This window comes from Physella acuta, unplaced genomic scaffold, assembly GCF_028476545.2.
Source record: "Physella acuta isolate Inbredline_101_S28 unplaced genomic scaffold, ASM2847654v3 ptg001306l, whole genome shotgun sequence".
In the NCBI taxonomy this organism is placed as follows: domain Eukaryota; kingdom Metazoa; phylum Mollusca; class Gastropoda; family Physidae; genus Physella; species Physella acuta.
The window spans coordinates 356,322-420,331 of NW_026732821.1; the positions used below are offsets into that span (position 1 = coordinate 356,322).

General features: G+C 40.1%; 1 protein-coding gene across 2 annotated transcripts; it reads left to right on the forward strand.

The window, feature by feature from the left end:
* The first annotated feature begins 20,634 nt into the window (after nt 1–20,634).
* LOC131958248 (neurogenic protein mastermind) lies at nt 20,635–60,410 on the forward strand. Of its 2 annotated transcripts, XM_059323164.1 has the most exons (3): nt 20,635–21,157; nt 26,198–26,821; nt 52,578–60,410. In XM_059323164.1, exons 2-3 carry the CDS (start codon nt 26,561–26,563, stop codon nt 55,122–55,124), a joined length of 2,808 nt encoding a protein of 935 aa, XP_059179147.1. In that variant the 5' UTR covers nt 20,635–21,157; nt 26,198–26,560; the 3' UTR covers nt 55,125–60,410. The 2 variants fall into 2 exon arrangements, with proteins under 2 accessions (XP_059179147.1, XP_059179148.1); XM_059323165.1 differs by lacking the exons at nt 20,635–21,157; nt 26,198–26,821 and adding an exon at nt 38,166–38,254.
* Nucleotides 60,411–64,010: the final 3,600 nt, after the last annotated feature.

A 64,010-nucleotide genomic window follows, 5' to 3' on the forward strand; every position in this document is an offset into this window, starting at 1 on the left:
CACCTCTTGCTTGTGAGCGCCCCCTGTATCCCCACCCCTTGATTCTACTCACCCCTTCTGATTTTTTATACTCACAATAAAAGTTTTTTTTTTGACAACTTTTTTTTATCTACCACTATTAATGAGTATAATAGTCTTAAAAAAAATCTTTTTTTTTTAAAATGATATGATAATAAAAAAAAAATACAATGAAGCAAGTCTTAAAATAGTTTTAATCACATAACTTATGGGGAAAAGTAGTTTAGAACAATGATCTGTCTTAATGTATTTGTCTTCAAATGTCGGTCTGAATAACCGTAATAGGATACGGCAAATGATTACAAGATTCATGCTGAATTTATTCAGGTTCCAATTTAGACAAAAATATCAAGACAAGAGCTTGTGGCAACGTAAATTGGTTAAATCTGTGTTGTATTTCTAAGTAGACGCAAGTCTTATAAATTCATAATTAGAAATATCTGTTCTATTTTTTCTTGATTCTTACAATTTCGCTAATATTTTCTTAACTTCGACTGTGTATAATTAAACAACACACATCGAAAAGATATTTTTAAAATATTATTCCGCCTCTTTCGGCTTTACGGCGCCTAGGGTCATTCCCCCTATGCCCCCTCTCAGTGTTTCTTCCAGACTTTTTTTCTTCGGGGGGAGGGGAGCGGACACTGTTAAAAGTATATATTTTCTATATAAATTATATACATTTCATTTCGTTCGGGGGAAGGGGGGGGGGGGCGGTAGAATTATTTCGGGGGGGGGGGGGGGGGGCGAAGAGATGCCTGGAAGAAACTCTGCCCCCTCTTAGCAACGCCACTAAATAAAAAGACAGACGTATGTAATGTGGAGAATGATGTCAACTACAATCTCAAAGTAAACTTTGAAACCAAATGAACTCGTAAACAAAATATAAACTTAAAACACGTCTTCTCGAGAAAAACGATACTAATTTCAGAATACATTTGAGATTCCAAACCTAATCAACATAAATTCACATAAAATAATTATTTATAGCTTAGCACATAAATATGGTCAAGAGTACAAACGTAAGTAAGGAGTATACTTGTCTCGATAAATACTCAGTCATCCATCAACGATCCTTGTGGTAAGACAGCCATTTCCCCCCTCGTTACGTCAAAGCTTTTAGAACCCAATGAACATGCTATACGCTACTCAATTTTTGTGTTGATACTCTAGAAAACAAGCTCGCAAAATTTATATCACTTTTAAAATACACCGGGAGTGATCTCCCCTAAACTTTCTCGAATATTCTAATATAACACCTCCGGCACTGCATAAAGGTATTCGAGAACATCCAACACACACGTGTCAGACAACATATCTCATCCAACACAACGCGGCTCCCTAACTTATCTCATCCAACATTTAAGTCTACTAGAACTTATCTCATCCAATACAACGGTGTTCCAGAACTTATCTCTTCCAACATTCATGTGTTCCAGAACTTATCTCATCCAACATTCATGTGCTCCAGAACTTATCTCATCCAACATTCATGTGCTCCAGAACTTATCTCATCCAACATTCATGTGTTCCAGAACTTATCTCATCCAACATTCATGTGCTCCAGAACTTATCTCATCCAACATTCATGTGTTCCAGAACTTATCTCATCCAACATTCATGTGTTCCAGAACTTATCTCATCCAACATTCATGTGTTCCAGAACTTATCTCATCCAACATTCATGTGTTCCAGAACTTATCTGATCCAACATTCATGTGTTCCAGAACTTTTCTCATCCAACATTCATGTGTTCCAGAACTTACCTCATCCAACATTCATGTGTTCCAGAACTTACCTCATCCAACACAACGGTTCTCCAGAACTTACCTCATCCAACACAGCGATGTTCCAGAACTTATATCATCCAACATTCATGTGTTCCAGAACTTACCTCATCCAACATTCATGTGTTCCAGAACTTATCTCATCCAACATTCATGTGTTCCAGAACGTACCTCATCCAACATTCATGTGTTCCAGAACTTATCTCATCCAACATTCATGTGTTCCAGAACTTGTCTCATCCAACATTCATGTGTTCCAGAAACTTACCTCATCCAACATTCATGTGTTCCAGAACTTATCTCATCCAACATTCATGTGTTCCAGAACTTCCCTCATCCAACACAACGGTTCTCCAGAACTTACCTCATCCAACATTCATGTGTTCCAGAACTTACCTCATCCAACATTCATGTGTTCCAGAACTTCCCTCATCCAACATTCATGTGTTCCAGAACGTACCTCATCCAACATTCATGTGTTCCAGAACTTACCTCATCCAACATTCATGTGTTCCAGAACTTACCTCATCCAACATTCATGTGTTCCAGAACGTACCTCATCCAACACAACGGTTCTCCAGAACTTACCTCATCCAACATTCATGTGTTCCAGAACGTACCTCATCCAACATTCATGTGTTACAGAACTTATCTCATCCAACATTCATGTGTTCCAGAACTTATCTCATCCAACACAACGGTTCTCCAGAACTTACCTCATCCAACATTCATGTGTTCCAGAACGTACCTCATCCAACATTCATGTGTTCCAGAACTTATCTCATCCAACATTCATGTGTTACAGAACTTACCTCATCCAACATTCATTTGTTCCAGAACGTACCTCATCCAACACAACGGTTCTCCAGAACTTACCTCATCCAACATTCATGTGTTCCAGAACGTACCTCATCCAACATTCATGTGTTCCAGAACTTATCTCATCCAACATTCATGTGTTCCAGAACTTATCTCATCCAACACAACGGTTCTCCAGAACTTACCTCATCCAACATTCATGTGTTCCAGAACGTACCTCATCCAACATTCATGTGTTACAGAACTTACCTCATCCAACATTCATGTGTTCCAGAACGTACCTCATCCAACACAACGGTTCTCCAGAACTTACCTCATCCAACATTCATGTGTTCCAGAACGTACCTCATCCAACATTCATGTGTTCCAGAACTTATCTCATCCAACATTCATGTGTTCCAGAACTTATCTCATCCAACACAACGGTTCTCCAGAACTTACCTCATCCAACATTCATGTGTTCCAGAACGTACCTCATCCAACATTCATGTGTTCCAGAACTTACCTCATCCAACATTCATGTGTTCCAGAACTTATCTCATCCAACATTCATGTGTTACAGAACTTACCTCATCCAACATTCATGTGTTCCAGAACTTACCTCATCCAACATTCATGTGTTCCAGAACTTATCTCATCCAACATTCATGTGTTCCAGAACTTACCTCATCCAACATTCATGTGTTCCAGAACTTATCTCATCCAACATTCATGTGTTCCAGAACTTATCTCATCCAACATTCATGTGTTCCAGAACTTATCTCATCCAACATTCATGTGTTCCAGAACTTCCGTCATCCAACACAACGGTTCTCCAGAACTTGCCTCATCCAACACAGCGATGTTCCAGAACTTATATCATCCATCTTTCATGTGTTCCAGAAATTTTTTCATGCATAAATTATAATAAAACACGTTTGTTTTTTAAATTTCCGAGAACAGAAAACTTGACTATTATTTTTTGTAGATGTATAAAGTGAAAAAAAAACCCCACAAAAAAAAAACAGCGATCGTATGTAATTATGATTTCGGCAGTACGGGCTTTTATAAATGTAATTACTTTACTTTTCGGCATTTCGGGTTGATTGTTCTGGTCTTCAAATACAGCAGCAAGACAGTTAAGGATCCCGTTGCTGATTATTCCCGCTAGCCGTTTATAGGAGCCGGGACATACACATTTGTCCCAGGGACATTGATGTTAGCAGACAATAGAGGTTGGGTTTTACTGCCATTTTACATTTGAGATCAGTAAAACAATATCAACGCATGAATACATGAATCAAAAAAAAATACAAACGAGAATAGGTGGAGTAGAGCGTATATGGACATCTTGCATCATCTGGGCATTAGGTCCAGCCCCACAACTGTGCTGTGGCCAGCCCTGTGGCAATCAGTGTTTCTTCCAGACTTTTTTCTCCGGGGGGGGGGGGGGGGGCACTCTTGAAATTTTCGGGGGGGGGGGGGGGCGGACGGCGGACATTGTTAAAAGTATATATTTTCTATATAAATTATATAAATTTCATTTCGTTCAGGGGGGGGGGGCGAGGGGATGCCTGGAAGAAGCTCTGGTGGCAATGGTTCCATGCTTTCCACTGCCGAGGTGCACACACAAATGTTAGTGGCTCTATAAAAATTGGGAAATGTTGTAGATTGAAAAGTTTGGCTCTTCCGTCTCAAAAGGTTGCCGACCTGCCGGAGAATAATGCTAATGGTAGTGGTAGTGGAGTGTCAGACATGGGATATTATTAATAAAGTGGTTTTTTTTTTTTTTTTTTTTTTTTTTTTTTTAATTAATAAAGTTAGCCATAAATTTCAGTTAATAAAACACAATAGATGCTGGATTAATCACGGTAGTGATATACTTTAATACAGTCTCAATATATAGGCCTACTTATATAATCAACAATTCCTGTTTTAGAGCATTGAAAATAAGACACCACAACAGCAGAAAACTTCTGCCCAAGCCAAAATGTGCATCGGGTAACGACAAGACAAATATGTATGCCAGATTTTGTCAGCGTGCAATGCCATATCTTGACAGTTTGGCTCAAAAACACCCATCATCTGGGCGTCAGTTTTTTTTTTATATTGTTTCCCCTTGACAAACAAGTTTGTCTCCCTTTCCACTTTCGCTTCCCGTTCCTTTTCCCTTTTACCAGCGAGATTTTTATTTTAACAATCACTGCCTGTCTGAAAAGAAAGTTAACCAATCAACGATGGATCGAGTAGCTTCCCCTTAAGATTTTAAAATGGCGCGTCAATAATAAAGTTAATGTTAATAAAGATTTTAATTAAAATTTGCTTTATACGAGTATCATGAAAATGAAGTAATATCATTTTACATTTTATCATTAAAATAAAGTAAAAGACTTTTTACTTTTGATTTCAAACGATCTCTCACGGTGCAAAACACAGACTAGTTTAATGCAGCTCGGATTTTAAAAAATGTAACTAAAGTAGGATGTATTCATTACCGTACGAAAGGCAGAAGAAGGGGCAGGTTATATATATATATATATATATATATATATATATATATATATATATATATATATATATATATATATATATATATATATGTGTGTGTGTGTGTGTGTGTGTGTTTTGTATATATAAATTATATATATATATATATATATATATGTAACTAGGGTAGGCCTAGCTACTAGTTACAAATCTGATAACGAACGATAAGCCGAGACGCAGTATTACAGTCTGATGCAACTGATAGCAGGTGGCTTATTAGATCGGACTGATAACAATCTCAAAGCCAACGCGTGCTATTTTGGGAAACGGTACGAGGGGATTCAGACGGCCTGTCAACTTTGATTGATAGGATGCAGATGTTTATTAAACGGACTGTACGTTAGAACTGCGCAACTAGTAGTCGGAGACATCGAGTACAAGTATCGATTACGGAGGAATACAAGTACGAAGACGAGTACGAATACAAGGGATAAATAGGAGGGGACGACTGAACTCGCTCTCTTCCCCTTTTCGATCGCTCGCTCTCTTCATCGCTCGCTTTAGATCAGTCAGTCTGTGTGACATATCAAGTTGGTTATATTGTGTTAAGAAGGACAATAGACATGTGGATTCAGTTATATGAAGCCTAGTGAGGACTGTTAGGGGTCAGTTGATTCAGACTATTATTGTGAAGCATTCCTGTTGATTCATTGTGTTATATTGAAGCATTTCTTGATTCATGTAATAAAAGGATCAATAGCGAACCTGCATCTTCGAGTCTTTCTACTGTAGTCGATGTTGTGTAGCATGAGTGGTTAAACTCGTTACATTTGGCACTACAGGCAAATAGTCTCGTAACATGTGGCGTTGCGAGCAGGGTAACTGTTCGCTCGTTACAATTGGCGTCGTCGGACAGGATGAATTCAACTAGACTTGCCGCTTTAGGCACCCATAGTCAACCTTGTGCATAACTGTGTTTAGTGTGTGTGTGAATTCGGACATTCAGGAACTGTGAAAAGTGAGGAACGAGGAAAAATTTTTCATACACACACGGTAAGAAAGAACTCTTTTGTTTTACTTACGGAATAAAATGTCTACTCTGGACGAGAAGCAGACCCATATAGTGGTCCTACCCAGAGAGTCCCACATTAACAAATTTTACGGGGACGGTGATCCAACTTTAACCAACAGGTTCAGTGAAGAGGTCAAAGCGGCCTGGGCCTCGAGAGGCATGTCACCAGAGGAAAGATTAAGACTGCTGATGGGCAGTATAGGAGAGACGGTTAGGGCAGAGGTCAAATGCCATGATAAAACCATCCAATCAGATCCGGATAAGGTGCTGGATCTGATTATGGAGACCTTTGGGGAGAGACGGTCGGGATCGCAACTGCTGGCAGGGTTCGTAGGCTTAAGGCAGAGAATGGCGGAGAGTGTGATGGAGTACTCACACCGGATGAACAGGGCCTTTGATTCGGTAAAGGTAAAAACACCTGACATTGATGTGCGCCTACTGAGGGACCATTTCATCGAGGGGCTAGCAACCCCGATCCTAAGAAGAGAGTTGAAAGAGGAGGTCCACAAAGACCCGCAGTTGACCTTCCTTCAGGTCAGGAACTCAGCGATCCGCAGGTCCGAGGATGAGGACCAATCGAACTGTTCGGTGGACAAAGTCTCTGTGCCTGAACAGAGACAATCCCCACCCACAGGGGCCGACACGATGGAGACCATGATGGCTCAACTGTTGGCCCACCTAGATAAGGTTGACCAACGTTTGGAGATGTTAGAAAGCAGGTCAACAGCTGAGAATCAGGAAAAGAACGGGACAAAACAGAGACGGGTTGGACGGCCGCGTCCTGCCAAGCCATCACTCCAATGGACGGCCGACGGTCGACCAATTTGCTTGTCCTGTTCACAACCCGGACACATGGCACGGTACTGTCCGGTGAAACGATCGCCCTCTGTAAGGCAGGTCAAGGCTACAGAGCGGCGAGGTAATGACTTAGTAAACAAAATGACAAAGAAACACAGTAAGGAGAAAAAGAAAGGTAAAACACAACTAATGAAAAAAATGAACTGTGAAATGAACTGGGATGTTGAAAAGTTTCAAGTGAACAATTTGTTGGTAGAGAAAAATGATGATAAGAAGGAAATTGGTAGACTTAAGAATGAGATCTCAATGTTAACCAGGAAACTGGATAGGGAAAGGTCATGCAAATTAAAAGCACAGGAGGAATGTTCATCTTTAGAGTGTCTGTTATCGGAAGAAGTAAATAAAAATAGTAGACAACAGAACAGTGTTGGCAAACTAGAAGAAATGAAAGAGTCTCAAACAAGACTTGAAGAGAAATTATCCGATATTGAAAAAGAACTTCAAAGTACAGCAAGGCTGGGATCCATCGAACAGCGATGGGCAGCAGAATTGGCACTCGTTGACCTAGAGAGAAAACATCGCCCGGGGCGGTCCAATGGCAATGCGGACGCCTTATCAAGGAATCCTTACGAGAGACCGGGCGATGAGGAAGAAACGCTGACAGGAATATGTGAGGTCAGAGCGTCAACAGATATCCCTCACGGGGTGCAGGTGATGCAAAACGGGCAGACCGGGGTGGAGCACATATCCACAGAGCCCGGACATATGGACAGTAGTGATTTTAATTGCCTTAATCACAAAAAGATAAGAGATGCCCAGAGAACGGATAGTGGCTTACAACCGCTATTGAAGTACGTCCAGGAACAAAAATTCCCAGGAAGAAGGGAAAGAGAACAATTTGGTCGAGAAACAAAGAAAATACTGAGTCAGTGGGACCGTCTCAGTATAGAGGATGGTGTTCTCATGCGGAGAATTCATGACCAAATTGATGGGACAATACACCAGGTGGTGGTGCCTGGACAATTACGAGAAGAAGTGCTAAGGTTGGCACATGACAGGGCAGGACACCAGGGTCAGGACAGGACGCACAAAATTTTACGACGGAGGTGTTACTGGCCCAATATGGAAATGGAGGTCAAACGCCATTGTGAGGCTTGTGTGAGGTGTCAGCATGCGAAAATGCCAGTTGTCAAAATGAGACAGCCATCGGGACACCTATTAGCGACAAAACCACTAGAGATTGTGGCTATGGACTTAACGTCGTTGGAGCAATCATCGGATGGGACGGAACATGTGTTGGTAATGACTGATGTTTTCACCAAATGGACTGTGGCGGTGCCCACACGAGATCAGACTGCCAAAACAGTGGCGAAGGTCTTAATAGAACATTGGTTCATCAAATATGGCATACCAAGACAATTACACTCTGACCAAGGAAGGGCTTTCGAGTCAGAAGTAATTAACCAACTGTGCAGCCACTACGGGATCAACAAATCTAGAACAACCACATTTAATCCGAAAGGAAACGGACAGTGTGAACGGTTCAACCGCAGCATGCATGATTTGCTGCGTACGCTAGAACCTGAACAGAAAAAACGTTGGCCTGATTTTCTCCCAGAGTTGGTATATCTATACAACTGCACACCCCATGCCACAACCGGCTTTGCGCCACACATGTTGCTGTTCGGACGGGAGGCTCGACTCCCTCTTGATTTGTTCCTAGGAAAAAGGGAGAGTATGACTGGCTCATACACCGCACTGGAATATGTGAATGAACATATGAGAAGAATTAGAGAAATGTACAGGGTAGTACAGGAAAGACTAGAACATGAAGCACGGCGAAGGGAACCGCCGGTACAGACAAAGGACCCGCCACTCAAACTGAATGACAGGGTATTACTGCGTAGCCACCCGTTAGGCAGAAACAAAATCCACGATCTCTGGGGACAGGAGATATGGCAAGTCGTGGAGATGCCTAAAGTAGCAGGTGGCCCCTTTAAGATAAGACCCATCGATCACGCCAAACCGGATCGGTGGGCGAATATTGCTCAATTAAAGAAATATTGGAATAGGCAAGAAGAGCAGTTACACACAAGGAAATCCAAGACAATTAGGGAACCGGAAGTTACAACGGAAATTCACATACCCATCCCGGAACCATATCACCATCAACAGAACAACCGCGATACACAAGTGGAGGATAACGGCAACAAAGAGGATCCCGTTCCTTCCAGAAGCAGAGAGACAGTAGACCATCAGATAAGTGGTCCGCGGAGAAGTTTGAGGAACAGAAGGAAGACGAAATTTTTTGTCAGCAACCATCAAGTCTTTCATGGTCGCGCTGGTATGAGAACAGACGGTTCAAAAAGCTATAAAAGTAAACTGGTGAAGGCACCAAACGAAAAGGGTGGATGTGAATTCTAGAACTGTTTTGTGTCTCAGGAAGATGATGTAGACACAGTTGATATGTGAAATAGGTATAACTGTCAATCGTATACGAATGGGACGACGTGGACAGTGAGTGGAACAATAAAATTTTTTTACGATTGTGCGATTGACTTTGGAGGAGTGCACCTGCCAGGCGTTGTTTGTGGTGGAAAACACACAAAAAAAAAGCAGGGGTGGATGTAACTAGGGTAGGCCTAGCTACTAGTTACAAATCTGATAACGAACGATAAGCCGAGACGCAGTATTACAGTCTGATGCAACTGATAGCAGGTGGCTTATTAGATCGGACTGATAACAATCTCAAAGCCAACGCGTGCTATTTTGGGAAACGGTACGAGGGGATTCAGACGGCCTGTCAACTTTGATTGATAGGATGCAGATGTTTATTAAACGGACTGTACGTTAGAACTGCGCAACTAGTAGTCGGAGACATCGAGTACAAGTATCGATTACGGAGGAATACAAGTACGAAGACGAGTACGAATACAAGGGATAAATAGGAGGGGACGACTGAACTCGCTCTCTTCCCCTTTTCGATCGCTCGCTCTCTTCATCGCTCGCTTTAGATCAGTCAGTCTGTGTGACATATCAAGTTGGTTATATTGTGTTAAGAAGGACAATAGACATGTGGATTCAGTTATATGAAGCCTAGTGAGGACTGTTAGGGGTCAGTTGATTCAGACTATTATTGTGAAGCATTCCTGTTGATTCATTGTGTTATATTGAAGCATTTCTTGATTCATGTAATAAAAGGATCAATAGCGAACCTGCATCTTCGAGTCTTTCTACTGTAGTCGATGTTGTGTAGCATGAGTGGTTAAACTCGTTACATTTGGCACTACAGGCAAATAGTCTCGTAACATGTGGCGTTGCGAGCAGGGTAACTGTTCGCTCGTTACATATATATATATATATATATATATATATATATATATATATATATATATATATATATATATACCCAGCAACGTAACAGCTTTTACTCATTTCATCTGACCAAAAATATTTTCCACACCCTTAGATGTTGTTTAGTTTTGTTAAAGATTAAGATATTTATCATTTTAAAGAAGCATTTGCTAGTTATGTTAATTATTAGGTTATTTATCACTTTTAATTTAATCATGCGAATAAAAAAAGGTAATTTAAAAAGTAAACAATTATACAACTAGCTTATTAATGCTTGCCAACATCAGGTATCACAGACATTGAAATTAAACTAAATAAAAAATCAAGCCCTAATTAGAATTTCAACTCAGCTTAAAATACAACTTCCCTAAGTACAATACATACATACATGCCTAGCGTTTATGTAAGCCTACATAGTGGGACGCAGGTCGGGCATCGCGACATTGAAATGAGTACTGAGAAATGTCATGTAGGACCGTACTTCATATGCTCACGAATGGTTTAAAAATAGCAACACGTCGTGCTGGTTATTAAACTTCCCTTTCTGACACAACATTCACATTTCAAAACTAAATTCATTTAGAATCTAGATCTAGTAGTTTACGGAGGGTAGGTCTTATTTTACGTTTTTATTTTTTTTTTTTTTTTTTTTTTTTTACAGATTGCGAAATTCAATATCATCAAAATGTGAATGCGACAATCACAGGATGAATGATCTCCCTTTGTGGATAGTGTTGTGATCTCCTAAAGACAGCATCAATCATCACCTTTTCCCTTTCGTGCCCAAGACACCTGGTGCAGGTGAAGTAGAGTTCATCTGTTTCAGATGACCTCGGTAGATCAAGAAATAGTGTGGTCAACCCTATGCCCAGCCGCCTTTACTTTCCCTAACGTGAGTTAGGTACCCGTCAGAGCTGGGTGGACCCAGGGACGTTCTACTGACTTGAACCCAGATTCGAACTGAGACTTTAGGTTAGCCGTCTAGCTCTCTAATGCTAGGCCATAAAAGTATAAACAAAGCTGTTCAATTTCTTGAAACTTCGTGCACTTTAACCCCCTGCTTGGGAAAAGTGCTATTGCTATGTTTTAGTTCTAGCTATTTCTACGTATAGTTCTCTTATAAGAAGAAATACAAATGTTTATGGGACGGCGTGGTACAATAATAGGGCGTTTGGCTTCTAGCCCGAAGGTCTCGAGTTCAAATCTCGGTTCTGACTTGTGACTGTAGAACGTCCCTGAGCCCACCCAGCTCAGAAGAGTACCTGACTTACGTTTGGGAAACAAAGGCCGCTGTGTATAGTGCTGACCACATTATTCCCTTGTATGCCGAGGTCATTGAAACAGATGTACTCTACTTCATCCGCCCCACGTATCATGGGTATGAACGGGAGAAAGAGGACGATTTTGTATATCTAATATTATTAACCCTAATTTAGAGTAAGAAAAGTTGCGCTGCTATAATGAAGAGAATACTCTTTTATTTAAAAATAAATAAATAATTGTTGTCTTTTTAAAAAAGGTAATTATTAAGGACACGTGTTCGATCACTTTCTTTTTTTCTTTACGGACATGGCCGGCTCATGGGGTGTCTCCCATTAGCCAGACAGGCCTCGACAAACTCCGACTAACTGGCTTGGGTATCGGTTTGATTACCGTATATTGGTCGCTTCTGTATTTTGGTTCTCACCAGGCTTATCTTCCACCCCACTGGACGCAGGGTTAACTCGTACCCAAATGTCCAGCAATTTTAGCCACCCTAACCCCACACCCCCACCCGTCACATATCGTTGCAAAAAAACAAGAACCCCCTATTAAAATAATGTGTCAATGTCATATCTCCGTCAGCCATATAAAGCCATGTGTAATCGACATCACCCAGACAATTCTGACCTCTAGGGGGTTCGCCTCTGATAGTTGACGTTATGCCTCTCCACATCAGATAGATGATAAATGTAAACATGCCCTGGTTCAAAGCAAGGCTGGTCACGTGACTGTGTTTGCATGTTTGGGAGTGTGGACGAAAAATATTGATCGGCAACAAAAATAAACAATGCCACGTGATCAGGTTTACACGTGGTGTTACAAGACAGAACTGCTGATTTATACTTATAGTAGAGTATCTTGGTGATACATATACACGCCATATATATATATATATATATATATATATATATATATATATATATATATATATATATATATATCCACACATACACGTGCACTCACTCACGTACACACACATTCTTATGATTAAGCTTTCCTTTGAATGTAGTAAAACGAACATTTGTTCGCTATTTGGTTCTAGTAGGTAAGTTTATGCATTTTACCCCACCCCCTCACTCCCATTCCCACCAAATCCCCCATCATCTGATTATGGACTCAAATGAAGATTTTTTTTCTTAAAATAGTAAACAATAACATTGCATACATCATTTAGACCTACTTTACTCACGTTCATGTCCAGTATTCATTCTTTGCTCACCGCCTCCCCCCCCCCCCCCTTTCCTCTCCCAACTTTCTTTACCAATCGACAAACTTAGAACTTTACAATCTAGCAGCTACATTGGCCATTGTTACTATTTACTAACAGGTCTGATTTTCTTAAGTACCCTACGAACACGTGTAGACAGCCGCTACCTACCTACATATCTCTGTCCGCAACATTCCACTCCAGTCTCCAACCAAACAATAAAATAACCAAAGTATAAACAAAAAACACAAATAAATAAATAAATGGAACACGTGATAGGGCCCTTATTATGGAGGATGTAAAAATGGGTAGGCCCGTACTTGTGAAAAGGACGACCGCATAGCCATAATATTTACACTATTCATCCACTTAATAGAAATTCACTTTCCAACATAGGTCTATGTTTAAATATAAATTTAGATTTTAAAAATAAAATTTAAAAAATAAGAAAAAAAGAAACAGCTATTTTAAAAAAAGCATGATGAAGTGTGTGTAAAAAGAAAGTGTGTGTGTGTGTGTGGGGGGGGGGGGGGTTATCTGCAGCGGGAAGTTTATAACGAAAGGTGAGAAAGTGTAAACGTATTTTAAAACATGCAGCGGTGACCGTTAGGGGAGTGGGGGTGGGGTGAGGAGGAGGGGAACAACGGGCCTTTATGTACCTACACAATAAAACACGATTTTGAGGCGCAACCTAGTTCAGCCCGGAAAAACCCTACATCAATTTATGGACCAGGCCAAGTGAGCTGACGCCATTATCGTGTTTCACCCCCCCCCCCCCCTCGTCCTACTCCTTCATGCTTAAATTTGACCTTATGTTTACACGTTTAAAAATTTGTAACGTCGGCTGATTTAAATTTAAAGTGTAAAAAAAATTAACACTTATTTTATTTTGTTAAAATTACCTCTTAAAAAGTTTGTATTTTTTTTTTTTTCGGTTTAAACTAGTTAACAGCGACTTTTCGAAACCGAGGCCTAAAAAAATCCGGAAAATACCGAAGCGATCCCGAGACCGTTCGAATAACCTACTTTGTAATGGGTCATTCCACTTGCTGTGAACTCTCCACTCATTGACAAGGCGATTTTTACGTTTTTTTTTTCTCTCTCTCTCTCGCTGAAACAACAGCGAGTCCACTTTGTTTAGTGGGGCGGGGGGTGTAGGCTAAGTTGTTGCGGCATGCGAAGAATGTTGGACATTTTAAAATTGTGATTTGAACACAGATAAGGCACTGACCGGATGGAGTGGGGTGAATATAAAAGTGCAGTACTGTCACCGTATTGTATGGGTATGCGACTCATCGGGTTTGGTATTCGGCCACTAAACGTTTTGGCAAATGGAAGAGGGCCGATCCTGGGAAATTAGGAGGAAACCAATCAAACGCAATCTTCGTGCCAAATAATTATATCTCGCAATGATTGGGACAAATGTGTTGGCAAGCTCGGACTGAAGAAACCTTGGTAAATTTGTACTGTTTGATATACGCCCACTCCACCAATCACTCCCATGCCATCAACCATAACAGAGCATCAACCACCATAGGACATCAACCGCCCCGCACGACATCAACCACCCCACACCATCAACAACCCACGCGACATCCAGGACATCAACCACCCCAGGACATCAACCACCCCAGGACATCAACCAGCCCACACCATCAACCACCACAGGACATCAACCACACCAGGACATCAACCACCCCAGGACATCAACCACACCAGGACATCAACCACACCAGGACATCAACCACACCAGGACATCAACCATCCACACGACATCAACCAGCCCACACGATCAACCACCCCATCCCATCAACCACCATACGACATCAACCACACCAGGACATCAACCACACCAGGACATCAACCACCCCACAACATCAACCACCACACAACATCAACCACCCCAGGAGATCAACCACCCCAGGACATCAACCACACCAGGACATCAACCACCCCATCCCATCAACCACCATACGACATCAACCACCTCAGGACATCAACCACCCCATCCCATCAACCACCATACGACATCAACCACCCCAGGACATCAACCACACCAGGACATCAACCACCCCATCCCATCAACCACCATACGACATCAACCACCTCAGGACATCAACCACCTCAGGACATCAACCACCCCAGGACATCAACCACCCCAGGACATGAACCACCTCAGGATATCAACCACCCCACGACATCAACCACTCGAGGACATCAACCACCCCAGGACATCAACCACCCCAGGACATCAACCACCCCAGGACATCAACCATCCAAAGGGTGTATGATGTGCTTCAGGGGGAGAGGTGCCCCCCCCCCCCCCCAAAAAAAAGCCTGAAAGTAACAGTGCACCCAGCCTAGCCACCAGAGCCAATATGGTCGCAAGGATGTCCTAAGGTCTGAGACAATACCACAGAACATTTTTTGGGTAGTCAATCGTGCACTCTACCACACAACCCGGTTCTTATATTCGTGTTGTAGGTTTACTGTTGGGGCTACGAGCTGTTTTAGGTTTCAGTTTAGATCCCGTCTATATCGCATGTTTAGTCTGGTCTTACATTGAAGTCTACGTCGATTCCTTTTTTAGTAAGGAGTAAGGGCAAGTTTGTATTTTCTTGGTTACGTCCCTTTAATTAACTAACCGAATAGAGTCCTTGCAAACACGTGACCTAAATCACGTGATACCTACGCCCGCCGCCACAGTGGTGTACATCAGACGTAAACACAATCAGCTGTTCGCCAGCGCTGGACGTATTCACCAGCGCTGGACGTGTTCACCGTATGTAAAGAATCGCGCCCGCGGAAAAGGAAAAATATGTTAAAAAACTTGAACTCTTAGGAATTGAAGATCCTTATACAGTTATTGACAGTTTCGTGGATAATATAAATATGTGGCTGAAATTTCTAAATAAAAATACTGTTAGTAATACCGTTTGCGTTTAGAGTTTAAGTAGACGAAGCTGATCAAATGCAGTAATATATTAGAGGTTATCTACTGTAGCAAACGTGAGACCACTTAACTCCTACAAAACCCACACTACAACGGCTAATATAATCCATGGGTAATAACCAATCTGGGTAGCATGTTATACAATTTAAGACCCTTATAATCCAGCAGGGAAGTAATCAGACACATTAATACTGACGTTCAACCGTCATGATGGCTGCCCCCACCTGTATCTAGCCCACAATAAAACCAAAGAGGAGTCTGCCCTGCCCTCCCCTGAAAATGTCTCACCTCCGTGATACCCAGCCCCACAGAGATAGTATTTCTTATATAATTTTGACCAGCAGGGAGAACAAAGGGGAAAGTCCCACTGCTCTCCCCTCAACACTTCTCACCTCGGTGTCATGTTATGTCATTTATAGCACACACGGCTTATCAGGGGAAAGCATTAAGGCATTAAGAATCTTAACTCTGGACAGCTACACACTAGTGTACTAGCTACACACTAGGTGCCTACTGTAAACTACTAGACTGTAGGCCCTATGTAGACCTGCAATTGTATCAATTGTAGACTGGGTCCATTGTTATTATTCTAAACCATCTCACTTACAATGTTTCTAGCTTGATTTGTTTCTTTTATAAACAGTGGATTTAAAAAAAAAATTAGCCTAATCATTAACCTAATAATAATAATGTGGTTATTTGTTGTTGGCTGGTATGATCTAGATTGTACTACTAGGCTACAAAAACTTAGTAGACCAATTACTAGATATGAATTTGAATTTAATTAAACTCAGTCCAGTATCAGATACATATTGCTGTAAAAAGACAACAAAGTAGGTAGGCCTTAGTAATTTATTAAAGCCTTCTACTACAAAAATATCAACTACATGCTTGTATAAAGTTTTTACAATTTAATTTAAGTAGCAGATTCTAGATCTAAGTCTAGTCATATAATCTATTTCAATTTCAGAAAATTTCGTTTGCTAAAAAAATGATTAGATAATAGAGCGAGATTTTAGATCTTAGAGACAATTAAATGCTTTATTAGGCCTATTATGACTACTTTTGATTTATTATGGGTGTATTTTGAATCGAATGTAGATCTAAAGTAATTAAATTTAAGTAAAGAAGTAGATTCTAGATTCTATGTCTACCCAGCGGAGCCAGGTATAAGCCTACTATTAGATCTTGTTATTCTTATTAGCCTATAATATTACTTTTGACTTTGTCTTTTACTATTAGTATTTGTGAAGGTCGAGCATATTTGTTTTATTAATAGTTATCTTTTATAATTAAAATGAAGTTTATTATTTTACTGTCCTTACATGAAACAAAGTATCGAGAACTGCATTTGATCAGATTCGGCTACTTTAACTCTAAACGCAAACAGTATTACTAACAGTATTTTTATTTAGAAATTTTGTCCACATATTTATTTATACGAAACTGTCAATAACAGTATAAGGATCTTCAATTCCTAAGAGTTCAAGTTTTTTAACGTATTTTTCCTTTTCCGCGGGTGCGGTTCTTTACATACAGTGAACGCGTCCAGCGCTGGTGAACACGTCCAGCGCTGGCGAACAGCTGATTGTGTTTACGTCTTGTGTACACCACTGTGGCGGCGGGCGTAGGTATCACGAACGGACGTGACGTCATATGAAAGGACTCTATACAAGCAGCTGTTCTTAGGGGCTTGAGCGGCAGGCAATACAAACACAGTATAAGCAAGCATACATTGTATACAAGTCACACCTAAAGCGGAGATCTTAACATTATATTAGTGGCATCACTAAGTCGTGTGTTATCCAGTGCGAATACTGAGGGTGTTGCATTTCCGACCCCACTCCCCCCCCCACTGTTTCTTTGGTAAAGTCACCTCCACCACTATTTCTGCGGTAAAGTCACCCCCCCCCCCTCTTCTAACCGACCTTTAGATTATTTCAACAAAATAATAGATTGTTTATTTATTTAGATTTTGCTATTGAGCTCCCCTCCCTACCCCGACCCCCCCCCCTCGCAATGCTATCACATGTAACGGAATCAACCTCCCCCCCCCCCCCTCCACTGCTACAGCAGTCTATTAATTCCCCCCCCCCCTCATCCTCTCCCAACTTTGAGGCATTTAAAAAAATTGCCGGTTAACCCCCCCCCCCCCCAAAAAAAAAAAAAAAAAAAAAAAAAAAAAAACAACAACTGCGGACATATGAGAATATCGCTGCGTCATACTTTATTTTTTGTTTATTTTAATTTTGTTCAAACATTGTTATGCAAAAAAAAAGCTGGTAATGACATTTAAAAAAGCAACAACACATAACGGCACAATCTCAATCATCGCTTACTCGCGTATATTTGATAATCAACACACCTAATCAACACATATCGATCTCGAACTTTCCATTCACAATACCCTCACAACTACCATAACACTTTTTATCAACAATGTATTTAATCGTCTGGTACCCTTTCTAACCATAAACCCGCCAGCTTACCAACCAGAGACCACCAGACCGATTCAACAACAAACACCACCGACTCGTGTGTATAAACAAACCGGGTGTGCAACAACACACTGGGTGTGAACCCGTGCTGTAGTCGTTCACGGCGTGTCAAGGCTGTGTCGCGGGACACCGACAGGAAGCGATAGATGTGCCCCCGTGATTTATCGAGGGCTACACAACTTTTAATTAACACGAGCGTCAGTCGTGGCGTCGTTAGCTAGCCGACGAGTAACATGGATGCGGAGCTTTCATCTGTTTCGTTGTACAGTGATGCCGTGTATTGCAGTCATTTATGTAGTGTAATGGTGCCCCCGTAGTACAGTGGTGCCCTATATTACAGCTTACCAGCGGTACCCTATATTACAGTGGTGCCCCGTACTACATCGGTGCCCTATATTACAGTGATGCCCGTACTACTGTGGTGCCCTGTATTACAGTCATACCCCGTTTTATAGCGCTGCCCCGTAATACAATATTGCCCTATATTACATTAGTGCACCATACTAAAGTGGTGCCCTATATTACAGTAGTACCCCATACTACAGTGGTGCCCTATATTACAATGGTGCCTTATACTATTGTAGTGCCCCGTACTATAGTGGTGCCCTATACTATTGTAGTGCCCCGTACTATAGTGGTGCCCTATATTATTGTAGTACCCCAATACTACAGTTGTGCCCCGTGCTATATGATGCCCTATATTACAATAGTGCCCGTATTACAATGGTGCCCTATACTATTGTAGTGCCACGTACCATAGTGGTGCCCTATATTATTGTAGTGCCCCGTATTACACTGGTGCCCTATGTTATTGTAGTATCCAATACTACAGTGGTGCCCCGTACTATAATGATGCCCTATATTACAGTAGTGCCCGTATTACAATGGTGTCCTATATTATTGTAGTACCCCATACTACAGTGTTGCCTTATACTTTAATGATGCCTTATATTACAATGGTGCCCCGTACTACAGTGGTGCCCTATATTACAGCGGTGCCCGTATTTACAGGCATGCAGTGTTTCTTCCAGACTTTTTTCTCCGGGGGGGGGGGGGGGCACTTGAAATTTTGGGGGGGGGGGGGGGGGGCGGTAGAATTTCTTCAAGGGGGGGGAGGGGGCGGACACTGTTAAAAGTATATATTTTCTATATAAATTATATAATTCTTTCATTTCGTTCGGGGGGGGGGGGGGGGCGGTAAAAAAATTTCGGGGGGGGGGGGCGAATGGAAGAAACTCTGCAGGCATGCCCCGTATTATAGTGGCTTAATAACCAGAACATCATCACAGTGTCTTTAACTTTAATGCTGCATCTCAATAATCGAATCTAGTTATACTAAAAAGCAGTTTTTCTTTCAGACTATTTTTCTCAGGGGGGGGGGGGGGGGGCAGGGGGGGGGGGGCGTACACACTGGTACTGGTAAGTATATATTTTCTATAATAATTCTATCTAATGGGAGAAATGGGGTGAAAAGCACTGCCTATAAGAAACCAACAATTGAACATTATATTATGGTTAGGATTCAGGTTAGGACTAGGCTAGAGATATGTTTACATCTAGAGACTGAATGGTGGGGCTAGGGGGGGGGGGAGGGGGGAGGGGTAAGATGAAGCTGAGGAGAATGCCCGTAACAAACGACAGCAGGTCGTATTGAATCTTCTCTGCTAATAGGGCTATTCAGAGCATCTCCAACCTGGCCTCGCACTGACCCTAATCCAAACCTCTACCTTGAAAACGAGGCCGGGGGCAAGAAAAAACAACGCTTGGCCCTACGTGTTTACAAACCGGCGGTTTATTTTAAAATAAGAACACACGTACGCACCAAATGTACTCACAATAATAATAAGCTATAAATACATTTTTGTAACATTAAATTTTTTTTTTTTACTGAAGTCAGATTTTGGTTAATAAAACAGGAAGGATTTAGGCTTTAAGCCCCATGGACAGTGCCTAAAGTAATGATGGGTTAGAGTGAAGTCCTGTTTCAGACTTCAATGTACTTTTATTCTGTTTGTTCCCCCCTCGATCGGACATCGTGGAGCCTCTCATTATGGGTGTCTTGTATGCAACCGATAGTAATTTGGACACAGTACGGCCGCGGACACCTGTCTCTCGACCAGTGAGCGAGAGATGGGGAGAAGAAATGGAAAGAAGAACCGAGTTTTACTTCAACGGTCTCCTTGCTTTCTCACCCTCAAGAAATCTCGAGTTGATTATGAAGAGAAAAAAAAAAAAGCCCCAGCCAAGACAGCCAGCCTGACACCCCTCAGCTGGTACTATTGGTTGAGCCCAGTCTGGTAAGCGTGCCGTTGAAAATATTGCGCTCGCGGGGTCCATTGTGCGTCAGTGGGTGAACGGCCGCTTCGACTTAGGCGAAATTGAGGGGACAGGAGTGCGTATTTCAGTCATGTTAGCGCCAAGTGAGAGGTCGGGCTTAGAGTTCGGGGCTATCCCATGTTCCTGCACACCACTGCGAGCGGGGTGTTTGGATAGATCGACTTTGTGTAGTGTTTAGCGCTGGTGTGTCGCATCGGCGTAGCTACGGTTAAACTCTATCGCCCAGCGCAGGGATGTGACGCTTGCCGTAACACGGCTACACGCTTTTTAATAATTCTTTGTTGTGGTTTACATTTTACACGCCGTTCGCAAAGGGCTCAAAACTTTCTATTTCCACTGGAAAATATTCTCGCTAGTTAGCTGTTTTTTTTGTGTGTGAGTGTGTGTTGATTTTGCCAGCGGCTGAGAAGGTTGGTATGATGGTTGTAAACAAATAAGCCTCATTGTTCGCCCACCTTCTGTAGGAGTGTGTGCTCCGGCCACCACTTGTGTTGTGTCTGCAAGCAAGAGTCACTGAGTCCTCAACAGTAATTGGATACGAATTACAAAATATGCGCAGTAACGATGTGTCAGCGCTGTAGTTAGGTACGTATTCTATTTGCTTTGAAGATCTGGACCTAGAGAGTCTACTCAGTCTAGTTTAGACTAGATCTTGATCTAGATTCTAGATCTACTTTATTATTTGTCAATATATTATTTTGTGGTAGACTCTACTTCAAGTATATTAGGGCAATTAGGATTAGGCACATTCGATTTCTAGAATGTGGCGTTAGATCTAGATCTAGATTCTAGCACTGAAGTAGTACTAGAATCTAGAATAGATCTAACCCCACATTCTAGAAATCGAATGTGTCTAATCCTAATTGCCCTAATATAATTATTAATTAAATATAGAATCTAGATCTATCTCTAGTTTCTATTATTTAATAGATATGATCTAGTAATACGTTCTAGATATATTCTAGATCTAGAGTCTAGACGTTTATTATAATTAGATCTAGATTCTAGACCTAGAATTTTAGATCTAGAATCTAGATCTAGTTGATAATAAATGTATAGATTATAGATCTAGCCCAGATCTAAATATCACTGTACTTAACACTGTTAGCATCTGGTCATTATTGTTCTCTTTTTAAATTTCGTGCTCAATCTTGCAACATAGATTTATCTTGAATACTGTACTGAGTGCTGTGCCATTATTATTGCATGTAACCAAAGTAGACTAAACCTAACTTGTGCTATTTGTCTAGTAACATTATCATTAGCCTAAGATTTCAGTATTAGTGCAGTAGTTAGTTAATGGTGATACCATTGCTGCTTGAAAGTTATATTCAACATCCACAAAGATCCAGATTTGCATTTGGACTAGTCCAAGTGTTTGGCTGGCTGCATAAAAATCTAGATCTACACTTAACTACCCTTTGGGATGTTATCAACTTTCTAGGCCCAAATAACGTGTAAATCAGTATCTGTTTTCTATGCCAACCAAGCTGCCGTTTAAAATATGTGCAAGAAAAAAAAGATTTTCTCATGCAGACCATTTGCCTCATATTTGTCTTACCAGCTGTGCCAGCCGGTATCAGTGTAACTTTTGAATCCTTCCGTAAATAAAGTCATCGTGTTTACTATTTACTATTAACGTATCAACTTTGGTTAGGCTAGGTTAGGACTAGATCTAGTTTTTGTTACATGATACAGAACGCTATCAAATAATACTAGATTTAGATAATTACTAGAATACCCGTCATCCGTTGGATAACTGTGGGTTTCGGGGGTCAATCCATCAAAAAAACATCACGTCTGTCACTCAGAGGCATAGCGAGCCTTCCCGGCGCCCGGGGACAAACTTTTCGATTTTAACCCCCCCCCCCCAAGATTTTCGATATTTTCAACCCCACCCCCCCCTCAAACTTTTGATGTGCACCCCCCCCCCCACTCAAACTTTCGATTTGAACCCCCCTCAACCTTTCAATTTATTTTTCCAAACCATTTTGGCGCCCCAACATATGTCCCCCCCGCCCCCCCCCCTTCCCCCCTCCACCTCCCCCCCGCCTCCCCTTCCCCCCCCCCCCCCCCCCCCGCCTCCCCTCCCGCCCCCCCCCCCCCCCCCCCCCCCCTCCTCGCTACGCTACTGCAGTGTCACTTATCGTCACAAAAAACAGACCCCACATTCAAAAATATGTTTCTTATCTTTTAAAAACACCGAAAACACCGATTTCGGACTATCCCTTCATATACTGACGTCACATGTGACCTACTCAACTCTACTTCACCTGCCCAGTGTCCCGCCAAGTCTCAGACAACATGTTTCTATCGTTTAAAAAACGATTCCAGCCGAGCATGTCTCTGACCACACTATCCTTTCATATGCTTAGGACAAAGAAACAGATGAACTCTACTTCACCTGCCCTGTATCCTGGCAAGTTCAGATAGGCAACTTTATCATTCACATCTAAAAAAAAAAAAATTGAAAAAAAATATCATTGACATATTGGTCTAGAACCTGTGCCACCCACATGAGAGCGGGCTACGCTACCAACTTAGCTATTTACTCGTGACGTCACAAATGAATTTTTATACTATACTTTTGAGTCTCCGCGCATAGATCTAGATATTAGGCTAGTAGTAGTAACTTTCAAATTAAATTTAATCTTAAATTAGCCAAACAAAGATTTATATAAAATAAAGAAGTTCTGAAATTAGCTAGATCTAGATAATTCTATCTAGATCTAGATCTATATTCTACGACTCGCTTGCTTAGGTCTTAAGTTTAGTTTTTCTTGCTAGATCTAGAATCTAGATCTAGATCTAATCATTAGCTACGCTGATAGGCCCGGAGCGAGCATTTCAAAATTACCATATTCCAAACAAAGATTTATATAAAATAATAAAGGTCTAAAATAGTTTAGTATATAGAAAATCACTATTATCTAAATCTAGATAGAATTATCTATATTTTAGATCTACGACTGAGCTATATTTAGAATTTACGTTTATAATTTAGCAAAATTCCGGTATAGAAGCAGCGTATGAATCTTAAGCTGCGCAAATACGCCCTGGAGCCAGCACTTCAAAATTTGCATAGTCGAAACAAAGATTTATACAAAATAATAAAGGTCTAAAATATTTTAGTATATAGAAACTCATTATTATCTAAATCTAGATAGAATTATCTATATTCTAGATCTACGACTGGTTTGCTTAAGTCTCGTTTCTTTTTTGGTTTGTATTAAGATCTATAACTAATAAATTTTTGATTTGACCTAGATTTAGATTCTAGATTCTAGATCTAGATCTATAAATAAATAACTTTCTTGGACAGATTGTAGATCTAGAGAAATTTATTGTAAAACTAAATGAAAAAAGACAGTTGAAAATTGATATAAGTGTTGGAACGTAATAAATACAGCAAACGGACGTATTGTTAAAGTTATGACCGACAGAAAATTAGATTTGATTTGACCTAGATTCTAGATCTAGATCTAGATCTATAAATAACTTTTCTTCGACAGCTGATCTTTAGATCTAGAGAAATTTATTGTAAAACTAAATGAAAAAAGACAGTTTAAAATTGATATAAGTGTTGGAACGTAATAAATACAGCAAACGGACGTATTGTTTAAGTTATAGCCGGCAGAAAATTAGCTTTGTAACGCGTTAAACTTTTGAATGGGCCACAAAGTCTATGATGAGTCCGCCATTTTTATTGAACCAAAAAGTAAACACATCAAGGGACGTCACTATCCCCACAAAGTTTATTCAAAGTATTAACATTTTTAAAAAAATACGGTTAATTTAACTATGAATAAATCAATAAATTAATTAACGTCTTTAAATAAATTTGTGATCAACAGTCTGTCTGCATTAAAAAATTATTCTCTACCTGCATACTATTTTACAGCTTTCCAGATAGAGTCGAACATATCACAATAGTCGATCAGGCAAACAAATAAATATTCAAACATGTAAACAAAGTTGAGTTTTAGTAGTATATAGATTTAGGAGGCCACAACAATATTTAGTTAGTTGGCCACAAATATATTTACTTGGCCACATTCTGTATATTTTAAGATTCTAATTTGTTGCTATTACACCTATTATTGTATTACTACAAAATTCAAACTTTTTAAAGCAGTCAAACACTAACCATTTTTTTCTTCTTGTTAATTAATGATAAATATGTCTCTTGAAAATCTGGCCAACTATTGAATATGTAGCATTTATTTACACATATTGTAACTGCAAGTTGCTTGCTTTATTCAAATTTAATTCTAATAGCCTACAGCTACACCATATTCAGTGTTAGATCTATAGACCTATTCAATCTTAGCTTTACAAACTGATGCAGGCTAAACAAAGGCCTGCACATTACTCAACAAACTGCTTATTTTAACCTAACTTTCATTTCATAAAAGGTCAAACCATTTTTTGTGTGTTTAAGGCATTCAGTCAAACACATAACAAAGTCTAGCACTGAGTTGGATTATGAACCTGTTTTGTAGAAATTATTAACCTATTATTAATTTAGAAACAAAAGGCATAACCCACCCAGACTTTTGTAGATAATATTAACCTATTATTACTTTTGAAACAAAAGGCATAACCCACCCAGAACTAATGGAGCAGGTGGACTACACCTGTTTCTCAACTCTGTGTACAAAACATGTGGCTAGCACCACTACGACCACCATTTTTACTTTCCCTCATATACCCACCCACCAGAGCTGAGGGGGACCCAGGAATATGCTACATATTGAGGGTCTAGGATCTAAACTCATGACTTCTGTGTCTGCAGTTGTTTGCTCTACCTCTCTACTATGCCATTCCCATCAGGAATCTGCCCACTGTTATCTTTTTCCCTCACTTCAGTCAAGTACCCATCCCATTATAGCTGGCTTGACCAGGTCATGGGAACCAAATTTAAAAATAAACTCTGGACCTTCTGGTTGGCAGTCAGTATCCTCTTGTTAGCAATCTTTTTGCTCCGATTAGCAATCAGTATCCTCTTGTTAGCAATCTTTTTGCTCCGATTAGCAATCAGTATCATCTGGTTAGCAATCAGTATCCTTCTGTTAGCATTCATTGCTAAACAGTGAATAGTTTCCCCTTTGTTTTGTGAATAGTTTCTCTAGTTTAGTGAAAAGTTTCCCCTAGATGTAGTGAATAGTTTTCCCTAGATTTAGTGAATAGTTTCCCCTAGATGTAATGAATAGTTTCCCCATGGTTTAGTGAATTGTTTTGACTTCTATATTGTGACATCCCCTACCCCAAGAGATCTAAGACATGACTACAATAGCCGGTTTTTATTTTTTATCAGCAATTATCTCTTCAAAGCTACTTTCCCCATTCTTGTATACCAGCACTTGATATTCTTTGTTGCTGGAAAACACCGTTTTAATCTAAGTTTACCTATACAAGATTAGTCACCAAATCAAGGTGTGGCTTTTAACTTATTACTTGAGCCAGATGTCACATTGATGTGGTCCTTTAATATCAGAATATTGAAATCTTATGCCAGATTTCAAACATGTACTCTCTAGTTTTTTTTAGACAAGCTGCAACTTACATACAGTTCTGGGGCAGTTGATTGATACTTATCTTGACTTTTTTTTCTTCTCTCAACAGTATGTGTTTGTTATCAATGTCAGCGGACCCAGGAGGTGGTTAACGGTCAGTGGTTGAGGTCAGCAAAGACAGCATCCATGCAAACCCCACAACCGCAGCAACTCAGAGCCTGAACACACCTGGAAGTTGGTCGCCCACGGTGGCTAAGTTTTCATTTTTGTGCTGGATCACCACGTCCCCTACCCCACGCTGCCCCCCGCCCAGCACCACCTGCAGCAGTTTTACCCCCAGGAGCACCTGCAGCAGACCCAGGCCATCCCGCCGGCAGCGGCTCCGCCCCAGAGTCGACCTGGCACCCTCGGCGCAGACGCCCTCAACCCACGACGCCCCCCTTTCCCGCAGCAGTGCGGCCCCGTGGCGAGCATGGGGGATTTCTATGCCCCCAAAAGAAAAGATGTGGTTGACAAACTCCGTCGACGGTTAGAACTCTACCGCCACCACCACTCGGCCTCAGGGAACCGGTACCTGAGCTCTAGGCCCAGCATCCTTGAGCAGCAGAAGTCAGACACTCTTTTACTTAGGCAGCGTTGGCTGGAGAGCCGGGCCAAGAAAGCCGCCAAGCAGTCTAAAGCTAGCAGGGACAATAATAGCACTCAGAGTGACCACAGGAATCTAGTTGTCAATGTGAGTACATTTGGGCACTTTATATTTGGTCAGTTTAAAATTTACAGGTTAATAAAAGCTAAATGTGGCCAGTTTAACTTCTACATTAGAGCAAATACATTTTAACATTTAAAATAATTACACCAGCTTTTAGTTTAAGTATCAGTTAAAAGCCATAATTTTTATTCAAATTAATTCAATTCTTTCCCAATATACTGTTTAAAAAAATCTCATGTTGCTCACAGGTCCTAGGGAAATCAATTAATAAAATAATATTTAAGTACAAGAAAAGATTGTATACAAGTCTGGTTTAAAAGTTTAAGGATAGTAAATCAATCATGTAATTTTAATGTATGCCAGGACCATCCTAACACAGCATTATTTTTATTAAAGAAAGCAACTGCTCACACTGTATAGCATATTTATAGTTCAGCAATATTATCAATATTGTTTAATTATCTACTTTTTCAAAATCTATAATAAGTTTAAAAACTTCATAAGTTCAGCTTACTTAATACCAATACCCAGAAAAAAAACTGTATTATTGTTATTATATTGTTATATCCTTAAAGTCATCTTGTTTGAAAGTATTTTCTCTCTTACACCCGTGGTAATATTAATTGTTGAACCATGAACACAATTGGTGGCATTGTCCGTGGATTGCTTGTAAAAGCTTTGATGTTTCATTCTTTTGGTGTCAGCTGTTTGAATGATCTCTGAGATATATTTTGCTTGTCCAGTTTATGGTCTTTAAGATAAATTTTAGTTGTCCAATTAGTGTTATTTAAGACAGTTAATTGGTCCAGTTTGTGGTCCCCAAAAGTTGTTTTGGTGGGCTAGTTTTGGTCTTAAGCAACTAATTGTTGGTAGATCTTACATTGGCTCAGTATAAATTTCTGGCTTAAAAAATCTATAGAGGAGCCCTCAATATTTCGAATTTCATTACAAGGATAGATGATTGTCAATTCTAAAAAGATGTACTAATTCTAAACACAAATGACAATTCTGATGGTGCCTAATCAATGACAAACACAAATGACAATTCTGATGGTGCCTAATGACAAACATAAATGACAATCTTGGTAGAGCCTAAATCCAAACACAAATTACAATTCTGATATTGCCTAATGACAAACTTAAATAACAATCTTGGTAGAGCCTAAATCCGAACACAAATGACAATTCTGATGGTGCCTAATGACAAACCTAAATGCGGCTGCGCTGAAAAGAAAAAGCATAAATATTTTACTAAAGGCTGTTGCATCGATGCTAATGCATGCAGTGATGCATGAAATAAGAAAAACTTTGGAGGTGTGGTGTGTTGCCTCGAGCTGCTACTTCTGTATGTGCCGTTGTGTTATTATGCTGAGTCTCTTTATGGGCTGTTTATCTTTATGTGCTGTCTGTCTTCATGTGTTGTATGTCTCTTATACATTTTCCGTTTTTAGGGGCTGTGTTTATTGACAAACCCCTCATGTGCTATGTCTTCTGTTGCTTAGATCTAACATACTCATTTAAAATTTTATTTAACAGTTTGAATTGTTCTTTCAATTAAGCTGAGTAAATTTGTAACAGTTTAATATTTTCAGAATTTTAAAAAATAGTTGTACGAAATAAATGTTTTGAACTTTGTTGTGTTCTTACTGTGATTTTTCTAGTAATTTACTTTTGTAAGCGGTTCTTACTTTTGATCCCATTTTAGTCTTTGAAAATTAGAAAATTATGTTATGCTCCTTACCTGTATTGCGTTCCAGTCTTTGAAGATCTGAATCTTCTATGTCAGTATCTGAGATATCTGAATATCCCATGTTAGTATCTGAGATATCTGAATATCCCATGTTAGTATATGAGATATCTGAATATTGAAGATTTAAATCTCCAGTGTATCTAAGATATCTGAAAATACCATGTCAGTATCTAATGTATCTTTTTGAAGATCTAAGTCTCCTGTTGTCAGTATCTGAGATATATTTTGAAGATTTAAATATCTTGTGTATCTAAGATATCTGAATATCCCATTTCAGTATCTAAGGTATCTTTTTAAAGATCTGAGTCTTCTGTATCAGTATCTAAGATATCTGAAAATCCCATGTCAGTATCTAAGGTATCTTCGAAGATCTTAATCTCCCGTGCGAGTATCTAAGGTATCTGAAAATCCCATGTCAGTATCTGAGATATCTGAAAATCCCGAGTTAGTATCTAAGGTATCTGAAAATCCCATGTCAGTATCTAAGGTATCATTGAAGATCTGAATCTCCCGTGTCAGTATCTGAGATGATAACCAAATATTTTGGCCACGCCCCTGTCTCTGGGATCAAAGGGCAGTAAGTCTGTAATGTAAGGGCAGTAAGTCTGTAATGTAACATCTCCCGGACTACATCAGACGTCCCCGCACGGGATGAATATACCTGTGTGATATTTCTTCCATCATGTACTCCTGTAAACAAAAGACACCTGTTGGGGAACTCAGTTACCTGGCTAGTAGCTACAAGAAATTGGAAGGTTCCATCCGTCTCGTTCATGCTGGTTCCATACCCCACCCCCCACCCTAAGTTCGGTCAAATCCAAAATAAATTATAGTGTGGGTTCACCGTACAACATGTTTGATACCATCCCATCGAACTCGTCTAAATTTATTTTATAATTAATCTCAAATTTGGCTTTATCTTATTCTTCTAAATTTCGGCTTTATAATATTCATCTATATGTCTGCTTTAACTAATCCATAAGTCGGCAACACTTCCAAAACATTTAAAGAGCCACTTGCAAATTATATTTCAGTAATAAAATTCTATATTACAAATGTAAATATTACAAAATAATGTTTGTTATTTCAACTTTTTAATTCATTAAACACGTCACTAATTATTGAGCAGCATCTGGATATTTAGACATTGCTGCCCACAGGTCAGAGGTTACCCATAACAATATGGCCACACTACATGCTCATACTGTTTGTAGTGTATACAAGTACTTGGTTGTAAAATGTAGCATTGGAGGAAATCAAACAAGCCCCAAACAGTGAAGATGAATTACACAGTGGTTTTAAACTCAGCGTGATCCTGTTTCAGTTTTTTTCTTCTTTGAGTATTACTTTCTGGGGTCTGTGTCTAGACAGCGTCAGTTACTGTAAAATGCTGTTTGTTGTCTACTAGTGAAGGGATGATAAATGTTTTTTTTTTAACAGCTGCTGTTTTCATGCTGATTTTGTCCGATCAGTTCTTTGAGTGTATTCATTCTGTCATCGCCCATCACGTTTAAAAAAAAATGTTTCTTTTCTGTCGTCGCCTCTAATATTTCCTTTCATCGCCTATCATATATCCCCCTCCCCCCACCGTTGCGAGTTTTATTTCCTAACATTCCCCATCCTCCGTAATTGTGAATACGACAGTTGCATGTTAACTTTTTAAAATCTCAAGTATTAGAACTCGACACCCTTTGGCGACAATACAACCTTATCAGTCACAGTCTTGATGGTAGTTTTTTTTATCTTAGCGAAATTTGTGTAAAACTATTGCTATAGCAGCCGTTGATTGTTACCTAATGTTATAGTCCAGGGTTCGGCAACCTGCGGCTCGCGCGAGCCGCATGCGGCTCTTTTGATGTCAATATGCGGCTCTCCAGTTCCATAATAATTATATTATTTTATTTTCAAAACTACAAAAATATAATACTGTAAAAACAGAAACAACTTTAAACAATAAAAAAAACAACGAGAATAGATGGAGTAGAGCGTATATGGACAGCTGACAGCCGCTGGGCTATAGGCCCAGCCCCACAACAGTGCTGTGGCCAGCCCCGTGGCAATTGTTCCATGTTTTCCACTACCGAAGTGCATAAAATGTTAGTGGCTCTTTGAAAATTGCATTGCGATATTTTGTAGATTGTAACTTTAGGGCTCTTCCGCCGACCCCTGTTATAGTCGGTTATTAATATTAGATCGTGGTTATCATAACATACAATTAATAGCCGGGAATCGGACGAAATGGTGGAGGCCCTGTGTTCCTTAAGGAGCAAAGAGGACTAAGTCAAAACAAGTCAAGACATCATTACATACACATCATACACATGCATACGTGTAGATTCTTACCTACTATTGTAGTCGGTTATTAATATTAAGATCATGGTCATCATTACATACACATGCATACGTCGTAGCTTATATCATCTCATATCATTTTATTCTAGAGTTAATTTTTTGTTCCTCTTTGTTAGAAATAGTGTTAGTCGATCAGTCTTTTTGAGGATATGGGGTGGTTGGTATGTAAGCTCCTAACACCAATATGGAACATGTGTAAAAATTACTTGTTCTGTCGAACATGTACAAGATTTACCTGTTAGTAAAAAAAAACAGGAATGACGTGTGCAAAAGGATACTTAAAAACCTGCTCTAATCCTAACTTCAAACTTGATCTGTCATCCAATAAAAGTAGACAATCGACAAGGAATATAACTAGGGTTTAGGTGCTTGTTCTGCTTATCCGCGATGCGGTATTAAATTATATCATTTTGTGTCATTTCTATTTTCCATCTGGTGTAATGCCCTATGACATGGGAATGAATGTGACTTTCAGTATGATTTATTTTCTTTGTTGGCATGTGGGGGTTTATTGCCCTAAATCTACGTTTCAAACGTCTTTTTCTTCCCACCCCCCACCCCCTCTTAAATTTAAGACCGTGGTTTTTAACATCAGAATAATCGTTTAAAATCAGAACCTCGTGATATCAAAGACCCTTACAGTGTTCAGTTTCGGTATTGTCCCGTTTCTAAATTTTTTAAAAACTCTGAACCATATAGGTCTAGACTCTTAAAGTGTCCAGTATTGTCCCGTTCCTAAATTGTTTAAAAAATCTGAACCATACAAACCCCTACAGTGGCCAGCTGAGCTTTGTCCCGTTCCTAAACCGAACATCCTTATTTATAGACTGCTCGTCCCCAGAATCGCCGGGTCGAACAGCCCAGTACTAGTAGTAGCCTGTTCCATTTATACCCTTAATCGCAAATCCGACTTCATTGGGGTGAGGGATGGGGAGGGGACCCACCTCCCCCACCCCCTCTTGTCGCTGCTACCACTGGCCTGGCCCGGGCAACACAATCTTTCCCCCCTCTTCCTCCCCGCCTCCAATGTGTAGACGACTTTCGCAAGCATCCCGCCACTAAACCAGAGGTTACCCCCCTTCCCCTTTAAAAAAAAACACGACTGTGTTACCTCCCTTATCACCACCATCACTCCCCTCCCTTTCGGTCAGGCTAGTTTTGCTAAAGGCTATATGGAAATTGTCCTGTGTTGGTCCTTGTTTTTTTTGTTTTTAGTTTGACGTGCCAGAAAAGTCTGGCAACAAACGCATTGATACAAACCCCGATCGTTCTATCCGACATGCCGGCTACAGCTGCTCCTAAGTCTGTCTCGGTATTTTATTTACTTTTACCCCGAACCCAGACTTGTCTAGAACCCACAGCTACGCTAATTGTTAACCCACAGACCAGTCCGTATCAGAACTGGTAAATACATTTTAATTACCACACCCGTCATTTTCAGGTTTTCTGATGCAGAAAAAACCCCATGCATCAACATTACTTACATAATAATATCTTTCTTAAAGTTAACAATACCAACCCAGTCTAAACTCTAACCAGTGCGCGTTCAACCCTGAACGTATCCCTACGAGTTTGGAAATGACGGCACTGGAATATGCCGGTACGGCAAATCGATAAGAAGCTCTATAACGTACTAGTAATCCCTATTGCTTTTATTAGGGGTTCTCGGAAATGTTGACTGTGAGATGCTAGGGGGGGGGAGGGGGGAGAACGACGACTAGTGCTTAGGGGTGGTTAGAGTTAGTGGATACTGCGTAGTTGTGGTGGGGGAGGGGGCAGTGGTGTACTGGTTGGGAAGGGGGGGGGGAGTGGTTAGGGAATGCAGCGTTGTTGTGATGTTTGTAGTGGTGGGAGGGGGGGGGGCAGTAGTTAGGGTTAGTGGATGCAGCGTTGTTGTGATGTTTGTAGTGGTGGTGGGGGGGGGGGGCAGTGGTTAGGGATGCAGCGTTGTTTTGGTGGGGGAGTGGGGGGGGGGGGCAGTGGTTAGAGTTAGTGGATACAGCGTAGTTGTGGTGGTGGAATGGGCAGTGGTGTACTGGTTGGGAAGGGGGGGGGGAGTGGTTAGGGAATGCAGCGTTGTTGTGATGTTTGTAGTGGTGGGGGGGGGGGCAGTGGTTAGGGAATGCAGCGTTGTTGTGATGTTTGTAGTGGTGGGGGGGGGGGGCAGTGGTTAGGGTTAGAGGATGCAACGTTGTTGTGGTGGTTGCAGTGGTTATGGTTAGAGGATGTAACGTTGTTGTGGTGGTTGCATTGGTTATGGTTAGGGGATGCAACGTTGTTGTGGTGGTTGCATTGGTTATGGTTAGAGGATGCAACGTTGTTGTGGTGGTGGTTGCAGTGGTTAGAGGATGCAACGTTGTTGTGGTGGTTGCACTGGTTATGGTTAGAGGATGCAACGTTGTTGTGGTGGTTGCAGTGGTTATGGTTAGAGGATGTAACGTTGTTGTGGTGGTTGCAGTGGTTAGAGGATGTAACGTTGTTGTGGTGGTTGCACTGGTTATGGTTAGAGGATGCAACGTTGTTGTGGTGGTGGTTGCAGTGGTTATGGTTAGAGGATGCAACGTTTTTGTGGTGGTTGTAGTGGTTATGGTTAGAGGATGCAACGTTGTTGTGGTGGTTGCAGTGGTTATGGTTAGAGGTTGCAACGTTGTGTGGTGGTTGTAGTGGTTATGGTTAGAGGATGCAACGTTGTTGTGGTGGTGGTTGCAGTGGTTATGGTTAGAGGTTGCAACGTTGTTGTGGTGGTGGTTGCAGTGGGTAAGGATTGCGCGGATGGGGGATTGTGGTTAGTGCTATAAGGGGATGCGAAAGTGGTGTATATATGACGGGGGGGGGGGGGGGGAAGGGGGGGGGTAGAGGTCCGTCTGAGTTTGTTGGGGAAAACCCAACATGTTAGTATAGCGCGCTGTTGCTGTTTTAGCATCTATACCTTTGTTTGCTTAATTAACTACAATCCAATTACGCGATTGTTTTTATGGGAGCGGAGGGGTGATGGGAGGGGGGTGTCATGTGACAGGAAATATTTGGACGATTTTCAATTAAGTTTTGGTGGCAGTGAAAATACGAATCCGTGACCAGCATATTGGCGGCTCTGGTTATAGCGGTTGGGTGTAGCCCACAGTATGTAGCCCATTGTTTGTGTGTAGCTCATTGCGTAGCCTATAGTGTATAGTCTATTTTGTGTAGCCCTCTGAATGTAGCCCACTGAATATACCCTACCCGCCCACTGTGTGTAGCCCTCTGAATGTACACATTGCGTGTAGCCCTCTGAATGTACACCTTGCGTGTAGCCTACCTACTCGTTTGCTATAAGAGTTACAATTGGTCATAAACAACAGGTTGACCCGTGGTTGGGCTCTCAGTCGGTGTTAGAATATGCTTACATCGTGTAGGCATGTAGGGGTTACATGGTGTCGGCATGAAGTGATTACATAGTGCAGACATGAAGTGCTTACATAGTGCAGACATGAAGTGCTTACATAGTGCAGACATGAAGTGCTTACATAGTGCAGACATGAAGTGCTTACATAGTGCAGACATGAAGTGCTTACATAGTGCAGACATGAAGTGATTACATAGTGCAGACATGAAGTGATTACATAGTGCAGACATGAAGTGCTCACATAGTGCAGATTTGAAGTGCTAACATATTATTCGCATGGAGTGCTTACATGTTGTGTGCATGAAGTGCTTACATATTGTGCGCGTGAAGTGCTTACATAGTGCAGACATAAAGTGCTTACATAGTGCAGACATAAAGTGCTTACATAGTGCATACATAAAGTGCTTACACAGTGCATACATAAAGTGCGTACATAGTGCAGACATAAAGTGCGTACATAGTGCAGACATAAAGTGCTTACATAGTGCATACATAAAGTGCTTACACAGTGCATACATAAAGTGCTTACATAGTGCAGACATAAAGTGCTTACATAGCGTACAAGTGTTTGAAATGCGTGAAACAAGAGTACGTGTTTAAGCGAACCATTAAAAAAACACCCCACTTGAACAATAATTAGCTTTAGTGCTAGCTGGAATCTACATGAAGCTCACTTTAGCAGTTGTATGCTACCCCCCCCCCCCCCCCCCATCCATCCTCAACAACACCTCTACGCTTATACATACGGTACACAGGGCAGTTAAATTCTTTAAAAAAAATAACCACTCAAAAATTTTGGTCGACATGAACCACGAGTTGAGAACCGCTGTTCTGTCACCTAAACAATGCAAGGAAACACAGCATGAGAACCTCTTATCTTTCACAGCAAACGTTTCTTATACCAAGAACTAAAGTCAGACTGAGAACTTATGCCAACACAGCTGTTATTGTTAATACCAGGAACAAATCAGATTGAGAACCTTTGATAGTTCACAGCAAACATCCCCAACTCAAAGAACTAAAATCCTATTGAGACCCTCTGGTGTCCCAGCAACAGATTGAGACCCTCTGGTGTCCCAGCAACAGACTGAGACCCTCTGGTGTCCCAGCAACAGATTGAGACCCTCTGGTGTCCCAGCAACAGATTGAGACCCTCTGATGTCCCAGCAACAGATTGAGACCCTCTGATGTCCTAGCAACAGATTGAGACCCTCTGGTGTCCCAGTAACAGACTGAGACCCTCTGGTGTCCCAGCAACAGATTGAGACCCTCTGGTGTCCCAGCAACAGATTGAGACCCTCTGGTGTCCCAGCAACAGACTGAGACCCTCTGGTGTCCCAGCAACAGACTGAGACCCTCTGGTGTCCCAGCAACAGATTGAGACCCTCTGATGTCCAGATTGAGAACCTCTGGTGTCCAAACAACAGACTGAGAACCTCTGGCACTTCAGCAAACATTCCTCGGCATTAAAATGGTTCACATCCTGTTATTAAAATGATTACACGCGACAACAGCCATACACCCGTAACTTTGGGCTGGATACTTTGTTGCTGTGTTGGTCCTTGTTGTTGAACTACCGCAAAAGTTCCACCCACTACTTAGACCCCCACCCCAGAGGTTTCCCCCACCTAAATTCCCCCCCCCCCCCTACCTAAAAGCTTACGCACTACCACCCCCACCCCATAGGTTCCCCACGAAAAAAATCCCCCACCTCCTCAAAGTTCTACGCACTACCACGACCCCCTCCCCCACTCCAGAGGTTTCCCCCACCACAAAGGTTCCACGCACCTCAATGGATCCACCAACACCAAAAATTCCACCTACTACTGAGGCTGTCCCACACTAAAGGTTCCCTCGCCCTAGAGGTTCTTCCCACCAGAGGTTCTCCCCACCTCAAAGGTTCCTCCAACACCAAAGGTTCCACCCACTTCAATGGATCCACCCACCCCAAAGGTTCCACCCACTTCAATGGATCCACCCGCCCCAAATGTTCCACCCACCTCAATGAATCCACCCACCCCAAAGGTTCCACCCACTTCAATGGATCCACCCACCCCAAAGGTTCCACCCACTTCAATGGATCCACCCCAAAGGTTCCACCAACACCAAAGGCTCCTCCACCTCAATGGATCCACCCACCCCAAAGGTTCCACCCACCTCAATGAATACACCCACCCCAAAGGTTCCACCCACTTCAATTGATCCACCCATCCCAAAGGTTTCACCCACTTCAATGGATCCACCCACCCCAAAGGTTCCACCCACCTCAATGGATCACCCACCCCAACGGTTCCACCCACCTCAATGGATCCACCCACCTCAATGGATCCACCAACACCAAAGGTTCCACCAACACCAAAGGTTCCACCCACCCCAACGGTTCCACCCACCTCAATGGATCCACCCACCTCAATGGATCCACCCACCTCAATGGATCCACCAACACCAAAGGTTCCGCCTACTACAGAGGTTGTCCCACCCCAGAGGTTCTCCCCACCAGACATTTTTCCTACCCCAAAGTTTCCACCACCCCACACCTTAGGATAAATATATTGAATATTTCGATATTATTTACACTTATTTTAGTGTGTTACCATTAGAGCAGGGTGGACTCAGTTGCGATCTCTGGAGTCTGGGAATCAACGTGCTATGAAGTCAGAAAACCGAACTCTATGACCTTTGGTTTAACAACGCATTGGGTTTTATAAGCTTTTTCTCAATTCACAATGACTGTATTGTTATTAAACTAACTCCATTGTTCACATACTTCTTCTGCTGCTGATTCTTTCAAACGTTAGATTATTTTTAGTACATATCGGGCGGCTACTAAACAATATGATTTTTTTTTTTAAATCAGATTTTTAACTTAATCATATACATTAGTTTAAACAATTATTGGATCTATCAACAATTACTAAAAGGGATAGCGTGGTATAACGAGATGGGTAGTAAAGGGCAGTAAATGTGTGATGCAAGAGTTACAGAGAATTTCAACATGGGGTTGAAAGAAAAAGTTTTAACAGGAACTTGGATCGATGTAACGGAGAACGATCGGTTCGTATAGAATAAATATGGTAATAATTTTTTTTTTTTAAATTCAGGTATCAAGATATTACAATTCTTAAATACTAAAACGTAATTTGATAAAACATTCATACTTGCCCCTTTATAAATAACGTTCTTTTAAAAGCACCGAGATATAGAAATCTTCATTTATTTTATCATCAGGGTATTCCTATAAATTATTGTTTATAATTTATAGATCTAGGCCTAATTATTGTATTCACGTCTTATTACATTTATAATGAAAAAAAGGTCTCATTACTGTAATATAAGAACATTTTTACAAACAAATAATTTTAAAGTAATTACAGTTTCTCTTTCTTAGTATTGCTACCCTCACTAATATAGCAAGATCAAATAAATAATTACGGGAATGTGTGTAATGGGAGGGGGTGTCTATTATCTGGTCGGAGTGGGTTTTTTTTTTAAAGATTTGTTTAACATTGATTGATTTAACAGCATTGATTTAACATTAAATTCAACATGTAAACATTAATTTCTTTCCAGGAGCTCGAAAAAAAAATATATTAAAAAAAAATATTTATTTGTTTTGATAGCACTTACCGTTTGTTTGAATTGGTGTGTGTGTGTGTGTGTATGTTGCCTATTGTTCTAGTACACTACCAAATCCACCGACGCCGTATCTCACCCACCTAGCACCCCCCACCCCGCCAGCTGACGTAATGTTATCAGTACTTGACCGAGCGTGTTGCCACGCGTGGGTCGTGAGGCTGGTAAGAAACATAAGCGCGCCGGGTCCTATCAGCGGAGATTCCCGATTTCCTGGAGTGTGTAGCGATCAGCCGTGTTGTGTTGTGTGTGTGTAGTGCATGTAATCAGGCGCGGTTCATTAAATGGATCTTAGATGGAGGATACGGATTGTGTTTGTTGTGATTCGCCCATCAGAGTGGTCAGTTCGCTAATTAATTAATTATTTAATTAAAGTTTTAACAAGTACTGGTCATTAGACCGTAGAATAAACAATAGTTTTCGTTAGTATGCCTATTTGATAATTAGGATTATTAGTCCTATTTTGTTACTTGTTTTGTTGATGTTGTAGGCCTACGTATTGCATAGAAGATAACGCGTATTAATTGATTAGATCTCGACTATAACCCTAGTTAATTCCTACAAATATCGTTAGCAGATTACATTCCTGATTAGTTAGCCTAATAATTCGTAATTAATTTGGCGTATTTTAAAACTACCCATAAATTCATTTAAAAATAGGCACTAGTAGAGTAGGCCTAAGTAAAATAATTTTATTAAGCCTGTTATGTTACTGACTTGTAGGTTAATCCAAATTTAGGAGTGTTTTTTTGTTTTTCTACATAAGCATTTAAATTTACATGGTTTTGGACCTGATATCTTTACCCGCGATACGAAGTAACAAGAATACGAGGGTACGGCTAATCGATAAGGACCCCTCCTGACACGACCAGCTGACTGTGTTAGCCGTACACACGGCACCGTACTCGACTCTTATCAGCGGCTAATTAAACTGATATCGCGTTAATTACAACTTATGATTTGGCTGACCTACTTCCATTCCGGTGCTTGTTATTGGTAGTCGTCCTTGGGATTTCTGTGTTCACACGCGGACCTCCGTGTACTTCCAAGTTTTGACCAGTAGGTCACGTGTCGTTTCCATGGCAACGATCAATTCAATTTCTCAAAAATATTTTTATATTCCTAAAATCAGATCAATTTACAAAAAATGTTTTTTTTTTATGTCTACAATTAGATCAATTAATAAACATTTTTTATTCGTTAAAAAAAAATACATCAATTAATAAACGTGTTTTTGGCGACAAGCATATCGTTTAATAATAAAAAACAAATTATGTCATGGCAACAATCACATCAATAAAATAGCACAACACAGCGGCCCGGCGTCGAAAACAAGGGGTGTGTTTGTTTAGCCTGCACTTTAAAAACCGTTTGTGTCTGTGTGTAAACACACGTCATGTCCTGTACCGTTTCTTTGTGCCAGGTTGAGACAACTTTTTAAGTGGTTTCCTTATTTTTTTGGCTTGCATTTTCATAGAGCACACACAATACTTGATATAGCCTATATATAATAATAATAATATAGTCTCGTGGAGGTTATATAAAATAGGGGATATAACATATTTGATTACACTGAATTCTATTGTTCTCTGGGATACCACTTCAAAAACGCTGTTAACATAATACTTTATACAACTACACTACTGTTGTACCTTTAATTTCATGTATACAGCTATACTAGTCGTAATAAATAAAATTAATTAGCAACAAGCGGTTGTTTAAATATGAGCAAATTAACACCATAAAGAATTTTATTTATATGTACTCTTGTCTCAGCCTAGATATCTATGTATGTACTCTGTATCTCCCCCCTGTATCGTATCCATTAAACTAGCTTTACCTATCCGAGTTTGTAAATAAACGACACAAGAATTTATTTTTTTAAATGTGTCGTAAACTGAACCACATCCACTTTGTTAGAAGAACAAACTACGCCGTATGAAAAACGCCCTTTTACAACCGTCCCAACGAGCGTGATATTTTCACAAAGAGAGAAATGGCTTGTTTACTTCAACTTTCTTGTGATTTAAACGTTTTAATCTTTACACGCATTAATTGTTCGTACTTCATAAAGCTCGTACGATAGTACTTGTAAGAGGATGTAATTTTGTAAAAAAATAAATTGAAAAATCAACAGTCAAACTGCGTATAGTACACTAATTAATTACTGATTAATCTAAATACAGTATTGATTTGTTCTTTCGTGTTTTTATGAAACCGAGAAAAGACTTCCGCAGCGGGTTATGGGGAAAACAGTTTTTAACCCGTCGTGGCTTACAGAGTAAACAAAAGTGTGTTTGGTAAACAACAGAGATTTTTAAAACATCCTTTACTTTCAGGATTTATGGTGTGCTGAAATGTAACTGTAAATACCCCCCCCCCCCCCCACACCCACATATCAATAACTTATCTGTGATACTTAAAAAAAATATTCTGTTCCTCCCTCAAGTTGACCAAGTTCTCTAACGTATACATTTTTAAAACCCCAGCAAATACTGGAGCAGAGTTGTGTGTTGTGGCGGTGATGTTGCCGTGTAAACGAAATCAATCTACACCCCCCCCCCCCCTCACGCATCAATTGATTTTTCTCTCCCCCTCTCCCCCACTCGGCGTCCGCCTCACCCCATACCTCATCTTGTACACACATTTGGGTGTGCCGCTGACCCCGTCCCTTATCCCCCGACCCTCCCAAAAACCCACAGTCATCGCCCGGGTGTGCTTTATTGGGAGTTGGACAATGGTCAAACGGCGCTTCCTCCCTAACCTCCCCGTGACCCAACCCGGCCACCCTTTGTCCATCTCGCGATAAGGCAAGAAGGGGGGGGGGTGCGTATAAACACCCCAACCCTCCCCACCTCCGTGGAACAATTCCTCCAGTGTGTGTGTGTGGAAGACGGTGTGTTATGTCAGTGTGCTGTGTGTAGCCCGTCAGACGAGAGATGAGGTAGGTGGTGGTGGATCTTGTCGTCATGAATGAAGAAAGGCCTCCAGCCAGCCGTGGGAATCTACACCGTGTCTACATAACCGCTAGGTGAGAACTGTCGTCAACAGGTACCCATTACACGCTGTACTTGCTACAGTCGACCGTTTTCATCTTTCTATGATACATTTATCGTAGCAAAAGTGTAGCATCTCATCCGTTAGTTCTTTTTCTTCTTAAAAAAACAGTTTTTATATATTTTTTTTACATTTTTAAAATCTAGTAACCTTTTTTTCAAATTATTGTATACAACTATTTCACCATTCTGTAAAACCGAATGTCATTTTTCATTTTTCATTATTCTGTACAGTCGAATTTAATCATTCAGTTTCAATTGTATTTCATTATACCGTAAAATCATAACTCGTCTAGTGTATGATTAAATTTCTTTTTCTTTTAACCTGAAGTTATATTTCTTCCATATAAAACCACATATAAAACGTACACATCCGCTACAACAAAATCCATTTAAACTACAACCAGACTACCTAAAACTTTCCCTACAAACCTGTCCCCACCCTCTCCACTTACAACCGTTTTTTTCAAAACGCATCTCTATATATTTACTACCACTCAACAATTTCCTACCTTATAGCCTCGCATTTAACCCAAATGTATTCATCCCATGCCCACACCACTTATCAAATAAACCGATGTTGAACACATTCACTAGCTGGGTGCGCTAGTTCTAAACTAACTAAAGTCTCGTTCATATTTAATTCAGTACGAATAGACCTATCTTTAGTTAATCCATCTTTGGGTTATCACTTGCGCATATCTTATGGTATCTTGGTTATTAGCATAATACAGGACAGCATTTTCTGTACAACTGTCATTCATTTTTACTCGCTGACTGAACTCTCGAAGTTTTAGAATCTTCTAGATGACGTACAAAGTAAAGTTTCCTTTTCAAATCAGACGGTCCATGGGGCAGATGAAGTAGAGTTCACCTGTTTCTGTAATAGCTACTCACCATTACTTGGTTGTACTAAATTTAACTCGAATTCGAACTCAAGGCTTTCGAGTTAGCAGTCATGCGCTCTACCGCTAGGCCACCCTATACCGCTATTTGTGACAACTTTCATCTAATACTTGTGAACCTTAAAATATTTCACATATTTACAGCTGTCTCTAATACATTCAACCCTCATTGAAACATTAACGCTAAAGGTATTGTTCTCACCGAAACCAACACTTTCAACAAGCAAGTGTGACTAATCGATGCTATTCAATCAATATAGATTCATAAATAACAAACAGCTTTGTCACTGCTATGTGACCCCCCCTCCTTCCCCATTACTGCCTTATCATAATTGTATGCCCATACACACCACCACCACCCACCACATGTTAAATATTCGGCTCGTAGGTTTAAAAATACGTGACGTCAGCGCCTGTGATGCGCATGTCTGAGTGACTACTTCCTTTATCAAACGTATCAAAATATTTCCATGCATCGTCCTACGCGCTCTCCGCGCCTGTACACACATACACTACAGAGAGCCGTACACTAACGCCGCGGCAATCTGAAACATTCCCAACCGGATGTCTTTCATCCAGGACAGTGAAAGCTGTGTCACAGCGCTGCTCATGCGTAGTCGCCTTGACCCCCGACCCCCCTCCTTCCCGCACTGCCGAATACAAATGGCCCCCACATCTTACACAATCTAATACGCTGCACACATACACACGCCGGTGCGTTTGGCCGTGTTTGTCACACGCCGCGTAATGCACCGGATCACACTTCATGTGAACGTAACCCATGCGTAACCGGCCTAACCCACTGACCTACATTTCAATGCGCACCAAAAAAAAAATATGCAAATTTCGTATTCCCAGAAAGCCTTCTCGCGGTAACAACATTAACAGCAGACGACGAACTCAGATCGTCGTTTGACCGAGTTTTCCCCACTTTCTATTTAAATACAAATTAAACATTTAACTCCTCAAATAGTGTGTCAGTTATTACGTCTTATTAAACGAAAGTGTAGTTTGTTTTGCTTATGTTATGACGTTTATATTTAGCTTCCGTCTTTGGCCTTCAATATCCCCCTCCCCAAACAATCTAATTAAATAGATGTCTACTGTGTTATACACGTCTAAACCTAACGCCTTATGTGGCGTCAGGTCTGGCTAGACTGAAATCCCGAATCTGAGAGAAAATAAAGCCTCATACATTTTAATGAAGAAATATTTCAATGCATCCTTAGCCGTCCTATTTTAAAATTCAACTTTATTTTAACCAGTTAAAAAAAAAGTTGGCACAAATACATTTAATTACATTTGAAATAAAGTGAGCCAACTAAACCTAACTTCAACGTAGGCAACTAAACTTAACCAGAATTGTGTTACAGGTTGCGAATTTTGTTTTGAATGAGACTTGAGACTTGTTTTATAATTCAAGAATACCTATTTTTTCACACATTATTTTTTTTGCTTCATTTCTTAACATGTCCCATTAGCATATAAACTTTTAAAAAAATTGCTTCCTAGATATTCATGTTAATTTTCCATATATAACTGTTACTAACATAGTGGTGACTATCAATTTTTTTTAACGTTGGTATAAAAACTGATCCGACACCGGTTCACCCAATCCATGACGTCAGTGAACTACATTCTGATGCATTGATGTCACCGGTTTTTCTGATCTGGCGTCCTATCCTCCCTGTACACCGCATGGTCCGGCCGTGTCCTCCACTGTCAAGTGGCGCCACTAAAGTTAGATGAAGCATCGGCTTCTCTCTTTTTAATTAGTTTAATAGTAAGTGGCGCAGACGTTAATTAAGATTGATTCGATTTCCCTGTCTCACCTAAGAAGAACACACGCTGGTACAGAAATGAACACGATGGCACAGTTATATACACAAAACACGAAGACACCGAGACACATAGATGGCACGGAATTAGTGAGATTGTGTAACTAACCGTATTTAGTAATGATATTAAACGAAACCTTACTATATCTATTATTTTTATTACATTTCTTAGTCTTTTTTTTTTACAGACGGGCATCTTGTGAGCAGGGTCAAGAAAGTAAGAAATAATATGTGTTGTGGGGGTGTTAATTAAGCAATGTTTCCTCATTACTTGGGGGGGGGGGGGGGGGGGGTCACTTAAAAATTGTCGGGGGTGCGGACACAATTTTACTGGAGGGGGAGACACTGTTAAAAGTATATATTTTCTAAACCACTTTATATTTAGGGAGGGCGGTAAACTTGCTTCAGGAGATGCCAGAAAGAAACAGTGAAATTAAGTATCACATCCAATATCATGTGTTTTGGTAGGACAAAAAATGCCGGCAGTAGTTCGTGCACAGTGAACGGTGTTTTGTATCAGCTGCTGAATGTTCGTGACTCAATGTTTTTGTTTTCTTGAGCTAACGATCTTCTATCACATTACTTACACGCTGCAAGACCATGTGTGGGTGACAGCCTGTAGGAGGGACTTGGTAGAATCTCTCATGCAGTGCTACAGTCGTCATCCTTTGGTGTTCATGATTCATGGTGTTGATATATGGTGGTTCATGGTGGTACGTGGTGATTCATGGTGGTACGTGGTGCTACATGGTGGTACGTGGTGCTACATGGTGGTACGTGGTGCTACATGGTGGTACGTGGTGATTCATGTGGTACGTGGTGATTCATGTGGTACGTGGTGCTACATGGTGGTACGTGGTGCTACATCGCGTTACAACAATTCTGCGCTTATCTTCATGTTCATGACTCAACAGCTGACACTCATTGTTATCAACCAAGAGAGGGTGGGGGTGGGGGAGGGATGTTTTGGCTGACGTGGTGGTGATTCAGCTCATAGGTGACTGGGCACAACAGTGGACCGACCACCATGACGCTGCAACTATCTTTCGAACTTGGCGTCCATGGGGCAGATGAAGTAGAGTTCACCTGTTTTTGTTACACCAGCATAGGAAGGGGTAGTGTGGTCAGCAGTATACCTAACCGCCCCCTACTTCCTCCAACGCGAGTCAGAGCTGGGAGGGCTACGGACGGAAGCCCGGTATGCGAGTATTGGATTGTTGTCGTGCGCTCTACCACCCGATCACGCTGTGCACTGACCGTGACTTCGCCATAGACTCTTGTAACTGGACCTTCTCGTGTCCGAGAATCGGCAGATAGAGGCTATACATTGATATATGTTTTATACGATACATATTCTTAATTTTTTAATTTTTTTTTTAGATTATTGATGCGGATTTTAATCCTGATTGATACATAAATATTTGAACTATTAAAGCAAACATACACTGTAACAAAAAAAAGTTTCCTTTCATACACGATGGTCTTTGGGGCAAGTGAAGTAGAGTGTTCCCCTGTTTCTGTGACCTCGGCATATAGAGGGATAACGTGGTCAGCTCAATACCCAGCCGCCTTTACTTTCCCTAACGTGAGTCAGGTATTCATTAGACCCGGATTCGAACTCGAAACTTTCGCAGTCGTATGCTCTACCATTTGACCTTGCCATACTCTGTGGTTGTTACCAAAATATCTCGAATGGCCCCCGCAACATAAGAGCATATGACTCGACTAGTACAAGAGATAGTCTCATTACCGCCACTAACGGAAAGGGGGGGGGGGGGGGGAAGAGAAATTGCGTTCAAATATAATCCTGCATTGTTCAGTTGCGAACTAAGTAGGTCACTAGTGTCACCGGCTTAACGCTTTTTTTGACGGGCACGGAGGGGGCGGGTGAGAAAAAAAAACTGTTTAAACAAATAAACACCTCGATATAAATCGGACACGGGGGAGAAAGGGAGGCAACATACTTATCCCTGTGTGTCCCAGGAATAATCTCCCCCATGTGTAAACTAAATAGATGCACAGATATTCCAGTACGACGTTCATGCGATTGTCATCAAAGAATTAAGAGATCTTTTTTATTGCTTTTTTTTTAATTGCGCGATTTTAAGTTGTGAATGCCGTGTCTACTGATCATACATTGAACTGATTTGACTTGCCTCAGGATGTTTCAGTGTATGTGTTGAATGGTTGTTTTTTAACACTGAGATACCCTGAGGTACCCTGGTAACTAAAGTCAGGTTCAGTCATGTCATGGACACAGTGTTATAGCCACGTCCATCAGAAAAGCTTACCACTGTATAGACACTGACCACCGTAAAGATATAGACCACAGTACAGTTAAATACGAACGGCGTGGTCGAATGGTAGGGCGTTCGTCTACTAACCCGAAAGTCTTGAGTTCGTCACCTAGGCTCTGAACCTCTGATGGGTACCCGACTCACGTTAGGAAAAATAAAGGCGGCTGGGTATTGTGCTGACCACACTATACCTTCATTTGTGAGGTCACTGAAACAGGAGAATTCTAATATTACCTATCGGTACCCCGATTGACCGTAAGGTTCGAAAGGACACTTTACTTAAAAAAAATTGTTTTACAGATATAGATGACCATATCGCTAGAAATCAACGCATTAGACTCTGTTTGTAGAGTTTATTTCCAGTCCACAGCTGGTTAATTTATTAAGTTAACACAGGGACATCCATTAACATTGGATAAAAAGTTTATTTCGATACATCTTTCCATAGAAAGGTTAAAGTTCACAACGTTTTAACTTTAAAAACCTGAACCATTCACTTCTCCAAGTTCTGCGCTCAAGTTACTTAGTTACCATGACAACGAGATTGACTGCACCAAATAATGCGGTGACAGGATTTAACCCAGATTATCCCGCCGTCTAGTCAAAAGATGAGCCCCGCCCCCCCCCCCCTCCCCCAATCGATACTGTCCCTATATCTCATCCCCACCTCGCATTCTATCGCCGATAAAATCGATGAGCTGTGTATCGATCTATGTCTTTAAGCCGGTGTCTTCCGTGTATCTCGTTACCACCACGTCGCAGAACTAGATAGTTCGCCTTACAGCACGCCTGCCCAATACTTCACAATGTGTAAAATACTGTTTTGAAAATTTATTCTCCCCTGAAAGTGAAAGTAGGGTATACCAACGTATAGACTTTGAAATGACCAATAACTAGCCCACCAATAGACATGTGTGTATGTATATGTGTATGTATGTATGCATGCATGCATGTCTCTGTGTGTGTATGTATAGACAGGAAAATGACCAATGTGTGGCCAAACAGATTACGCTATGGGGTCATCCATTTATGACATGTCCACAATTTTTTGGATATTGCTCCGCCCCCCCCCCCGTTCACAAATATCCACTTAATTCCCCTTTAAAGTTCATACGCGTCCGCAAAAGTCAATTTTATTTTCGGGACCCCCCCCCCCCCCCCCCCCCCCGTGTGGACAGCATAAATGGATGACCCCTATGCCAAATTATCCCACTCTGTTGGAAATATTAGATGTCGATGAGCCCTAATAAAACGAATACATCTCTTGCCGCTCACAGAATCCAACAGCTTCACTCCCCATACCAGTATTCTACATGGTCCCTGCCCTGCGTTTGGCTAATGTGATGATTGTTTCTAAATTTAAAAAAATGTGTTCAAGATTTCAAAATTCCCTATACACCCTAACTACTGTGGTGAGGTGGTAAAAATGTATACGGTTGGTTGGCCGATAACGAAAAAATTTATCTGGCACACGCTCTCTTCAGAGTAATACAAACTCAAAAAAAATATATAATGCGCAGTGACAATACTGCCACAAAAGCTTCAATTAAGTATTATTTATAAAGGACAGGCTTGCATAAACAGGAACATCAACTGTTTTTTTCTCTCACAGTTTTAATTAAGTAGGATGGTAAATTGGTTGCTTAGTCGAATCGAGGCCAATTTCTCACATCCGGCGTCGCTACTGTAAACACGTTGATAGCGAGGTTTAAAAAAAAACCAAGTTGATGATAGCCGTGAAGTAACACAGCCATAGAAACCCAAAGAACTACACACTCTCTGATAATGTAACTTGTGATATCGTGGATGTTTTGTGGTTTAAATACTAACACAGCCTAGAGAAACATATTGATGCGCGATTTAAGTTAAAAAATTTAAAGGGCGAACAAAAGTTTTACAAATTATGCATCGCCCGCAAAGAATATTTTGTGTGTGCACATTTTCCCCCGACATTAAAAGGCGTAATGACCCTTAAACATTAGGCATCTACCAATTATTTTTGTGTGATGTGTGTCTGTGTGTGTGTGTGGGGGGGGGGGGGCTAAATATGTATACACAATTAAGGGGCAGGCCCGTATGTCACTTCCGATTTGTGCCTCTCACTGTAAGTAGTGTAAGCTACAAATATCGGCTACATAAAAAACCATTAAGAGTTGAACAACTTTTTTAACAACAGATATAATAAACAGTGGATTTTTTTCTTCTACTTCTTTATTGGTCTTTATTTTCGTCAATTACAGGCTGTTGTTTATTTTTTTAGGTTGTGGTAGGGGGGAGGGGATGGTGGTTAATACCAGTGTCTCTAGAGGGGTAGGTCGCACTCAATTTACCATTGTTGGGAAGGGGGGAGACACACCTGGAAAAGTATTTATTTTCTTTATACAATCTATTTCGATAACACCTGAGGCCTCCTAAAATCAAGTTTTATCCTTAACATGACATTATCGCCATAACATAATCTAAATTTTAATTTCAACATCAACATATAGACATAAAACATAAACTTTTCCGAGATAGATCCATGCCTTCCTCCACCCCCCCCCCCCCACTCACAATTTAAAAAAAAAACCGGACACGAGTCCAGTACGTGCACTTTTGATGCAACGTTACCACCTAAAGTACACACAACGTCATGCAACAAGCGCGTTCGTCTGCCGGCCGTCGCGTCTGTCTCCAGCGCTGCACGGTAACCCAGTTTCTCCCCGACGCACACACGGCCCCGTGTGTCCATCGGCTGACCCTGATCCGTGCTACGTGTGGACGGGCACTCGGGTAAACAGTCGCCACCACACACTGTGTGGACCCTGGCACCGACCTGCATCTGTTTGGATACACTGGCTGCTTACACGTTTTCCTTACACAGAGATACACTGGCTGCTTACACGTTTTCTTTACACCATACACTGGCTGCTTACACGTTTTCTTTACACAGAGATACACTGGCTGCTTACACGTTTTCTTTACACCATACACTGGCTGCTTACACGTTTTCCTTACACAGAGATACACTGGCTGCTTACACGTTTTCTTTACACCATACACTGGCTGCTTACACGTTTTCTTTACACAGAGATACACTGGCTGCTTACACGTTTTCTTTACACCATACACTGGCTGCTTACACGTTTTCTTTACACAGAGATACACTGGCTGCTTACACGTTTTCTTTACACAGAGATACACTGGCTGCTTACACGTTTTCCTTACACAGAGATACACTGGCTGCTTACACGTTTTCTTTACACCATACACTGGCTGCTTACACGTTTTCTTTACACAGAGATACACTGGCTGCTTACACGTTTTCTTTACACCATACACTGGCTGCTTACACGTTTTCCTTACACAGAGATACACTGGCTGCTTACACGTTTTCTTTACACCATACACTGGCTGCTTACACGTTTTCTTTACACCATACACTGGCTGCTTACACGTTTTCTTTACACAGAGATACACTGGCTGCTTACACGTTTTCTTTACACAGAGATACACTGGCTGCTTACACGTTTTCTTTACACAGAGATACACTGGCTGCTTACACGTTTTCTTTACACAGAGATACACTGGCTGCTTACACGTTTTCTTTACACCATACACTGGCTGCTTACACGTTTTCTTTACACCATACACTGGCTGCTTACACGTTTTCTTTACACAGAGATACACTGGCTGCTTACACGTTTTCTTTACACAGAGATACACTGGCTGCTTACACGTTTTCTTTACACCATACACTGGCTGCTTACACGTTTTCTTTACACAGAGATACACTGGCTGCTTACACGTTTTCTTTACACAGAGATACACTGGCTGCTTACACGTTTTCTTTACACAGAGATACACTGGCTGCTTACACGTTTTCTTTACACAGAGATACACTGGCTGCTTACACGTTTTCTTTACACCATACACTGGCTGCTTACACGTTTTCTTTACACAGAGATACACTGGCTGCTTACACGTTTTCCTTACACAGAGATACACTGGCTGCTTACACGTTTTCTTTACACCATACACTGGCTGCTTACACGTTTTCTTTACACCATACACTGGCTGCTTACACGTTTTCTTTACACAGAGATACACTGGCTGCTTACACGTTTTCCTTACACAGAGATACACTGGCTGCTTACACGTTTTCTTTACACCATACACTGGCTGCTTACACGTTTTCTTTACACAGAGATACACTGGCTGCTTACACGTTTTCTTTACACCATACACTGGCTGCTTACACGTTTTCTTTACACCATACACTGGCTGCTTACACGTTTTCTTTACACAGAGATACACTGGCTGCTTACACGTTTTCTTTACACAGAGATACACTGGCTGCTTACACGTTTTCTTTACACAGAGATACACTGGCTGCTTACACGTTTTCCTTACACAGAGATACACTGGCTGCTTACACGTTTTCTTTACACCATACACTGGCTGCTTACACGTTTTCTTTACACAGAGATACACTGGCTGCTTACACGTTTTCTTTACACAGAGATACACTGGCTGCTTACACGTTTTCTTTACACAGAGATACACTGGCTGCTTACACGTTTTCTTTACACAGAGATACACTGGCTGCTTACACGTTTTCTTTACACCATACACTGGCTGCTTACACGTTTTCTTTACACAGAGATACACTGGCTGCTTACACGTTTTCTTTACACCATACACTGGCTGCTTACACGTTTTCTTTACACAGAGATACACTGGCTGCTTACACGTTTTCTTTACACAGAGATACACTGGCTGCTTACACGTTTTCTTTACACCATACACTGGCTGCTTACACGTTTTCCTTACACAGAGATACACTGGCTGCTTACACGTTTTCTTTACACCATACACTGGCTGCTTACACGTTTTCTTTACACAGAGATACACTGGCTGCTTACACGTTTTCTTTACACAGAGATACACTGGCTGCTTACACGTTTTCTTTACACAGAGATACACTGGCTGCTTACACGTTTTCTTTACACAGAGATACACTGGCTGCTTACACGTTTTCTTTACACCATACACTGGCTGCTTACGTTTTCCTTACACCATATACTGGCTGCTTACACAAAGATATACTGGCTGCTTACATGTTTTCCTGACACAGATACAATGGCTGCTTACACATTTTCCTTACACAAAGATACACTGACTGCATGTTTTTCTTACATAAAGATACACTAACTCCTTACACATTTTCCTTACACAAAGATACACTGGCTACTTAGATGTTTTCTTACTCAAAGATACACTGGCTGCTTACACATTTTCCTTACACAAAGATACACTGACTGTTTACACGTTTTCCTTGCACAAAGATACAATGACTGCTTACACATTTTTCTTACACATGATACATTGGCTGCTTACACATTTTTTAAACACAAACATACACTGACTCCTTACAAATTTTCCTTACATAAAGATACACTGATTACAATTTTTATATATAAAGATAGTCTGCTTACAGTTTTCTTATATAAACCTATGCTCACTGCTTATACATTCTCTTACATAGATACACTGTATGCTTACATGCATTTAGCACGCTACTTACATTCATATCCAAAGATACTTAGTCTGCCTATAAACCGCTTGTATAGATCATCTTAACAAAAATACACAACTAGTTATACATGACTTTTTCAATTCCCTATCTAAATATAACTAGCTATTCATGTAGTAAACAAGGCATACTACCACTGTACCAGTCCCTTGAGATTTCCCCATGACTCTTTTATGTTCAATAACAACATTCTAGTTATACAAATATTTTTGTTATTATTTGAATCCCTTAGGCAATTACTTTTTCCTCCTGTTTAACTTATCTCTCTCCCTCCTTCCCCCTCCCTTGCTTTCAAATACAGTTGATTTTTTCCCCAGAAAATATTGTCAAAAGCAGTTTGATTTATATTCCTTCAGCACAGAACTAAGCAATTATTTGACTGCTTATCATTTAAAAAAAATATGTATACACAAACAGGGACACAACTCTTAAATGTTTATCAAAATTATGGTTTTACTAAAGACCCAATGTAACTAAAGCATATTCGTTTAAATTATAATCTTATGATACACATGTAAAGTTTTGGATGAATGAATCAAATGTTAAAAAAAGTTTGCGGCCATCCACGACCAGATGTTGCTGCTACTAATTATCATGGTGCATATAGAATAAGCACATAAATATTTCCATCTTATGCTGATAGCCAACCAGGGAGTAAACATCGTCTTCACAGTGATAAGACTTGAAAAGCTTCTGTCTAGGAAGGAGACTATCTTTCATAACCTATTTCTTTCCTTGCCATCTTTCATACCTATTTCCTTTTTCAACCAATTGAAAATTATATAAAAAACAAAACAGCAACTCATCAGTTACATATTTCAATCCCATTGTCATCATTAAAATTACTTTCTGGGCTTTTTCTGATTAATAAAATTATGTTTTTAATAAAATGAAATTAGTTGTACTTATCACCAAGTAAAATTATTTTATTTAATTAACTTATTTTTTAACATGGAAGTAATTTATGTTTTTTTTTTCTTTTTCTCTCTTAGAAACTGAAAAGGAAAATTGACACCAGCGTGAATTCTGATGCGAATACAGCATCAACGGCGACAACCACATCCACGACAACATCAGCGGATACCATTTTCTTTGGGGACAAAGACCACAACCCCAGCAGCAACAAGAACATCAAGACCAGCAACGGCAGTACCGGGGCCAGCAGTTCCAGCAAGCACGCCCCACTGCCGAGCTTGTCAGTGCAAATTGTCCAGCAAATCAGTTCCCATTCCCAGCAGGAGGCATCCCAGACCATTCACACAAACGTCACCGTCAGCTCACGTTACGGTAACTCAAACTCCCCAAACCCAGGCGGCGCCAGCCACAGCGTGCTGACCAGTGTCCAGTGCAAACAAGAGCCATCGGATGACAATCGTTCGGCCGCCAGCAACACGCCCACGCCGTCGTCCTCTATCCACAACCCCCACATCGACCACGAGTTAGGCATCGGGATTGATGATGTGGATGAGCTGCAGAACATTCTTGACAGCATCGAGAAGGAGGAGATAGATAACAACACCCTACTGCATCAGATCAGTGAGTTTGATAAGATTTTCAAAAGCATTCAAGATTCAGAAAAGAATGATAACAGCGCCATGTATGGACCGCTAGGCTGCATCTCACCGGGAATTTCTAAAGGGCTCTACCCGGGAGGCCCCCTTAGCAATATCTTTGACAACAATCAAAATATGAACACTGCCGCCATGACAAACCCTAACACCATTCCAGTTCCGTCTGCTATTCCAGAGCCCACAGGGCCGGCCGCTGAGACTCTCAAACAAATGGCGGCCCAGCATCAACACCAGCACAGCCCAGGTTACCCAATGAAAAGCATGGACCATTTTTCAGATGGGTTGCGCAACGGGGGCTACCCACCTAACTACTCACAGCTGTACCGCTCACCAAATACACCAACCTCATTCCCGTATAATCACACCCCCAACCATCATCTCGGAGACGCTTCCCAGCTGACCCCTGATATGGCTGGCACCATGGTCTACGGAAGCACCAAACCTCTAACCCATTATTCCAACGACCAAGGCCAACACAACTCACCTTCCTCTCTACAACAGCTGCAGAACCAGGTTCAAAGCCACTTCAAGCCGTCAGCCTCTGCACCGCACCAAATGCAGATAACCCAAACCCAGCACATGCAGGTGTCCCACGGGCCTCACAGCATGCAGCTGTCACAGACTCAGCAGGTGCAAATGCAGCCGTCGCCCCAGCAGATTTCCATGTCGCAACAGCAGAACTTCAGCATGGGTCAACAGCAGATGGTCAGCGAGCAGATGAAAATGCAGATGATGGAGAAGATGAGGATGGAACAGCAACAGGCTCGAATGCCTCCCCATTACATGGGAAGACCACCCCCAGAATACAAAATGTCCTCCAATGCCAGACCTCAGGGACCTTACCCTAACCCATCCCCCACTGCAGGGAACCCAAACCCTCTTCAGACTATGCAGAACATGGTCAACCAAACCTCCGCCTACGGGGCTGTGAAGACTGAAGTGGCAGGACCCCCAGCCTCAACTCAAGCAGTCAATGGCCTAATGCAGTCTACCCAGATTTCAGCCATGCAACAGCAGACTATGTCTGGTGCTCTAGCATCCAACGGCCCCCACATGAGCAACTTACCCCAGTCTAACCAGGGCATTAGACAAAACTTCCACCCTCAACAACAGCACATGCAGCAGCCCCCAGCGTATTCCTCCGTGGACACGGCCTCCAGAACTGCCTCCACATACACCAGTGCAATAATGCGGAACCAGAGGCCGCCCAATGTCAACGTAGGCCCCGATGGATTAAACATCTCCCAGCCCCGCACACACGCAGACTGGCCTCGTTCTGGGATGATGGGGGCCCAGCATGCCGGGATGAGACCGGGCATGCAGCAGACTAGCGCTCATGGGATGACCCAGTCTGCCGCCATGTCTGCTCATATGATGCAGTACCAGCGACCACCGCACTATGGCGCCGGACCGGCTACAGGAAGCATGGCTGCAGCGGCGGCCGCAGCGGCTGCGACCAACATGGCTCAGATGCAGCAGCAGCAACAGGTGAGGGGTACCATGCCCGGCCAGATGAACAGGGTGGGGCCAGGTATGATGCCGAACGGCACCCAGATGATGATGCAGCACCAGAGCATGCAGGTGAGCCAGCAGATGAACATCCACAGCTCCAGCCCCGGCTACACCATGGGGGGCCCTTCTCCAGGTGCCTCAAACGGGGCCAGCACCGGTTACAGCATGGGCGGGCCCTCGCCTGGGGCCACAAGTTCTCAAAACACTGGATACAATTTAGGGGGTCCCTCGCCGGGTGCCACCTCATCAGCTTCGGGGTATAGCATAGGGGGGCCCAGCCAGCAGACTGTTTCTCAAACTACAGGTTTTCCGGGGCCTCCCTCATCCACACCAAACCAAGACGAATTTTTACATTTTCTGGATAATCCTTTAAGCTCTCAACCCATGTTCGACACGCTACACAGTAGTACCCCTGACGACTTTAGTTTGTTTGAAGACATATTAAACGGAAAGTAACACATTTCACCACATCGCGGTTATGAACTTATCATCAAAACCTTTTTTTTTGAACCATTGATTCCTATGCTATAAAGCATTCCATCACCAAGCCATATTCATTCATATATTATTTTACATAAGGTAAACATGTCGAATAAATAGTTCATGATAACGTACTTAAGACAATATAGCCACAGCTGCTTACAGTTAAGTCCATCAGGTGCAACATGACATTTGTATATTTCAATTTGAACTAAGCTTCACCTGGAGCTTATAAAAATTATTTTGTTTGTTTTATAATGCTACTGATAGCCATGTTTCTTGTCCATTTCCACTTAACTATTTCAGCTTTATTTAAAGACATAACTTGCATATAAAACGATGCCTATACGAGGGCAAGAAAAATGTATGATATGTACAGTTATTTCCCAACATATAATAAATACTATATTATTATATTATTATGCAAATTTGTAAATGCTTTTTACAGCATTATCATTGGTTACCTCATTGTTCTTGTTTTGTAAACAAAATTTTTTTTTATTTCACAAAGCTGAAGAGGTCAGTTCTGTTGTACTTTGGTTGCATGTGAAAATACTGCTAACATTCACTAACAGATGATAGTTGTTTTTTTCAAACACTGCTGTAAAGTTCTGTGCTTGTATTTTTATATAGCTTGAATACTCTCTACCGTAATGGTGAGTATCAGCTAGATGAGCTGACATACCAGCTATAGCTAGATCTACTTAAACAACAGCATTGTACCACCCAGAACTACAGCATTGTGAAGCCTCCATTTTGTGGCTATTAACAAAGAATGTTATTATGCATTAGTGTTATTATAACTGCTAAAATAATTCTAATATTTTAGATGATGATTTTTTTCAAACATTTTGCAACAAATTTGAAACACATTTTTAACTAATAAAAATCTTAAGTTTGGATCTGGAAATATACTTGATAGCCTTTGTATTTTAGATTTAAAGATGGCCTTTACTTAAATATTACAATTTTTAATTTACAATATATTTAACAAAACATTTTTTTATACTTAGCTTGTGGCAGTTTATTTGTTAGCATTAAAAAAAATTGTAATAGAGTCAGTGTATATTTTAACCCTGAAACAAACTTTTCTATGTGGCTAATATACCAAAAAAAAAAGTTTTACTGTTTAAAATCCTATTTGCTGTAGGTTTTTTTTTTTTAGAAAAAAAGAAGTTGAAACTGAAAACTGCTGAATTAACATGCTAACATGTTACCAGTAAATGATTCATTTACAGTGTAATTTGTAAAATAATATTTACTATTTAATAAGGTAGTTATGCCCACTAATTGAAATTATTGGAAATAAAGGTTTATAAAAATACTCTAAGTGGTAGTATTAATAAAAATGTGTTTTTCAATTAGATAGTTCAGATTTACAGAAATTACTACTTGAAAAGTTTGTTAAAGTATGCTCTACCTTCTACCTCAATATTTCTTATTGAAAATATACCATAAAAAAATTTGTCTTAGTTTCTCAATCTTTTGAAAATTTAAATTCAGTCAGCTGTTGTTAAAAAAACAACAAAATCTTTACAATTAATTTATTTCTGTCCTTTTCTGTTTTCATTCTGAGTACATACCTGTTATTGTTCAAACTATAAGCTGTCACTCTTGATATGAACTATTTTCTACAGTATTATCTCATCAAAAGCGCTTATTATATTCTTACACTGTTCTTATCGTTGATGGGACCAAAATAATTTCTTTTAGTCTGACTTTTCAAATTCCTGATTTTCATTGTCATCTTTTTGTCTGCCTAATGTGAAACATTTGAAAGGAGAAATAAAAACAACAGCCCATTGACACATTTTAACATTTCTCATTACTGTTGCATATATACATTTTGTAAAGTTTCTGTTTTCCAATTCAAATAAAGTATTATAAATATTTATTTTTCAAAGAAGTTTTCAAATACTGTGTCCAAACATCTTGTCCAAACCATATCTTCCAATCCCCCAATTTTTAAAAAAAATTCTCAGCAGTGTATGTCACCCAGACATCCCAGCAGAGAGTTTTTAAAATCCTTATGAAGTAGTGAAAAAACCAATTCAACTAGCCTTTTACAAAGCTTAAAATATTTGGATATTAAATTGAATTTAACCAGACAAAATAAACAACCTTTTCATCAAGTTTGAAGTTTTCTGAAGTCAAAATAAGATTTAAACTGTTATTTTCTTAATCTTTATGTTAAACAAACCTTTATAGATTTTTACAAAGTAATTTGGATTATCTGATATATACAGAGTTCAGAGCCAATGAGGTCCTATTGTTAACTTATTATTCATAAATAATCATGTCATTTTTCACCATTTTATTCTTAAAAGTGAAATAAAATCAATAGTAACTGTAAAAAAATGTTTTTAGAAAATGTGAATTATTAAAACTGAATATTGCTGTGGAAAATACTTAGGTTACTTGGTAATTGTGAAATAAGAAAAAGTATATGATACTTTTACTTATAGTTTTATCTTATACTAATTAATGTAAAAATTTGAATATACTTTTAAAAGTATAACTTAAATTGTTATACAATCAAACTGGTTTTTTTTGGGAGTCATTATTTCAGAACTAGATTTATTTCTGACTAGGTTTAACATTTTTTTAAAAATTGTCTTGACATTACATTTTTTAGTTTTGTACATAATATTTTAAACTATGTAACCCTTAGTTTTAATCAAACTGTTTTTAAAATTTGTGATTTATTGACTGGTTTTCAGTTGCTATGCATGAATGTTTTTATTTATAAAATTTCTTAATTTTCATAGGTCGTATTTTGCTCGCACTGAAAGCTGCAGCTAATTATTTTTTTTACAGTAACTTGTACGCACTTGACAGTTTCTTTTCTTCCCCAAGTCTTTCAAAGATATTAGATTTTTAATTTGACTTTTACAGCATTTTAGGAAAAAGCATCAAAAAGTTAAATGCCGTTAAGAATTTTTATCCAAAATTACATTTTTAAATATTTTCAAAAAACCGGTAGTAGTGTAAGCATATTTTAAACTGCTAAAAAATGACTGAAATGCTGTTGAAAAAAATAATTTTACGAGCAAAATATAAAATATAGAAATTTTTCTATGATAACTGTTAGCTTACCCAACACCTGAATTTAAGTTATTTAAAATATCTAGAATATTTTAGAATATTTTCTAAAGTTCTGATTACATAAATATGATCATGGGTATGCAATATACTGGTAGATTCTTTCTGTACTAACTAGAGAGTATTCTGTTCCTCACTCAAATTCCATCAGATCTACATATACATGTTTATGACCATGGCTTCAACTTATAGAAAAGCATACAATTATGCTAGTACAAACTTTTTTCCTGCATCATAGATGAAAAAGCCACTTTGGCGTTACATTTCAAGATTTTCACAACAATGTTTGAAAACATATTCTTCCAACTTATAAGTCTCTAATGGAACTGTTAAAAAACAGTAAAATAAAATATTCCCAACCCCTTCCCCAGTTGTAAGAGTTGATCTGTGGACCCCCACTTTGTGACCTGTTGTTTAGTGCCGAAAGAATCCACTTGTATTTTTTATTTAAACTATTCAATAAAAAACTGCTTAGTTTTTGGCTGCTGTGTGAAATTTTTTTTGTTACTGGTATCAGTTGTTAATATTTGTAACACTGAGAAAAGAAACTGAAGCATTGTATCCAACTTTCACATGTTTTAACTGAATCAAGAATTAAGTATTGAAAAACAATGTGTACATACAATCATTATCATGTCACAAAATGAACATGTCAGTCAGGCTGAGATTTGTTTTGTCCTTGATGTCACAAAATGTCATGTGTCATTTATGACACAAATTACAGACATTTTTTCAAAAATATTTAAAATGAATTTTTATTTTTGTAAGAATATTACATGAAACTTTTTTTTTAAACATTGTTTAGTTTTTTTTTAAATTATGTGTCTCATAGAATTCTCGAACAATTTCAAAACATTTATTGCATTCCTGACAATTTTCAAAATAGATAACAAAATTCTTGACCATTTTAAAAAAATATTGTCAAATAATTCTTGACTATTTAAAATTATAGTCACAGGTTTTTATTTTATAATCTTAAGATAAGCTAATTGTTCCTTACCTTTTTTAAACAAAAATATTCAAAGAATTCTCAACCAATGTTTCAAAATTGTAACCCATAGACTTCCTTGTCAATAGTTCTAAGTTTCAAATTCTGTCTAATAACAACTTCAAACTGTATCATGTTTTTACATGAAATTGAGCTGCCCCTGTTAATATAGTTCATTATTATGTTACTGTTGCAAAAGAAATATGTCTGAAAAATCAAAGTTTGTATCTACTAGCTGTTAATTTGCTTGTTTTACCTGAATGATTCACCCACACTGAAGGCAGACTTGTCTTCATGTATTTTGGTAGTTAGTCCCACTTGTTGCTTAGCTATCAGGTTGTTTCTTGTTAGCCTATCAGGTGGGTTTAGCTGGTTACCCTATCAGGTGGGTTCTAGTTAGCCTATCAGGTGGGTTCTAGTTACCCTATCAGGTGGGTTTAGCTGATTACCCTATCAGGTGGGTTTTGCTGATCATTAGTAAGTCAACTGGTGGATCAACCCATTCACAAGCCATCTGATACTATCTGTGAAGTTTAAAAAAAGATAATCTTGCTTCTGATTTTATGCACTTAAGACCTAACAAGTCCTCTACTCTCTACTTAGGTGTCTATGAATGAAGAATACAATTAATTAAAATAATTGTCTAACATATAATACATACAGCAGAAAATTACAATTACCAACTAGACTACTTGGCTGTCTAGGTCAATATCTTCAATCAGATCTAGATCTATTCACAATACAAATTACAAAACATTGGATCACATCCTTCAATGATGATCATTGACTTGTTTTTGTTCCCCTTTCCTCTTCACAAGATTCATGTCATGACTATGAATAATGACCCCTTACAATAAAGCAATATAAAACAAACTCCAACTGAATGGGAACATTTACTAATTTTATTTAATTTACAAAATGACTATTCTTATTACAGTAGGTAGTTTATTAACTGTTATAAAACAAAAAATAGGGTGTTCTTTTTTTCTATGCACACCTGATTTGACATGCAACTTAACAAGCGTAGTGAACTTGTTATGATATTAATAATACAATTTTAAACTTCTTTCACAGGAGAGGAAGTGTCTCAGTTTCTGTGTTTTTCCCCCCATTGATGCAAAACTCTTTGTAAATAAATGTTTATTATATATTAAATACACATGATGAAAGATCACTACTTTTGTTTTTATTTATTTAATTTTTGTTGTATGTATTTTGTCCTTGTCGCCAATGAGTTTTAAAATAAGAATTATTTAAAAAGTTGTTTCAAGTTTTAGGTTTGAATGTGTAGTTGGACTATCACCTCAACTCGAAGCCATAGTCGAGTGTCAGTTTTAAACGAGGCGTGAATGTGTATGTTAAAATATAACATAGTCATATCGGCATAGTTCAATTTTTTAAGGGATGGCGCAACGTATTTTGTGGAACATAAATTGGGGGGGGGGGGGGAGAGGGGTGTAACTAGATCAGTGGAACGTAAAGTTGGGAAGATTCAACAATGGAATATTTGGGTGGTTTGAACACGAACAGAGATGGCTACTGAAAAGCAAAACCAACATAATGACGACTTAGATGGAGCCGTTGAAACGTTGCGCATTTCACCGAGAACGACGTTCAATAGGGCTGGTGAAGTAGAGATTAATTGGCTGTATGACATCAGAAGTGATTGGTCAATGGACACCAAACCATGCCGAATCTGGTCATCAGAGAGCCTGACCATTCCCTACCCCCCTCCCTTAATCCTAAAAAGTTGGTCAGAAAACAAGCCCCGTCCCCCTTCCTTAGGATATAGATACCTTTCTTGGTCTCACAATTCCGCAGTCAGCTTTTAACACATTGTGATACAACTACATGCATATTAGTTGCCTTGCCTTCATTAAGCATTTTAAAAAAGCACATGTAATCAATTAGCGGATGATTTTTCGTTGTTTTTTTTTATTAAGGCGCGACTTTTAATTAACTAAAAAAAATTCAGCGACCTTCACCTTATTTGAGTAATGTGTAAATGGGAAAAAAATATAGGTAAAATCTGATTAGTAGACATTTTAAAACGAGTGATTTTTAAAACTTAGAAGTGAGTACTAATAAAACAAAGACACATACAACACACACACACACAATCGCAAGTCACCAAGTCATATATGACATTAATTAGGGGCGAAAGAAAGTGTGTTAGTAGCGTCACAAGGTGGGGACTGGATGAGTGGGTGGGGAGGGGGGTGCGCGCCAAAGGTGTGTGGGGTGGAGGGGTAGCATTGGAGTGAGTACACCTGGTGATTTCGGGGGGGGGGGGGGGGGAGGGTGACACTAAATGGATTGGCGTGGAAATGGCAGAACATACGACAGCTAACCCGAAAATCTCGAGTTCGAATCCGGGTTCAACTCAGTAAATGTCCCTGCGTCCTCCCAGCTCCGATGAATACGTGACTTACGTTAGGATAAGTAAAGGCGGCTGGGCATACTGATAACCACACTATCTCTTCATATGCCGAGGTCACAGAAACAAGTGAACTCTTTTTCACCTGCCACAATAGACCGTCAGGTTTCAAATGGATCTTTACTTTTTGTTTTACCAAATTGAAATATAGTAAAACTGACTTACAAAACAATGTTTTAGTCAGTTAAAATAATAAAATAGGGCGGAGAGAGCAAGGCCGAACTGAAAATGCAAAATTATTGGTGGGGGTGGGGGGGGGGGGGGGAGGAATAACAACATACTCAGTAACCGCACCGGTTGACACCCGAACCTTGTGACGTCATTGGCGGGTTGTTCAATTGCTATTTTTCGTATTACACGTTATATTTAAACCTACTAGCCGGTGATACTTTTCTCTCTCTAAACATACACGTTTTTGCTCAATAAATAAACAAGGTTAAATATTAAAATTATACACTGATTTATTCAGGTTAAATTTAGAAACGCTCCAAACCGAGAAATTTCATTTCCTAACGCAAAATTCCGACAGCTCGCGAAATTTTCCTCCCGGTTGCGTCTGAATACTAAGTACCCCATTTAATTAACAGCCAGAGCCCGCGATGATAACAACATTTTATTGGCTCCACCGTGACCCCTGGAGGTCACGACAACGATGGGAAAACGTGGTTTGGAATGATGAAAAGAAAACGTCTCCCCCCGGTTCTTATCTGTTGGTCAGGTTTCTCCCGTATTGCCTCCGCCTGGCCTAACGAACTAAAGGGTGGGGCATAATTAATCCTCCAACGGTTCCTCTCTCCGCCCCCACCCCATAAACATGTTCGTCAAAACTGGTCACACTGCAGATACAAACATCACAGATTAACAACACGTGCACATTCTTACTTGGCGTGTTTTTATTTTGTTTACCATTCATTAAATTGTTTTTTTTTTTACACAAACGAAGTTAGTTTTTATTACGTTAATACATTAAAATAACGATTATGATAATTTGAAGGTTAAAATATAAAATAATTAATTTAAATTAGAGATATAAAATAATTTAAAGCGAGATAAGAGATAAAAAAACCATCCTGTTAGGAATTTGAAAGTTAAGTAAACTTAAGTGAAGAGAAAGGGAGAGTAGGATTGTGGAAAGCGTGGAGAGCGGGGGGGGGGGGGGGTTGTCAGCAGCCTTTATGAAAACATGACGTCCCATTCTGTGTACAAGAAAAAAAAATGACAAAAACGGTTGACTGATATTAAAGTTGACGCTTAGGCTAATTACGGTAATTACCGCATGTTTTTTTTTGTAAATAAATGTAACACATTTTATGTTTGTAGACATTTCCTTTAATTCAACACTTTACTGAAAATACTTAAGTTTACAGGTCAGTCCCAAATTTTCAAAGTATATTTTACGTTACCAGACTATTTAAGAGTGTGTGTGTGTGTGAGTGTGTGGGGGGGGGGGGGGTGTCTGGCGTTATGGAACGAGGCATTTGAAAGTCCTGCATCCCCTCCTTCAATTGATATCTTGATTAATTCCGTTATTCTCTAGTGGCATCAGAAAAGTATCGTTCACATTCATTATTATTACATGCTTTTTTAGGCTAATCCATTCCCAGCTTATTTTGTTGGTTGGTCTGCAGTCAAATCTTTTTGCTCAGGGGCGGTCTCCTGACTTAAACCCGGATTCGAACTCGATACTTACGGGGTTAGTAGTCCAGCTCTCTACCGCCATTTTCACTACTAATGTCATTAAAATTTATCTTCATTTTTACCAATAATAAAAGTTTTTTTTCTAGTTGTTTTATGTTAATAAAAAAAATAAAAAATAAAAATAAAATAAAAAGTTGCGATTTTGGCCATTCTGGTGTTCCATAGAATTTGCTGCCTAATTAAAAATCGGAACTCTCCAGGCTAGTGCAGCCGCATCTTTCTTATCATGTGTAGCTGTCACACGGGGGGCCCGGGAAAGTTTACTGCTGCGATATTTTACAACGGAATCAAAGAATAATTACACCGGTGCTTCAAATCTTGCATTAAACAAACGTGGCTACAGCCTTTTCATTTGATCAATTTACGATTCTGTTTCAACCATCATCTTACACTCTGCCAACACTAACTCGCATTTCAAGGAGGAAAAAAATGGCGTTGTGTCGTTTGACTGAATCTACGAGTTAACATAATTAAAGATTTCACGTAAGAATACAGATGAAAGCATAATAAAAGTTTTTAATTAGTGTTCTTTATTTATTTTAACGATATCATATGTCAGCAACGTCGTTTATTGCATTTTAAAAATTTTTTTCTTGTTTTTATGTGAAGGTTTCTTATGAAATAATTTAGGTCCACT

Coding starts and splice junctions, on each gene's coding strand:
- LOC131958248 (XM_059323164.1), top strand. CDS start 26,561: ATGGGGGATTTCTATGCCCCCAAAAGAAAAGATGTGGTTGACAAACTC. Junction 26,822..52,577: donor ACAGGAATCTAGTTGTCAAT/GTGAGTACATTT, acceptor TTTCTCTCTTAG/AAACTGAAAAGGAAAATTGA.